General features: G+C 32.0%; 5 protein-coding genes across 10 annotated transcripts; 2 read left to right on the top strand and 3 right to left on the bottom strand.

Moving 5' to 3' along the window:
- Positions 1 to 5,997: 5,997 nt before the first annotated feature.
- LOC125871817 (potassium transporter 5-like) lies at positions 5,998 to 10,391 on the bottom strand. The gene is made up of 8 exons (XM_049552496.1): positions 10,246 to 10,391; positions 9,363 to 9,588; positions 9,017 to 9,265; positions 8,641 to 8,694; positions 8,115 to 8,375; positions 7,608 to 7,775; positions 7,129 to 7,383; positions 5,998 to 7,036 (listed from the first exon to the last, which is right to left on the bottom strand). Exons 1-8 carry the CDS (start codon positions 10,372 to 10,374, stop codon positions 6,099 to 6,101), a joined length of 2,280 nt encoding a protein of 759 aa, XP_049408453.1. The 5' UTR covers positions 10,375 to 10,391; the 3' UTR covers positions 5,998 to 6,098.
- A 9,170-nt stretch (positions 10,392 to 19,561) lies between these two features.
- On the top strand, positions 19,562 to 24,579 carry LOC125871158 (transcription factor bHLH55-like). Of its 2 annotated transcripts, XM_049551753.1 has the most exons (4): positions 19,562 to 20,262; positions 20,998 to 21,342; positions 22,566 to 22,672; positions 23,968 to 24,579. In XM_049551753.1, the coding sequence occupies exons 1-3, from the start codon at positions 19,660 to 19,662 to the stop codon at positions 22,632 to 22,634; spliced, it is 1,017 nt and encodes a 338-aa protein (XP_049407710.1). In that variant the 5' UTR covers positions 19,562 to 19,659; the 3' UTR covers positions 22,635 to 22,672; positions 23,968 to 24,579. The 2 variants fall into 2 exon arrangements, with proteins under 2 accessions (XP_049407710.1, XP_049407709.1); XM_049551752.1 differs by lacking the exon at positions 23,968 to 24,579 and having other exon boundaries at positions 22,566 to 23,034.
- Positions 24,580 to 25,233: 654 nt separating this feature from the next.
- Positions 25,234 to 28,855, bottom strand: LOC125871392 (potassium transporter 5-like). The gene is made up of 8 exons (XM_049551973.1): positions 28,488 to 28,855; positions 28,134 to 28,359; positions 27,809 to 28,057; positions 27,652 to 27,705; positions 27,298 to 27,558; positions 27,042 to 27,209; positions 26,674 to 26,928; positions 25,234 to 26,532 (listed from the first exon to the last, which is right to left on the bottom strand). The coding sequence occupies exons 1-8, from the start codon at positions 28,623 to 28,625 to the stop codon at positions 25,646 to 25,648; spliced, it is 2,238 nt and encodes a 745-aa protein (XP_049407930.1). The 5' UTR covers positions 28,626 to 28,855; the 3' UTR covers positions 25,234 to 25,645.
- Positions 28,856 to 33,891: 5,036 nt separating this feature from the next.
- On the bottom strand, positions 33,892 to 38,638 carry LOC125870806 (wee1-like protein kinase). Its single transcript, XM_049551329.1, has 10 exons — positions 38,236 to 38,638; positions 37,762 to 37,822; positions 37,594 to 37,660; positions 36,890 to 37,144; positions 36,663 to 36,730; positions 36,466 to 36,575; positions 35,999 to 36,039; positions 35,760 to 35,908; positions 34,508 to 34,861; positions 33,892 to 34,273 (listed from the first exon to the last, which is right to left on the bottom strand). Exons 1-10 carry the CDS (start codon positions 38,556 to 38,558, stop codon positions 34,178 to 34,180), a joined length of 1,524 nt encoding a protein of 507 aa, XP_049407286.1. The 5' UTR covers positions 38,559 to 38,638; the 3' UTR covers positions 33,892 to 34,177.
- Positions 38,639 to 40,124: 1,486 nt separating this feature from the next.
- LOC125871483 (glutathione S-transferase APIC-like) lies at positions 40,125 to 51,297 on the top strand. 5 transcript variants are annotated; one of them, XM_049552078.1, is made up of 16 exons: positions 40,125 to 40,244; positions 40,418 to 40,448; positions 40,550 to 40,620; positions 41,102 to 41,141; positions 41,252 to 41,301; positions 41,947 to 42,132; positions 42,237 to 42,390; positions 42,781 to 43,103; positions 43,220 to 43,345; positions 43,431 to 43,552; positions 43,673 to 43,764; positions 43,834 to 43,925; positions 46,274 to 46,407; positions 46,803 to 46,894; positions 49,649 to 49,697; positions 50,644 to 50,804. In XM_049552078.1, the coding sequence occupies exons 1-14, from the start codon at positions 40,203 to 40,205 to the stop codon at positions 46,867 to 46,869; spliced, it is 1,530 nt and encodes a 509-aa protein (XP_049408035.1). In that variant the 5' UTR covers positions 40,125 to 40,202; the 3' UTR covers positions 46,870 to 46,894; positions 49,649 to 49,697; positions 50,644 to 50,804. The 5 variants fall into 5 exon arrangements, with proteins under 5 accessions (XP_049408035.1, XP_049408034.1, XP_049408033.1 ...); XM_049552077.1 differs by having other exon boundaries at positions 41,944 to 42,132; XM_049552076.1 differs by lacking the exon at positions 50,644 to 50,804 and adding an exon at positions 47,155 to 47,348 and having other exon boundaries at positions 41,252 to 41,307; positions 41,944 to 42,132; positions 49,649 to 49,703.
- Positions 51,298 to 53,049: the final 1,752 nt, after the last annotated feature.

The following is a 53,049-nucleotide window of genomic DNA, read 5'->3' as shown; positions in this document are numbered from 1 at the left end:
ACTACCCTTCAAACCCACTAATCAAACCAAACAAATTGAAATGGAGGAATACAAAACAAAATGCTATACTAATTCTTTCTCTACATTGTCACATTCTCTCAAATAATACTGAATTCAAACGTACAAAAAATGATTCAAAAAACCAAAAATCAAGAAATTTTCGAGTCCAAGATCTTTGGAGGGATGGAGATTAAGGGATAACATTAGATGCTTCACCATTATCTCCTTAATTCAACTAAAAATTTGAACTAAATCCTACTACTAGCATGCTAAATCTCATTTATCATTCCTACTTTCAACATACGCTTATGAGGTATGTCGAAAACTTTGCTACTTTGCCTCAAATTTCTCTTCAAGAAATTAAAAGCATAATCGACACCACTCTCTTCACAATATTTTGCTAAACTGATAGTTTTATACAGGCAACAACATTTTGCAGTTGTTATCATGCTTTGGTGATGGTGCGAGACAACGTAATAAAGTTATGTTTTTTACATTTTATTATTCGGATGTACAGAACTGTCCCTGATAGTGTGGTAACAACAGAACCATCACTAGCATCAACACAAAGTCTGACTCAGAACTGTCACTAGCAGCAACACAACTTATATGGCCCTTCAATTACCAAACAAACTCGATACAGCCATATTGGACCTGTGCTAGCACGGGCCATGCTCATCTAGTCATTTCTACAAGCATTTGTGTTTAAAGTGTGCAGCCTACACATATAAGTTCACATGAATGATAATTCATGAGCTCCTTCTCTTCACCTATTTGTCGACTTAAATCTCTGACTTTCCATCAATGTAAAGTAATGTGGAAAAATGGAGACAAGGAAAATGGAGAGCTAGGGAGCCGGATCCATGTGTGTTGGTATATAGTAGTAGAGGTTTTGACTCCATTAAGATTTATAGGGTCAGGTCTAATCTCCCTTATATATATACACACACCTATGCAATCTTCTGTATTGCGGTTCTGATGGAAGTTTGTTTGAGATTAATCCTGATACCTGTATGTTATCAGTTATTTATATATATATATACTAGTTTCTGGACACGTGTGTCTCATACAATATGTTATAAATTCGTTAGGACGATTAAAATTCAATAAAAACATGTGTGTAGTGAGTACTTAAATGCAACAATCTCAAATAAATGTTATGATAATAATTTATAGAAAATTAAATTAAAGAAGACTAATAGGGAAATATAAAAAAAATAAACATAGAAGAAAAAAATAACATACGCATCATTATTAAGACTTTAATCATAACATCATATAAAGGAAAAAAGAAATACAAAATCGGTACATAATTTTCCAAGTTTTTATCGACACCTTCTCTCATATCCAATCAAAATTCAAAAGTCTTCTCCATCTAGTCAAACTAAAGCATGAATCAAATAGAAAAATCACTTTATTTTCGTAAAGTGATATATAATCAGACTAGGGTAGATATATCATATATTTAAATGTTGATGGCTTCACTACTTTAACTATAAAATGAAAGGATAATTTTGGATGTGAGTCTCATGAAACAAAAAAGATGAATCTATATTAGATAAAAATAGAGGAATACCAAAAGACATCTTAAAGTTTTAAATTAAATAATACTATTCAAAGGTTTCAAAGGGCCAAAATATATAAAAGAGAACAACTTTAAGAATATTAAATATATGCAATAAACCTCCATTAAAATCTGGAAGAGTAAACAATCCTCCTTTGAACACATGAACTCTCCATTTACTCAATGTAATAATTGATTATCACTAATATTTAAACATGTAATTAACTAAATATTTATGATATTTTAATCTAGTGTAGGGGCAAAATGGTATTTCAACTTTCAACTTTTTTTTGTTCCACTTTGAGTAATATCTGATGATATGATATACCTCAATATAGTTATGTATATATGGAATTAACTCACACTTATGTTTGTGTATAATTAATAACTAATAAATATATAAGTTGTTATATATATTTAGGGTTTATACGAATACCTTGACTCTTCAGATTTGTCCAGACCTAATGAACCACCTCTTGTTTCCTCCTTCAACTATTTTGATGTCGCGTGCCTTAGCATTATTCATAACTTGTTACAATGTCACTGGGTCATTCTTTTTCTTGTATTTCAACTCTTGAATATATTTTTCCTCTTCAATTTCTCTAGGTTTTGCAATAGAGCCTTTATTGACTCCAAATCTTGTATTAAACCCAGCGAAAATTTGGACGGCTACCTGCAAAATCTTGAGTTAAACCCGATGAAAATTTGGATGGCTACCTGCAATAGTAAAATGACTATTAGGAAGGAGAGAGTAAATTTTGAAATTCAAGTAGGATGTGTATGAGTGATTTTAGGAGAGAATTAGGGAATGGAGAGAGGAGAGATAAAATTGCGTTTGTATAAATGAGTATACAAAAGCAGGAAGGCTATTTTTGTTTCGGTATACAAAGTAGGCATGGGTCCCATATTAAATAGCAAATATATTAAATTGCAGTAATTAAGAAATAAGTCATTCTCGTCTAGATACTAATTTGGGCTTTAGAAAATATTGGATATCAATTTACTATGTCTATGAGGATTTTTCAAAATGTTATACTATCTCTATAAAACTCATCTCTATTATAAAAAAGTTTACATGATATGCAATAACTTTTAAAAAAAGTAATCTCTTAACTACAACTAACGAAATCCAAATGATAACTATCTTGTTATTTCATGAGACATTAATATTGAAATTGTTGTCACAATGAGCAAAGATAAACACGAGTAACACTTTTCAATATGGAGAAGTCAGAAATAAGAATTGAAAGATTGCTTTGGGGTCCTCCTCAAGGACCCCTTTGGTTGGTCCTTGGGGGATCGTACCTCGACGTTTAGCCCCTAAAACCTCCATTCTAAGTACGGGAGTCATTTTATGATTTTTAATCCTCATACCACACTCCAAAACTCTTACAAAAAGCTTTAGAACTCTCTAGTTCAGCTTACTATTTTTCGAGGCGTTACAATTTCTCCCCTTTGGGATGTTTCGTCCTCGAATGACGATTCTAAACACTTCTTAAAGTCACAACGCTAAGCTAACAGCCCATCACGCATGCACTACATCTAAATGCACAAAACCAAGGAAGAAAACTTCAATTCCAAACTAATCATATTCAATGCAACACAAGGGAGTAGGAACTACATCTACCAACCTAAAATGGATGAAATTCTATATTTTACTCATTTCAAGGAGGAACTAACATCTCCTAACTAGAACATGCTTAATACTCCCTCATGGAGCCTAAATACATTTATTAAAGGAGGAATCTTTCAACTCCAAAACTAAGGCATGCTCATATAATCATCTCATGAAGTCTATATGCAAATTTACTCAAATGCACTACAACATGAGGAATACAATGCATATAAGTCATTTCTAACAAGAATATTATCTTGGTTCAGTACTTGTATACATATATGCCTAATATTAATTTTTGTGCTATTTGTAGAATTATGTGATAATCTTTGCATGATTATAATTATCACTTAATGTGTCTAATCCTCCATATTCGGACAATTCCAACTCACCCCAACTCTCCTCCACCTTCACCGTATCGCTTCACCTTCATCACCTCCACTCACACTTCCACCCCCTTCACCACCTCCTTACCTCCCTGCACACACCTCCTTAATTGTTTATCTCGCTTTTCATAAATATTGTATATACTTAATTATTCATCTTGCTTTTCATAAATATTGTGGTTTGTGTACGACAATAATATTGTGATTTGTGTAAGAGCAACAATAATAGCAAAAAGTAAATAAGATTCAATTACATTGAAACAACCTTACATTGCAAAATAATAAAATTAATAGGGATGAGAATAAAAAATATAAAAGAACAAAAAGGGTTATGATGAGCTTGAGTCGAGTCACAAAAAAGGGTATGATGAGCTTGAGTCGATTATTTCCAAGATCGAATTCCAGCTTTTTCTTATGTAGTGTATTATTATTTTTCCTTTTTTCTACCCTTTCTATTCGAGGAGTCAAAACAAAGAGTATAAAATATCTTTTGGTATTCGTTCTTCTCCCTCTCCTATTTCTGAATTATTATTCGGGCGGGGCTCTTGAAGGCTTCCTTGCCGCGTGCGATGCGGGAAGGGGTTCCCCGTATATATATATATATATATATATATTGCACAGGGCCGGCTCTATGCTTTGGGAAACAAGGCTTAAAAGCCTTAGGCCCCCAAATTTTTATCAAGAATAAATTATGTGTTAAAAATTCTATAGAAAATATTGATTATTTATGATAAAAGTATAATTTTTTAAAAATGTATTATTTTACCCACTTTAACATCTTTTATACTTTGTTAAAAATAAGAATTAATAGTGAAAAGTGTTGAACAAAGTGAATTAAAAAATTTTTTTATTTTTTTTTAAATTTTAGTTTCAAGCATTACTACAAGCATACTAAAATGGGGTATACCAAGTCATCAACTTGTTGCGCCAAATTTTATGGTTCTAACTCTTACCTTTAATTAATATTTGTCAACAATTCTTATCTTTAATTAATATTACTTATATAATTAGGGAAAATGCATAAGTACCCCCTCAGCCTATGTCCGAAATCCCAGAGACACACCTAACCTTTACTAAGGTCCTATTACCCCCCCGAACTTAATTTATCTATAATATTCTACCCCTTTTCGGCCTACGTGGCACTATCCTTGAAAAAAATGTCAACATGCGATGGGCCCACCTGATAGTGCCACGTAGGTCAAAAAGGGGTAGAATATTACATATAAAATAAGTTCGGGGGGTAATAGGACCTTAATAAAGGTTAGGTGTGTCTTTGGGATTTCAGGTATAGGCTGGAGGGGTACTTATGCATTTTCCCTATATAATTATGTTAACAATTCATATAATAATTGTCGAAAGGATATTTTTCAATGTTGAGTTGATAAAATCTTACCTAAAACTAATAACTGAAAAAACAATATTAAAATACTAATAATTTTCATCTAAATAGTGTAAGCAAAAGAAATTTTGAATTAAATATGTATATGGAGTTGGTTTATATTTTAGGCCCTGAAATGAAATTTCGCTTTAGGCCCCCAATCACGTTAAGCCGCCCCTGATATTGCATGTATGAGGATTATTACAAACCTTTGACAAAGCAACACCATATGAAACAAATTAACCTAAATATAGATTGCTTTCATTCTGTTCTGTATGTCAAGTTTAAGGTCTAGTTCCCCTGTTATTATGCTTTCATAATGATATGGGACACTCCAAAATCTACCCCTGTAACTTTTAAATAATAAATAAATCCTTGTATGCAGTCCCAGGTTTGTGGAGTGAACAATTTTGCACTTCATATTAACCGATTTATGGATGAGTGCTTTTGGAGTAGTCGGTTTAGCTCTGAATCTACGTGTCTATGACTTTGTTTCTAAGGAAATTTGTGCAGCGGAAGATCTTGAATTTGAGACTTTCTATCTCAAAAGTATTCTCCTAAATAAAGATATTCGCGCTTGAATGACGGTTCAAGATCAGCCTCATGAAAATCTTATATTCCTTGAGGAGGTTTTACCACATGGAAAGACTCTTTAATGGAGCTTTAGCCTTAATTCATACATAGACAATGTTGCATTTTTAATAATGTTTGCAAAAGACAATTTTGCCCTTTATACTCTAACAGGAGTCATATTCTGGTAATAAGCAAGTTTTATGAAGCATATTCTTCCTCAAAACACCAAGATTTCAAAAGAGGGGAAAGAAACAATACTAATCAAAATAAGGTTGTTACTAGAAACAATACTGAAAAGAAAATCCGCAGCAACTACCCTTCAGGTGCACATTGACAAACCCTCTAATCAAGTCAAACAAATCGAAACAGAGAAGTACAAAGCAAAATGCTATACAAATTCATTCTCACATTCTCTCAAATTATACTAAATTCAAACATAAAAAAAATATTTTTGAAAACACGAAATTTTCGAGTCCAAGATCTTTGGAGGGATGGAGATTAAGGGAGGCACATATATTAGATGCTTCGCCATTATCTCCTTAATTCAACTAAAATTTTGAACTAAACACTACTACTAACCTGCTAAATCTCATATATCATTCCTACTTTCAACATACGTTTATGAGGTATGTCGAAAACTTTGCTACTTTGCCTCAAATTTCTCTTCAAGAAATTAAAAGCATAATCGATCACAACTCTCTTCACAACATTTGATCCTTTGCTTGCAATCACATCTTGTTCTCCAACTAAATGAACAACCCCAACACTATAAGCTCTCTCCACCACTTGTATATCTCTCTCCATTGAAGACGTCGCGACCTCTTGTATTTCACAATCACTCTCCAATTCCACATTGATACTCTGTTCTGTTGATACTCTGTTACTCTTTGCTGCATTCATCGAAAGAATGGAATCGTCTCGTATAAATTCCTTCAGCCTCTCCACTAATAATCTCTCGAAAGGCTCTTCCTCATTGCGCACATCATTATATCCGTATCTCACTGCACATCGAAACACATAGAGATCACTAGGCTTCACCCTCCGGAAGAGGAATCTTTCTTCTACGGGTACTTTGCTTATAGGAAGTGATTTAACTGAAACAAACACGAGAACAGAGTGTAACGCGGGCACATTCTCCACGTAATGTTTGAAGATTGGTGGAATTCCATGGACAAGTTCAGAATAGAAAATTGCAAGTCCGGGTAGACGATGGGAATTTGTTTCATCCACTGTTTCTTTAACTTTTAAGGGAGAGATCTTGTGTTCTAGCTCGAAATGATACTTCTTTCGATACACATAGTTCCATACGTACATGATGAACATTAGGAACATAGCGAAAGCTAGTGGAAGGTAACCGCCTTGAGTGAACTTGTAAAGAACCGAGCTTAGGTAGATGAGTTCAATCGAGCCAATGATTAGAACATACATGATTACGAAAAGAATGTGAGTTTTCCAAATCATGATCATAACTAGCACGAGGAAGCCTGATGTTAGTGTCATCACAAACACCACCGCTATTCCTGTGATCAAATAGTTTTGTGTCACGTGTTAGACACCATCGATAAGAAGGAAGGATTTAAGTCGTATACACTGACATGTAAGAAATGCTTACCATATGCATTGCTTAGCTTTTCAGTAGTCCTGAATGCAAGCGTGACAATGACACAAGCTAACATGAGAAGGTTATTAACTTCAGGAATGTAGATTTGTCCATGATACTTGGTAGACGTGTGCACGATTTTAACATGAGGAAAGCATCCTAACGCCAGGGATTGCTGGATTATAGCGAAAGTTCCAGAAATCAAGGCTTGACTTGCAATGATGGCTGCTAACACTGCCACTGCAAATACTGGCCAATATAAACCATCTGCACATGTAAAACAGAAAATGCAGCATCAGATGTTCATTTTCCCCCTCATGAGGCATAAAAGATTTAAGTTATATGAATCGACAATGTAAAGAACTTTCATCGTAGTTTCCCCCCTTAATGCTGATTATAGAGATGTGATACTTCTTCGTGATCTGATTTGGACATTAGTTTTTAAAGCGTCATTGCATAGAACTTGAACTCCGGAACAATGTTATACTTACTAGGTATGGACTTGTAGAAAGTATCAGAAACATCATCAATGTTCTTTCTTAAAAAGGCGGCCTGACCAAGATATGCCAATATGAGCGCGGGGTATGTCACACAACACATACTTATCTGTATAGATCGAACACTAAAATGACCAACATCTGCAAATAGTGCTTCTCCTCCTGCAATTAATTATTCAATTATTTTACTTCGAGTAAATCAGAAGTTTCTCAGTACGTTTAAGAGTGTAGGATCAAAAAACACATCTAAAGTATCCCATTTTTCGAGTTCATACCTGAACTATCAGATGTACGAGTTTTCTACCTGAATGATGGTGATAGTTCAGGTAGAAAAAGGGGATAATTGATAGTTGAGTTGTGTTTTGATAAATAGTTGGTGATAGTTCCGGTAGCAAACTTGCACAACTGATAGTTCAGGTATGAAATTGAAACAATCGGACTACTTTAGGTGTGTTTTGACCATTAACTCTACATTAAACGCTATTGGAAGGAAATGAATACCTGTTATGCACATAACAACCCCGCCAAGTGAAATCCAAGCATTCTTTTTGTTTCTCTTGAAGTAATCTATAATGTATTTAGGATTAAGAGCTCTGATTACAGTTGGATCGTATTTGGCAAAGTTGTAAAGGCCAATACCAGCAATGAAAATGAACCACAAACAAAGTATAGGCGCAAAAGTGTTGCCCACTTTTTCAGTTCCAAATCTTTGAAACATAAACAACAATAATAATATGGCTACTGCAATCCAAACAAGTCTTCCTGCAAAACACAATATAAGCTAGTGTTAGTCGAGGTGTGTTTTGCTAACTATTGGATGATAGTTCAGGTAGGAAACTCCGACCCTAGAGTCATAAGTAGCCCCCTAAATTTATATGCATCTTTTACTTTGACGCTTATGTAAGACGTTCTTTCTATTGAACATTTATACTAAAAAAATATGTTTTTTGCTGACATGACGTTTGTAATACACCAAAATTCAGCGCGTGAAGGGGATTTATTTAGCCAAATAATATGCAATAGATACCTTCAGTCAGCTGCGATGGAGCTGCTTCTTTGAGTCCTCCAACAGCAGACAACACTGACCAAATTAAATGGAAAATTCAAATTAGTATCAAAAACTCATTTATAATTATAGAAAAAAAAATAAAAAAGAGAAATATTATTATTTTACTAAAATCTTCATTTTTTACATAAGAGATGTAAAAGATCATTTTCTTCAGTTCATTTTGTAAGTGGTCAGGAGATCTTAATTTTGCTTGTGTTGAAACATATTCCATGTATTAAGGCAATTTTGACATATTCATAAAGACTAAAGAGATCTTTTAAGAATACGCGAAAACATGTATCATGTATTTTATTAGATTAGTATAAACATCAAATACGAATAAATTTTTACGTGCCTGAAATGCAGGGAGTGAGGATACCATCCCCAATAACCATGGAAGTACCAAGCATTGTAGCAATTAGCAGAACAAACTTGGCAAAATTGCTGCTTTCTAGATTTGACTTAAGCTTTGAAGCTCGACGAGTACGTCTATCTGGTAAATCAAGTTTAAAAGTCGACACATCTTTGTCTTCTGGTTGTTGACTCGGAATTAATCCCACTTTTGAATATCTACATATCAATGAATATAAAGCAAATGTACCTCCTGCAATAAAAAGCAGAGTACTCTGTTTTAAAGTACTACTGTAAATATACTATCAAAGATCAAAGATATTTTTATCATTTTTCCTAAATAAAGTTACCATCTCCGTTGTCATTAGCTCGAAGAACAATGAAGACGTATTTGATGAGAGGAATCAAGGTGATAGTGTAAAATATAAGAGACAATGCACCAAGTATATCTTCGTCGTATGTTACACCATTTGGAAAAATAGATGAAAACACATACAATGGTGACGTTCCAATATCTCCATACACCACTCCTATGCTTTGAAACGCCAATTTCAATATCACTGTCCATTCTAATGCCTGGTCAATATTTAAAAAAAAAAAAAAACCATAAAATCATCAATCACAAATTCACAATCCAAGGTTACGTTGTTGTTGTTAGGACCAAAATAATTAGATGTCATGTGGAAGCTAGTAAAGCAAATTTCGAAAGACCATGAGTAAGAAGACAAACGAGAAATATACCAAAAGACAGATATTTAACATGGTTCGGTTAATCGACCTACATCCACAAAAGAGATGAGAGTACGAAATATAGAGAGAAATAACCTCAACTGATTCATTCGGAATACAAGGAGGTTCACAAATTCTCCGCCATAACCAAAACTCTCAAAATCCTAGGACTACATTGTGAATGTTGATTAAGTTAGAATGAACAAACATTTTTTATAGAGTCCTAAACCTTTTTACTACAAGAAAAAGACTAGTCAAATCTTAAATATTTTCTTAAAAGGAAAACTTATTTATCGTAAGAAACTCAGGGCAATTAATACCCAACAGTTGTGAGGTGTCAGGTTCAAACCCTGAGAAAGGAAGACACATATTTGATAGCTAGGGAGCATTTAATCTTTAAATGTGATACTTCTAGGCGCGAATACTCATAGAGGATACCAGACATCTAACGCGGAACAAAAATAAAATCGTAAAAAGATTCAAATAATTTGGGTAAGTTAGGACCTTTTTGGCTCCGGGGACCTTGCTAGATTCCAAGTCTAAGGAGTCATATCGTTTCAACGAGTTGCCAGAAAGTTTCTTTCCATTGAGTTGATGTTGTGGAACTTCTTGGTTTTGTTCATTGCTGGACATATCTTTAATTTATAAAAGATTTATTTAGGAGAAAAAAAAAAGATCAAAAAGTGTAATAAAAAATGGGGAAATTCCCCAACATTTTGTTGGAACAGATTAATTAACTAAGAAGAAGAAAAGTATTTTGAATAATAGAAGAACAGGTAGAGATTAACTCAATTTGTTTTAAAAAATTTAGAAGAAAATTTCAGAGTTAGATAGAAATGAGGTTTTTATTTGTATGGAAGAAAAACATGTTAATTCCTTCATCTCACACGTAAATGGTATAATTAGCAACTTGCCGCATCTCACGCTTTTATAAATAGAATTTATAATTTTATTTATTTATGATGTGGACAATTACATGACATAAAAAAAATGTATTTATTGTGTTAAATTTATTTTAATAATAAATATAATTAAGAAGTTGAGTGACTTTTTAAGATAGATCAACGGATAAAGGATTGTCTAGATATATTAGCAACAACATGCCAATAAAGTATATATGTTGACTTTGATCCATTCGTTTATTTATATAACATAGAAAAAACAATTTACTATTTCTGTTAATGGAATAAAATTGAATTCTTTTTGGCATTTAATAAACAAACAATTACATTACAAATAAGCCAATTTAGTCCGGACTTGGTAAAGTAAATAGAATAAGTTCAAAAATACTTCTGAATTATGGCAAAAGGTCTAATATACTATTTATCTACCTATTTTTCTAGAAATATTTTGCTCATTTTTTGTCCCACTTATGTCATTTGACTAATGATAATAAAAAATATATATTTAAATTTTACGTCATTTTATGATTGGTGTGATTTTAAAATCAGGCCCCAATTAAATAAATTTAGTACCCACCCAATTTTCTTACTTACTCGATCCGAGATCTAACTAAACATTTTTTTAATTTGTACTCTTCAAAATTTTATTTTTCACAAAAGAAACAACCTTCGAATATTTTTATTTTTCGTTAAAAAAAAACAATTAGTATCAATGGCATTTTTCACCTTCATAAAATACTTCGTAAAAATAAAAGTTCAAATGAAGCTTATGAGTCATTCATAAAACCATAGAAGTGACCATTATCTCCAAAAGCGAGTTAGGGTCTTGCTTTATCCATAAATAATAAATAAGAACTACAAGCTTAAATATGGGTAAAGCAGGACCCTAATTAACTTGCTTACATACTGTCTTGCGTCTTCACCTATTTATCAATTGTAATCTTTAATTTTTCATCAATTTAAAATTACTACAAAATGAAATTTAGCCAATAAATAATGTTTGTCAGTAGTAGTAAAGGTCTCGACTCCATTATGATTTATAAGGTCAGGCCTAATGTTTTTTACTTGTACTCATTTTTTTTAAATTCTTTTATTATTAATAATAATTAAAAAAAAGTCATTCATGATAAAATTTGATGGTTCAACATTCACTTAAAAAAACAATCGTCAGAAAAATAATAGAGAGAATGTGGAATTAAATCTCACGTGGTCGCTCAACTATGCATTTTTCTCTCAGAAAGTCACTCAACTTTGAATATTAACTCAAAAGTCATTCAACTATGCTTTTTTTTTCTCAGAAAGTCACTCAACTTTGAATTTTAATTCAAAAGTCACTCAACTATCCATTCTTTTCTCAGAAAGTCACTCAACCTATTTAATTGATATTTTAATTAAAATTTACTGATATAAATTTTTTATTTAAAAACAAAAACTCTAAAAAATAAGAAAATACCATTTAAATCATTTAGTGACCCATTTAATCAAAATTTGCTGCTTAGTTGTAGGACATGAAAGCTAACAAGCTAATTGAATTTGCCTTTCAAGTTAAGAAGAGAAGTGTGATTACATCGTAGAACATTGTTTTTCATCATCTCTTATTTTGCTGTGTTTCTGGCAATTCTGCTTTGATTGTGAAGAAGACTGATCAAAGTATCATCTAGTAGCAGCTAATTTTGCATCTTATTGATTTGATGGGTAAAATAAAATTAAATGGGTCACTAAATGATTTAAATGGTATTCTTTTTATTTTTTAGAATTTTGGTCTTTAAATAAAAAATTTATATCAGTAAATTTTAATTAAAATATCAATTAAATAGGTTGAGTGACTTTCTGGGAAAAGAATAAATAGTTGAGTGACTTTTGAGTTAAAATTCAAAGTTGAGTGACTTTCTGAGAAAAGAGAGCATAATTGAGTGGCTTTTGAGTTAATATTCAAAGTTGAGTGACTTTCTGAGAGAAGAGTGCATAATTGAGTGAACATCTGAGATATTAACTCAGAGAATGTGTTAAGAAATAGGTCACTCTTTTGTAAATGCTAATTTGGGCGTCAGAAAAATATTGAATATCAATGTACTATTTGTATCAGAATTATTCTAAATGTTATACTATCTCTATAAAAGTTATCTCTATTATAAAAAGTTTATATGATATAATTATAACTTTAGAAGAAAGTAATCTCGTAACAACAACTGAACAAAATCCGAACGGTTAATTTATTCTTATTCATGAGACATTAATATCGAAATTGTTGTCACAACACTTTTTAGTTGGGAGAAATCAAAGATGAGATAAGTGCAAAAATTGAAAGACTGTGACAAAAACATTATATTAGTTCAGCCATTTGTATAACGGTAACGGTATATATGAGTCACTTTCTTCACGAGAGACATATCAGCTCCAAACAACAAAATGGAGGGGTATATCAGACTTTTTTCCCAAAAATAATAATTAAAATAAAACATACTAGAAACTATGACGCAACTATCACACAAATACAAAAGAAGTTGCAAGGCAGAATAGAACGAGTACAGGGGTCTAGAAAGGCAAAAAATTGTCGAGGGTTGATACATAGGGTATGTCCAAAAAACTATGGGTATGTCCATGAGCTAGATTGTAAGTATCTAGTTGTAGTTTCCGAGGTAGATTATAAGTAGCTAGTTGATGTAGTTTATTCTTAACACTCTTCTGCAAAACACTGCTCTGTGAAGGTGATTAAGAGTGTAGATGCTCCCTAATTTGTATTATTTTGACTTGACATGGTAATATTCACAGTTTATTGCCAAAAAAAAATATAACGCATCTCACACTTACATACTAGAGTTTTAGTTTTAAGATAAATACATATGACGCTTCTATAATAGTGTTTTAGTTTTTGAAGACTAACTCAATTTGTAAGTCGTTATTTGTAGTATCTATGATTACCTGACATAAAAATATAGATAAATACTTTAAATTGAACGATTTTATTAATATAAAATAAAATTTAATAACTTTACTAGATAATTTCTCATCATAATTTAGTGATCTTTCAAGATATTAACTATGCTCCTTTTATATAGACGATCCATTTGGTAGTATATAGAAATAACTATGAGAAGAGCATTTTCAGTATCGGTTAAATTGAACGATTTTATTAATATAAAATAAAATTTATTAACTTTACTAGATAATTTCTCATCATAATTTAGTGATCTTTCAAGATATTAACTCTGCTCCTTTATATATATATATATATATTGATGATCCATTTGGTAGTAGTATATAGAAATAACTATGAGGAGGGCATTTTCAATATTGGTTAAATTGAACGATTTTATTAATATAAAATAAAATTTAATAACTTTACTAGATAATTTCTCATCATAATTTAGTGATCTTTCAAGATATTAACTTTGTTCCTCTATATATATCGATGATCCATTTGGTTGTATATAGAAATAACTATGAAGAGAGCATTTTCAATATTGGTGGACTCAAGTATAGTACACACCGTTTTATGATGACCGAACTTGATCCACGAGACTATTTACTACTATGGTAAAGTATTAAGAAGGGAGTGACGATCTATGGGACTATGGTAAACTACTGAGAAGGGGTCAACTTATCATAATACATTTACTTAGGGGTGTACATAGTCGGGTTGGTTTCGGTTTTTCAAATATCAAATCAAATCATTTGTGTCGGATTTTTAAATTTATAAACCAAACCAAACCAAACCAATAAAAGTCAGGTTTTTCAAAAAAAATTGGGTTTTTTGGATTTTTGGGTTTTTTCGGTAAAGTATTCATACAAATATATAATTTACTTGTACTTCAAATATTTCTTTAGTCCTACCAAAATACAACTATCTAAGGTGTTTCTTAAAAAAATAACACAAAATATGATATGATTAATGACACTAAAATATCCAACAAAAATAATAATAATGAAATCGCATAAAACAAATCTTGCAAATTAACAAGTCATAATGAAAATGATCATAATTTAAAAGTACTAAATCATGCTAAAATAAGTTTAATAAGTATTAGTTACATAACTAAATATTAAAGGAAATTAAAATTAGATTGTGTATTTTAATTGTCTAAACCAATGTAAAACTAAAGAACAAATATTCAATAATATTGTCATTCTTAGTGTTTAATTGATTTTCTTTTTGCATTAGTATTAATTTGATATTGATTATACATTATTATAATTACCAACATCTGTGGACTGTAATCTTTATTGGACCATTCAAAATTCTAAGTTTCAAACTTGAAATAATATATTAAAAGATAAAAACTAAAAAAAAAAAGTATAAGAAATATTTAAAAATTAGATCAAAGTAAATATTTTTATGTATAAAATAAAATTTTAAAATTATATATATAATGTCAGGTTGATTTGTTTTTTTTAGTTAAAACCAAACCAACCCAAATATAGTTGGATTTTTTTTTTCAATACCAAAACCACTGGTCGTGTTTTTTTTTCAATTTGACTCGATTTTCGGTTCGATTTTGTACACCCCTACATTTACTTATGGTGGAAGTTGGAATGTCAGTTGACAATTTTATTCGATGATCAGTTTATTCATATGTGTTTTTTAGATCGAGATCAAAGGACTATGAGTTTAGTTTCCAACTCACTAAACTGTTTGTCTATATGACTTCTCCGCTTCTCTCGCGCTTGCTTGCGTGAAGGCTTAGAGCCCTTTTCGCTAGGTCCAAAAGCTTCCCAAAAGATTTTATTCAACAGAAATTCCGCATTGAGCGTAGCTGATATGCGGTTACGGCAAACCGATCATATCATTCCATAAAAAAAATCTATATGTATAGAGAGATCAGGATATTCACGTTTTCCTCCCTACTTCTTCCAGAGCTTTGGACATAACATTCGAAATTGGAGAATCAAATTAAAAAGACTCTTATTTTATCAGTAGGATAATACTTATTTTTAGCCACATTTTTTCATCAATCTTCTGCACTACTAATGAAGAAAAAGGAATACATTTTGTGTGAATTATAGGAAGTTGAATGAATTTACCATCAAAAACAAATATCCAATTCCCATTATTTACTTGTTAAATTACGAATGAACAATGAACGCAATTAAATAATTTAATAAATAAATTTTAAAAGCTCGATCAACATGTCAATTATTGCCCTAAAAAAATGGGGAAAAATATTGCAATGCATTATATTAAATATTAGATAATGTAGACCCATCATTATATAAATTGACTGTAAATTGGAACAAAATGTATGAAAAGGTTATCAAATTCCAGGTATTTGATCTCATCCTATTATAAATTAATATTTGTCCCAGATATTCGTGGCATAACAAAATAATTAATACACATGCAATGTATCTTCTAGAAAACACTTGAAATTATTTAATAAATTTCCTTAACTTCTTGAATTGTATTGATTATGAAAAAGAAAAAAAACACATATAATAACACTCAACTCTTTTGCACCTCACCCAGCTATATTATTATATTTTACTTATTTCACAATTTTATTCTTTTAGTGTTTTCTATTTCTACTTTCTGAAAGGAAAAAAAGAAACTTATTAAAGAGGTATTTTTTATAATCTTGTTGACAAAAAAACTAGGCACGAAAATCATCTTTTATTATCTATATATATATATATATATATATATATATATATATATTACTATATATAATAAGTGGGAATATCTACTACTAAGCACATGACAAGTGTTGAATGATATGTGCTTAGATAGTGTTGTACATTTTTCTTTTATGGTTGTACCTTTAAAATTTATATTATTGGACAATTTAACACCATTTATTACCTACTACTTTATTAGCCGAAAAGTTTGACCTCATTTGGGCCCATTTATTATTTATATGTTTTCAATTTTCAATATATGTTGTCTATCTTATTCTTTTTTTCAACCTTTTATTTTAAACTTCTTGAAATTTAATTGCATATTTATTGATCTCTCTATACACTTTTAATTGTTATGATTTCCTTTTTAGAGTCAAACTATAAGAATTTTAACTAATATTTTACAATGTGTTTTTTCATCATATTCATATGCAAAAAATTACAATTTATAGTACTTTTTGTATAGATTTTGCATATTTAAATTTTTTGTTTAAAATATCAAATTAATACAATCTAATTTAACTTTGAAAATTATTATATTACTACTATTAATAAGAGTGAATGTGAGGAGCTTCCCGTTTATGGGAATTGACAAAAGAATCCTCAAATGTTACTTTTGTAATTTCACATGAAAAATGTAATTCAATTGGTTAGTTAAAAGAGTAGTGCCTGCATTTCATTTTTTATATCTATTGGACTAATTTGTCCCCTTAAAACTACAAATAATTCGCACAACTTTCTGAAAACATGGGCCCTACTTATTACTACTTAGTTGTATTGCTTTGGTGACTAATATCAACTATTCTCTCTCCAATAATATTTCTCCAGTATTGACTTTATACATTTTTTAAGAAATTATAAATAAAAGAGTAATATTACTATATCATTCTTTAAATATAATAAATATAATGTATTAAAAAATATAATTGAAAAATGACTATAATTAATGATAAGGGGTAAACTATCCATTGATTTCATAAAGTAGACAAGTATTATAGGACATTCCAAAATAGTATAATAGACAATAATTATTAGACGGATGGAGTAGGATTAAGTCTTTCTTTCAGTACTTTTCTCACATTAATTAATTTCTCTCAGCATTCAATTAGTGAATCTTTAGTAGAATTAATTAGAATACTTTTTACTTAATAATACGCATAATAAGGAATAAGAGGAAGCTTTCGTTGGTCTGTTCTTTTAAGGGTATGTTGCTAAACCATCAACACTGAAAGGTAGCTTTACTAATAATTGTGAAGAAAGCATATTAATGGATTAAAAATAAAAAAGAGGTAATTAAACCCTAAAATATTATAAAGATATCTATAAAATTTGGTTGAAGCTCAAAATCTATTAGTGCCATATAAATTAGGATAGAGGAAATAACATATATTATTTGAAATAACATGAAACGTACTACAAATCACACAATAATTAGCAACTTCAAAATTTAAAGGACATACAAAAAATTTGAACTCTCAAAATTCTACTATGTCACATAGTTTGGGATAGAAAAAGTAACATATACGTAAAATGTACTATAACTCATAATAATTAAATAACTTCAAAATCTAAAAGACATATACAAAATTTGCTTGACTTTCGAAATTCTATCAATGACACATAAATTGGGACAAAGAGAATATTGAAAATTACATATAAAGTATTATTAACCACAATAATCAACAACTTAAAATTTAAAGAACATACAAAAAAATTGTTTGACCGTTAAAATTTTATTAATGTCACATAAATTAAAATAAAAAATAAAAATATATGTTGTGCCCGTGCTAGCACGGGTTACTGTAACTAGTATATATATATATATATATATATATATATAAAGCGTAATACAACTTTGTCCATTGCATTCAAGGGCATTGCTTAGTGAATAATGAAGCGAAAAGAAAATTACTATATCTCGATTAAAATTTTAATAGGGGAAAAAGTATATATAAGTGCTTTTTTTTTCATTTTTAAAGTTTTAATAGGTAAAATTACTTGATATATATTAATAAAAAATATAAAATAGCGGTTGAAATATCTAACTTGCTTACTTAAGCATCATAGTCATAAAATAAATTAAGAATCTTTGGCAGCTAGGAAGTTTAATTTATTCCAATTTAGATGCAAATGACTAACCAAAATACAAGACCAAATAAAATAAAGAGACAACCTCACAACTAAGCTTGTCAAATGTCAACTGACCCGGATCAGCCCAGACTTAGATCATTAAACTCGATAAAGCCCGTTTCAGCCCGACCCAATTGGGGGTGTTTGGCGGGAGGGAGTACAGACAAGGGTCTGGGCCGGTCAGGCCAGCTTGGAGTTCGATCAATTTGAGGTCTTATCTAATTCTTACGTTGTCAATACATTTTAGGAAAAATTAGAGAAATCTCATATTTTAGTTTACTTATTACCATTATCTCCTATAAGTTTTATAAATCTCCAAAATCTCTCATTTTTGTGCATCAGATTAATGTATCACGCTTATATTATTGTATCTTCCACATCAGATTAGTGTATCATGTATAAAATATAATGTATCTTACTTAACGATTAATGTATCTCGCGCATCAGATTAAATGTATCAGCGCTTATATTATTGTATCCGTTTGAAGGATTTCTATAATTATAAACTTTTAAGGGATAAACTGTAATTTTGCCTTAAAAATATGTTATTTCTGTAATTTGCCCTACATTTTAATCCGTTGATCATAACTTACTTTTTAGATAATCTAATGATATAAATACTATTCTATGCTCTGTCAACATCTATAAAGTATTAAAAGAGTGAAGCTAAATAAATTAAAAGGCAAGTGTGAAAGCAAATGGTGGGACCAGAAGCGTAGATATTTTTTTTATATTTTTTTTTTTTTACCCTCCAGGAGCTCCCACCCTTTTGCTCCCTTGGTGACTTGAACTCACAACCTTCGAGTTGGAAGTGAGGGGTTGGTGACTTGAACTCACAACCTTCGAGTTGGAAGTGAGGGGTGCAACTGTGAATTATATAAAGTATCTTTAGAAGAATATACAGGAGTTGGATAATACAAGAAAAAATATTATTTCATTGGATGATCAAAACAAAAGTTCAACAATTATTCATACTTTTCAGCAAAATAATAATTGTGTCACAGTGAATAAATGTGAAGATGGTATGGAGATTTTGACTAATGTCAATAATAGCCATAAAGAGGAAATATTTTCTTTGTCCAGAAGCGTAGATATGAATAGGTACCATTAATTAAAAAATCAAATAAACAATTAGTGTATTATATATCTTCTTGTTTATGAAGATATTAGGGAGATCTCAAAACCCTAACTAACGTATCTTCTTCTTTATCATCTTTCAATTAAAATACCAAAAAGAAGATCAAAATATATCCATTAGAGCATAATTAGTTCAATGGACAATAATTATCTTTGGGAGATCTTCACTAATAACAAACAAAATATTAGTGAAGATCATGTAGATCATCACCACCACCTACTTCAGATTCAGATTCCTAATTTCCAACTAAATGGATTTTCCCAACAAGATAATCAAGATCTCATAAAGGATCATGTTGGTTCGTCAGTTATTATGTCTCAATTCCAAACAAGTTATGATCAGCTATATAAATCTTCAACCGTCAACACAAATACTTCAACTATTACGCCTCAACTCCAAACAAGTAGTGATTGTTTATGTAAATCTTCATTCAGTACGAAAAGTACAATTACGCCTCAGTTCCAGACAAGTTGTGATCGGCTGTATAAATCTGTCAACATAAGTAGTACATCAATTATTACGCCTGCTCAACTCCGGACAAGTTGTGATCGACTATATAAATCTTCAGTTGATACTGAAAGTACTAATCTTGATAGGACTAAGGAGGGGTTAAGAAGTCATGATGAATCAAATGAGCTCAAGAAAGCTGTGCATAGAAATATTGAAAGGCATAGAAGACAAGAAATGGCAAATCGTGTTACTTCTCTAAGATCTCTAATTCCCATTGAGTTCATCAAGGTGAGATAACTACTCCTTCCCTATTCACTTTTACTTATCCACTTTAGACTTTGTATATATGTTACGATTTCTTAAAAAACAATGATTAATATAGGTATTTTATGATAAAATCCATATTAATTGATGTATACTCTTTGGTCTCGAGAAATGATTTGGGAATAAGTAATTAATGTTAAGGTAAAAAAATTATTTTTTCTTGATATGTTATCAAAGTGACAAGTAAAGTTAAAAGCTATTTTGAAATACTGGGCATACTTTCATTTTCCTCTCCTCTTTTCCTTATAATATTTATTTTTTTGAAAAAAAATGTTGAATATATACGATCATTGAGAAAAGAAAAAAAAAAGGTTTCCAAGATTAAGTATATATATCAGCTTGTGTTATATATTAATACTAGTTTCTCTATATGTCGTTCTTTCTATGTTTTGGAAGGGTTTTATTGAATAGAAAAAATAGAAGAACTTTTGCACCAATAATATAAATTTTTACATTCAGTATAATTTAACATGTTATCTATCATTTTTTATCAACGCTTACTACTAAAATTATTTGCAATTACCTTCTAATTATACTATGTTATTTATCATTTTCTATCAATGCTTAGTGCAAAAATTATTTGCAATTATCTTTTAAATGACTTGATTGTATGAATATCTTTTACCTAGTCTGTGCACAGACCATGAACATTTTTATTTTTAAATCATAATATGATGTGAATTTTTGTTATAAATATAGGGTAAACGTTCAGCATCAGATCATATGCATGCAGCTGTGAATTATATAAAGTATCTTCAGAAGAATATACAAGAGTTGGATAATACAAGAAAAAATATTATTTCATTGGATGATCAAAACAAAAGTTCAACAATTATTAATACTTTTCAGCAAAATAATAATTGTATCACAGTGAATAAATGTGAAGATGGCATGGAGATTTTGATTAATGTCAATAATAGCCATAAAGATGAAATATTTTCTTTGTCCAAAGTGCTGAGATGGCTACTTGAACAAGGGCTAAATGTGGTTAGTTGTGATAATTCCAAACAAGATGAAAGGACTTTAATCAGGATCCAATGTCAGGTAAGAAATATTTAAGACATAAATTATATATTTCAATATTGCAAATAATAGCTTGGTTATTAGTATTTGATATACTGGTAAAATATACTCTTTTTGTTTCAATTTATACTACTAAAAAAACACTGGAATTAACTACGAACTTCGCCACTGATTCATCGTTATTTTACTTATAGCTAATGAAAATATACCGTTAATTTGTCGCTAAGTAAGATTAGCAACAAATTTTTCTTGTTTAGCTAAAAAAAATTGTATGTCGCTAAATCCTGTTTTTAGTTGTTATGTGTTTTATTTATTTTTCTTTTTTGTCTATTGAAAAAATATCACATTTTTAACTCAAGGCTTTCATTCTACCTTAAATGGCTTTAGATATAGAAATTGCATGACAATTGAGATGTTTCATACAACAAGATTCAAAAGATAGTTATGATATGTTATAGCATAAATGATTATAGTTTAACATTACAAGATAACAATCCCAATACAAGAATTCTAGACTTAGCTTGAAGACTGTAATCTTCCAAATATTCTTTTTAATTTCAAATATTTTATTTTATTTTTTCACTTTAACCAAAAATTTATCCAAATCTATAGTAAATGCACAGAATGAATACCCCATGAGTAACTTGGTTTAGGGTTCTTATCCGAAGTTTTCTCATTTACCGTCAAATCTCTATAACAATCATTCTTTATAGTAATAATATTTCAGTATAACAACAAAAAAATTGAAAACAATATTTTATTTTATACTCCCTCCGTCCCTATTTAGTTGTCCATATTTCCTTTTTTAGTTGTCCCTATTTAGTTGTCCATTTTGACAAATCAAGAAAGGACAACAAATTTTTTCTTATTATACCCTTATTTACACTTCTTGAAAATTGTAAAAGTGTATGTTGTTTCCCTCCAATTTATTTCACTTGAATTCAAAGAAGTGGTTGTAATTTTGAAGTGAAAAGTTGTCATAAGGGTAAAATTGTAACTTCACTGTGCTAATCATTGTCGCCTTAATCTGTGTGTCATTTCTAAAGTGGACAACTAAAAAGGGACGGATGGAGTATTATATATTCTCTAAAATAATCAAAAAAATATTTGAATCAACGAGGCCATTATAATTTATAAAGAATTTTTGTGTTATATACCTTTAGAATTAAGGAGACAACATGTTGTGCTCATTTATAAGGAATATATTTACTCTTCAAATAAATTAATTAATCATTTTCTTGCAGGTGAGTGATATATCATCAGGTCTCACTGTAGTTGGGCTGCAAAAGAAACTGACTGATGTGATTAATTAACGCAGAAAAAAAAGGGCGGATTCAGAATTTTAAATTTGGTGCGTTCAATTTTCAAAATTCTTAGCACTGATTTAGCTATATTTTTGAAGTCATGAGTTCCATATCTATATTCCTTATCATTTGCTAAATTTTCATAGTTTTCACGTATGTATATAACTATGTATCTACGTTTCGTGTTAAAAATATTGGATTCGATTCATAATCTACGTGTGTACATTTAGTCAGTGGCGTATCCAAATTCAGGTTTGCGGGTTCAACAAAGAATCAGATCGAGATTCTAAATTAGTTTTGTATATATGTGTGCGAAAATTATAAGTATGTGATCGTTAATTAGATATGTCGCTTTTTAAACTTATAAATCAATAGCTAGCATCTAAATTCTGAATTCGTCACTATTGTATTTAGTTTGTCAGGGTGAGGACTCTGCACTCAAAAAGTATTCAATTGAACACCCTTTGTCAAAAAAATATAATGTACATTTAGAAAGTTTATAATGTGTATATATAGAGAGAGAGATCAAAAATCTTGAAAACTCTTGACAATATTCTTGATTTTTCCACTCTTGCACCCTTAGGGCTCCTTTGGTATATGGGATAAGTAATTTCTGTATTAATTTTAGGATGAATTTATTTCATGTTTGGTTGGGGATAGAATTACGGGATAACTTTTTCGGAACTGTTATGTTATTTTTATCTCACATTGAAAGTATTGGAACTAATATCAAGACAACTTGTTCGTCAACCAAACGTTCCCTTAGTGTTATGTGTGTTAGTATTTGGACCTATTGTCGCATGCAGTTTTTTTTTTAATTATAAGGACTTGATTTTAGTGCTAAAAATTATTGAGAGCATCTTGCTAAAAGTAAGACACCTCCTAGCTGGCTAACGTCTTTGCTTGCTTGTAAAGTTATATGATACCAACTTTGTCTCTTAGAATTATTTGATTGCATAAGATATGGGCATATGAATAATTAGTGGTGTACGCAAAAATTTTTACAAGCAGTGTCGATATTTGAAGAAGTGAACAACTCAATAAATTAAATCACTACAATGATAAGCGGTGTCATTTGCTATATTATTTGTATTCCAATAATTTCATTTGGTACCAGCTATTGCGACCTGTTTGCACGTAACATAAGCTTATCTTGTTTGGATTCTTGAACTTTTTCGCCTTCTGTATGTGTATGGTCTGCTATTGTCATCGTCTACAAAATCTTCTACCCCGAAAAAGCTTCTAGTTGCATAACAAACATGTGAAATGACACAAAATACATGTCTTGGATAATTTTTCTGAACTCTATATGTTGCTCAGACTCTCCCCAAAATTGTTGCAGCGCCCTTGTCCGGTCCTCCAAAAATGTACTACTTTTGGAGGACCCGATTTTGAAGAGTCCGAGCAATATAAGATATGATATCTCAATTCAGATTAAGATTGGTTCTGAACCAGCAATTGCAGACATCTTTCAATTCACACAGAGACACTTAAAAAAAAACTAAACTATCAGGTGGTCGTTACAATACAGAGGAAAGAAGACTAGGCCCCTGGAGGACTTTCAGGGACTAGGGAAGACAGGTGGATTATAGAGCTATGGTAAATAAAAGGCCCATTGGGAATGCATGTACGACCCTCGACTGTACCAACATTGATGAAAAAAGAAAAAACTTTCCCAATTGCATCATTAACCGATGTAGGATTCAAGATCAAGTTCAGGATTCGAGTCAAATCAACCTTTCTACTCATCTTAGGGTGAGGCAAGGAATTGTTTCAAATGTTTGTTGTTCAATATCTCGGTTGTTCAACAGAGAAAAGAAACCATTTGCACAACACAAAACAAGTCAGAAGCCAACAATTGTTCTAGCACATATTCATCAAAGGGGCCATAGTTCTATCTGAAAAAACAACCATGCAAGGACATACATAGAGCAAAACAGAGAAACAATTTTTTCTTTAAGATCTATCAAGAGAGGGATATTAGGTCAATGCGCACGAAATTAAAACCTATCCCATCCGCGAAATTGAATTGTACTACTACTAAGATTAAGAGTCTGACGCTATACAGGAACCAACTAATAGGACCAGGTTCTTTACCTTGCAACAACTACCTATCACAATTTCATGTTTGTTAATCATCAAAACTCATTTTTTAACGTAAACTTGAGTAGTAACTACTTGATCAAAAGTTACATGAATCAACAGTACTTATTTAACCTTAGTATTAGAGACAACTCTGTAGTTTAAACCTAAATTCAACAATGATTACATTATAATAGAATCAAGTTTTTTTCAATGTTTGAGTACTACAATTAATAAATTTCAAATTACTTGCAACAAAGTGAAATTTTTTGGAGGATTATTAAGTTTCTTCTTCATAACTTTAGCAATTACATTAAATGAAGTTGAACTATCATCATATAAATAAAACAATACATGTTCTTCAACAGAAATAGAAAGTACACAATATAATTTTCCGGTAAATGATGTTTGTCTGACCACCCTTGTCACACTGTAGCTCCTCCCCTGTGCATTGGGGGCCAAATTAGTAAGGAAAAATTAGAACATACACATTGCACACTAAGAGAAAAACACAAAGAAGATAGTATTTCTATAAACGATTTATTCTTAGATTAATTATCATATATAAACGGACAAACGTTTACAAGATAGTACAAGATAATAACAAAAATGTTTTGCTAGCCAAAAACAACTACACCTATGTTGTTTTCTTATCTAGACATATCTTGATCTTCTCTTTTCTTTGAAACAAGAAAAAACAAAATACAAATACTTAGCTTATTCTCTTACAAAATCTCATAAGTACTTAGCTTATCCCATACAAAATCCAAACAAACAAACATATTAAAAACTAAGAAATTAACAAAAACATTATTTTTTCTTGTGCAAGCACCTTTTGATGATGGAAGTTGAAACATGTATGGTGCCATTCCTTGTTCTCCTTCAACTGAATGCACATTTATTTCAAACCTTTAACTTTTTTTTAGAAAAAAATCATCCTAAAGCTCACATGTCATTCCAACTTTCAGCATGCGTTTCGTTGGGATATCGAATACTTTGTTACTACTCTCTCTTAAGTTCCTCTTGAGGAAATTGTATGCGTAATTGATCACCATTCTTTTGGCTACACCAGACCCCTTGCACGCGACAACGTCTTGTTCTCCAACCAAATGAACCACTCCCATGTTAGAAGCTCTCTCAAGTACTTCGATGTCTTTCTCAATTAAGGAAGCAGTCTCTCCTTGATTGCCTCCATTTGCTGCAATTGAGAACATGTAATCTTCCTTGATGAAGTTCTTTAGCCTTTCTACCAATAACTTCTCAATTGGCTCTTCCTCATTGCGCATATCATTGTATCCATAACGTACCACACAACGGAACACGTAGAGATCATATGGTTTCACCCTTCTGAAGAGGAACCTTTCTTCTAGTGGCACTTTGCTTATGGGAAGTGATTTGACAGAAGCGAACACGAGGACAGAGTGTAAAGCAGGTACATTCTCAACATAATGCTTGAAGATTGGTGGGATTCCGTGTACTAGTTCAGAGTAGAAAATGGCAAGACCTGGAAGGCGATGTGAACTAGTTGCATCCATTGTTTCTTTAACTTTTTCGGGAGAGATCTTGTGTTCTAGCTCGTAGTGATACTTCTTACGGTACACATAGTTCCATACGTACATGACAAACATTAGGAACATAGCGAGAGCCAGAGGAAGGTAACCACCTTGTTCGAACTTGTAAAGGACTGAGCTTAGGTATACAAGCTCAACCGAACCAATGATTAGAACATAGGCGATAATAAGAAGAATGTTAGTTTTCCATATCAAGATCATGACTAGTACGAGGAAGCACGATGTTAGGAACATCACAAACACCACTGCTATTCCTGTAATAGAACAATAGAGAGATCGAGTTAATAATTAATATGGAAAATAAGGCAAGTCCCTTGCATTTACATGTTTAGTTTACACTGTCAGTGTATATAAGTTAAATCCGTAGAAGAAATAGAGTTAATTAGTTGCCTTACCATAAGCATTGCCAAGCTTTTCAGTAGTCTTGAATCCAATAGTGGTAAGAACACAAGCGATCATGAGAAGGTTATTGATTTCAGGAATATAGATTTGTCCATGATGCTTCTTTGATGTATGCACGATTTTAACACGAGGAAAGCATCCTAACGCCAGAGATTGCTGGATTATAGCGAATGTCCCAGAAATCAAAGCTTGACTTGCAATGATGGCTGCTAATACAGCTATGACAAACATTGGCCAATATATAGTCTCTGCATTTATAAAGCAGAAAAACAAAGGAGCACGAGATGTTAATTCAACATAACTACACACAAGTAACTAAAAATATAAAGAACTTTTACACTATCAATGCAATTTTACTTACTTGGTATGGACGCGTAGAAAGTATTAGCAACATCATCAGCATTTTTCATTAAATAGGCACCTTGACCGAGATATGCTAATATGAGAGCCGGGTATGTGACAAAGCACATACTTATCTGAATAGATCGAACACTAAAATGACCAACATCAGCAAATAGTGCCTCAGCACCTGCAATTTTTTTTGTTCAAATGTCATTTATTTCTCTTCTCAATTGATACTCGTAAAAATTTCAAGGTTGTTGGAAGCAAATTGTTACCTGTTATGCACATAACAACTCCGCCAAGGGAAATCCAAGCGTCTTTTCCATTTCTTTGGAAATAGGATACGATGTACATAGGATTAAGAGCTCGGAAAATAGCTATATCATAGATCACGAAGTTGTAAACTCCAATACCAGCAATCAATACAAACCATAAACAAAGTATAGGTGCAAATGTGTAACCAACTTTTTCAGTTCCAAATCTTTGAAACATGAACAGAAATATCAAGATGGCTACTGCAAGCCAAACAATCCTGCCTGCATCCCACGAAAACAAAACAAACGATTAGTAAATCGAGAATAAAAACAGATAAAGAAGTTGCAATTTTCATTAACAGATGCAAAATTTACCTTCAGTCATGGCTTCTGGAGCAGCTGCTTTAACTCCTCCAATTGCAGACAAAACTGATCACATCAATTGGAAAAATGAAAAAAAAAAATAGCTTATTAGTATCATAAACTCTGTAACGTTCTGTTAGAATAAAAGAGAGGGAAATCAACGACGTGCCTGAAATACAGGGCGTTAGGACACCATCACCAATAACCATTGAAGTACCAAGCATTGTTGCAATTAGCAGAAAGAACTTCGCAAATTGGCTGTTTTCTAGCATCGACTTAAGGTGTGATGCCCGACGTGTACGTGTATCAGGCATATCAAGTTTAAAAGTCGACACATCGCTGTCTTCTGCCATTGTACTCGGAATTAATCCCACCTTGGAATATCGGCATATCAATGAATATAAGGCGAACGTACCACCTGAAATTAAAAACAAAATCATGAGTTAAAAAGGAAATTAAAGCATTGTAAAAATGTATAGGTGAAAAGCACTTACCATCTCCATTGTCATTAGCTTGGAGAACGATGAATACGTACTTGATGACAGGGATCAAGGTGATCGTATACAAGATGAGAGATAGAGCACCAAGTATATCATCTTCGTGTTTTACTCCTTCAAGAAAGATGGATGAAAACACGTACAATGGTGATGTTCCAATATCTCCATACACCACTCCTATGCTCTGGAATGCAAGTTTTAGTAGCACGGACAATCCCACTACCTGCTCAACCACAAAAACATAAAGGGCTAAATCTCAGTGGATCGTAACAGCAAGGCCACTCTGCTACTTACAATACCATTTCACGTCTTTCATTTCATAATGGATTAGAAAGGAGGTAGCTAGCACACCTGTTTGGCATTGGGCATCTTGCTAGCTTCGACATCCAAGGAGTCATGTCGTTTCAACTTCTGGCTCGAAGCCTTCTTTCCCTTGAGTTGTAGCTCCATAGGAACATCATCTTGGTTATCCTCAATGTTGCTCCCCATTTTATTTTTTTTAATTTATGAAAAAAAATATTATTTTTTTTCCTTTGTTTTGAAAACTGATCAAATCATGCAAAGTTAAAATTGGTTGAGTTCAAATCAACATGTAAACTTAATCACCAACGAATTGGTTGCTTAAAAAAAGAGAAGAGAAAGAAAAAAACGAAGAGAAACGTAGGTGGGAGACACCAACGAATTTTTTATGAATGATTGATTGAGTTTGAGATCAAACACCTCGGAACTCAATCAATTACAAAATTTTCGCACAAGCGTTTCCCAACACTACAATTCTCTTATTACACCGATCTAGGAAGTTGATACCAAAATCGACTTATTTAAAATGTGTGAAAAATGTATCTTATTTATAAGAGAAGAAAATGGCCTAAGAATCCATATTGACCAATAAACATATCAATGGACAACCGCGTCTAACGCATCCTCTAATTTCTCAAACCCACATATGTCCTGTTTTTTCGAATCTCATCATATGTATTGTTTGTTAACTAATGGTCAATATACGTAACTAAACTTTGAAAAATAACTAACTTATTTCTGTAAGGACGTGGTTGGGTCGATAAAAGGAGATAATTTCGGGATAAATTTTTAGTACCATTTAATATATTGTTTGATTATAAAGTTTTGGATAACTTATTCCATGATTAATAATTAGTAGAGTCTTTGGGTAATAATATGGGATACTATCTGGCAAAAATACCCCTTTAATTCTTTTTATACATCACTTTTCACACTTATGGTTATGGAGGGTATTTTTGTAAACAAACAACTTACTCTTAGAAATTATGCAAGTTATATTATTTTTCATACAACAACCAAACATTCACTAAAAAATAATACCCGGATACCTAATCTCATCATAACTAAGTGTTGCATAATTAATTTCATCGTAACTTGCATTCAAACCAAACAACCCCTTAGTGGTATATATTCTAGGTGGAGAATGGGCGCGTTTGACTGAATTTGGGCAGATGGGATTGAGTTTATAGATGGACGGGTTATCGACCAACCCAAAAGTTACTTGAATCGAAATGGGTTAAAATGTGAGTCAAAACTCAATCATGTCAATTCTTATTAAGTTTTGATTTATTTATTTGTGCTTAATTGTTATATATATGATTTTTAGTACCTAACATATAATTTTTTTTCTTTATAATGACTTTTTATATAACATGTCAAATATAAAAGACCTACTCTAGGGGTGGACGTTTGATTCTTCGGTTCGATTTTATTAAAGTTCAAATCGGTTCTTCGATTTTGAAAAAGCGTGCACCAAACCCCAAACAAAACTAATTCGATTTGATTCAGTGCCCTTATGAAAGTAATATGTTTCAAATAATGAAAATATTAAACTTTCAAATATTTCTTCTTTAAAGTAGTTGAATTACAAATTCTTCACGTATATTGTGCATTATTTGCGAAATCTTTAATTGTCCAATTAGATCCATTTATTTTAGCTAGCACTTTTTCATGTTCTTCTTCTTTCTCATCAAAATAATAATTGAGGTAATTAATTGTATTGATTAAACAAGTCATCAAGTTCGTGGTAATTATCTAGATGCCTTATAACCTCCCCATAACTAAATAAACACAACAACAAACATCTCACATGCATTAAGGTTTGTAAAAATTAAATTGAAAAGGTATCTTTAATCAAATCAAATTTCACACATAACTAATATTAAAAGTGTCACAGCCAAACTAGAACCCTCATCTAATTACATTTTTTTTTCTTTCTTTTTTTCACTTTGCGATTAACACATTACAACTAATTAAGCAGTTCAAGCACTAGAACATTACAAGATTGAAAACTAAAAAGATCACCTATTTAACATAATTTAGAAAGAAAAATAATGAATACTCATATAATTAAGAACACTAATATCCTCAAAAATCAACACTAAAGAAGTTCATTTTAAAGTCCCTTTTAAAAATAGTACAAAACAATAGAATCAACTTTACTAGTTATAAGCAAATAAGCACAAGTAAACAAAAAATGGGAGGCCAAAAAATAGAAAACAGAAAGAAAACAAATCACAAAATATTTGAGATAAAAATAGAAAAGAGAAAAAACACTGACCTATTATGCCTATATATGCTATGGTTGGAATTTTTTTTTTACCCTTTTTTATACCAAGGTAGAGGGATCAATTTATATATATTTGTTTCCTCCTTCTCCTTCTTTTTTCCCTTTTTTCCACTCTAGGAATTTTGAGATATTTTTGTTGAAATATTAAAAAAGTGATCAATTTATAGAATTTTGTGGGAAGTGAAATAATGCGTATTGTTTTAAACAAGTTTGAATGGTGTTAAGACTGTGTTACATATAAGGAAATAAAACAAATGCATGGTTGAACCTTAATGATTAAGATTCAGATCATATTAAGTTGAATCTTAATAATTAAGATTAAAACCTCTATTAAATACAAACAAACGAGGCCTAAGCTCGAGACTATGTTCAATTCATGTGTGACAATTTTGTTTTGTTTTATTTCCTTGAGCTAAAAATATTCCCTTGATAAATGAAATCTTTTACTTATAAAAAAAAGGACCATGTAGACAAAAAATGTCCTTGCAACAACGAGTGCATATCATACATCCTTGGGTTGAGATCGTTAAAAGGAGGTAAAAGCTATCATATAGTCAAATATATGGTATAATTAGGATAAAATTTAATTTAGGTGTATATATATCGAAATAAAAGGTGTAAAGTTCATGAGAGTCGAGAAATATTATGTTTTTTCATAAATATAAAAAATTCATAAGTGGTAATTAAACTATTAAAATTGTCCTAATTCTTTATACAATCTTATCAAAATAATCAAAAGTTTATAAAATTGCATAATACACTATCACAATGTTATGCTAAAAATATAAAACATTTATTAATCAAACTTTAATTCAATAAAAAATAAAATTGAACATAAATTGTAGTGTACTAGTCTTTAATATAATCCTCCCACATAGTATAAATTATCTTCTCACGTTGAACTTGCATTTCTCAATTATATGACTGAGAATATACAAACCAATGTTGTTACTTTGAGTCATTTGTTGATCAATATGGTTGGTAAATAAATTTGACAAAAAATAATGAAATTAGTGAATATAAATGGTAAAGTAGAAATTGATTTGAAGTAATAATAAATTCTTTGTTAATCGTTATATGAGATATAAATGGTTTAAAAAATAATGATATGAATTATAAATTTTATTTATATATGAAAAAAATGGTTAGTAGATATATGAGTCTGTTTGGCGTTGTTGTTGGGACGCCATAAACACTTATTTTGAGAGAAAAAAACACTTTTGTTGAAAAATTAAGTGTTTGGCCAGGAGCGGCTCAAAGTAATTAGAGGTCTAAAGCGAAATTTCAATTAGAGGCCTAAAATCTAAAACTTCATATATATTTATTTAAAAATTATTTTTCTAACTTTTAGATTTCAATTAGAAGCCTAAAATCTAAATAAACTTCATATGTATTTATTTAAAAAATATTTTTCTAACTTTTTAGATGTAAATTTCTGCTTAAAATTTCTTTATAGATAATTTCTTCAAATATTTTTTTTATTATTATTAGTTTTAGGTAAGATTTTATCAATGCAACATTAGAAACACTCTTTTACTGGGGCCATTACTATATGAATTGTTAACATAATTCTTAGTAATAAGTTGACAAACTTTAAATAAAAATAAGAATTAAAATCATAAAATTTGATTCAAGAAGTTGATAACTTGGTATATTCTACTTACTATGTTTGTTGTATTGCTTGAAAATTTAAGAAGAAATAAAAAAAGAATTTGTAATTTACTTTGTTCAACATTTTTTGACTATTGATTCATATTTTTGACAAACTATTACTCTACCTTATCAAAGATTTGAAAAAAAAAAAAAGAGTTCAAACAGATAAATAATATGAGTGTTAGCAAAAAATAATTGATTTTTTCTATTTGAATGGGGTTAAGGAGAACAAAATAATATAATTTTATGTAAAAAAAAATTAACAAAAAATTTATTCTTGGTAAGAATTTGAAGCCCCCCAAAATTGGGGGCCTAAGGCATATGCCTCAAATTTTGTATGCAAGAGCTGCCCCTCTGTTTGGGCAAATCAATAAAAGTGTTTTTTAAATGGAAGCGGAAGCAATTTTTCTGTTGTCGGAAAGAAGCTAAAAATTTTTGCTTTTTAAAAAAAGCAGAAGCAGAAAAAAATAATTGTTTTTATCAAGATCATTTTCATATATACATATTTACAATATATTTCTTGTAAATTAAGTAGCATATTTCATAAATTTGGTCAAATTTTATTTAAGAATTTTATTTTTATCTTTATATCATAAATCTTATAATTTATTTTACGTTTACATATTATTATTTAATATATTATATAGTATTTTGCATATTATTTGTAGAATTAGAAAAAAGGTAACAACAATATTTTTTCAAGATTAGAAAAAAGAAAAAAATAACAATTAAAGATTTCAGCCTCCCAAAAAGGTATAATATTGATTGAAAATTTAAACATGTAAATTTTAATTTAAAAAAATAAAAAATTAATTGTATTTTTATAATAGATATTTAAAATAATTTCTCTCTATAAAATAATTTTAATATTAGGAAGTACATTAATAGTTGTCTTTTTGGTAATTTGACTCTTAAAAGCATTTTTTAAAAAAGATTAGTCAAACGAAATTTGCTTATGAAAAGCATTTTTTAAATGAATTAGCCAAACACAAATTAATTTTTTTTAAAGCACTTTTCTAAAAGACATTTTAAAAGAGTGCTTCTAAAATCAAGTTGTTTTTTAGTAGCAATGTCAAACAGGCTCTAAATGTAGGGTTGTTTTACAAAATATAAATTTGTGGGTCAATTTTTGTATTTAAAAATTTCCAAAATCATGATTTGAAATTCTCAAATCATGGTTTTCAGAAAATTCATTTGGTATGAAATCATGAGATGAAATCAATGTGAAATTGCATATCCAAACGCTGATTTCATTTCATGATTTCATATCGATTATACATCGCGATATGAAACCACATCTCTAAAAATAAATAATATGATTATATAAACAAATATATTAGTTAATTTTTAGAATAACATATGATAAAATTAATGAGTTTCACAGCGATTTTAAATGTGAAACTGTAATTTCCTGTTGAGTTTTGTAGTATTTTCCATCTTGAGAAATAGCAAGTGAGTCTAAACTTGCCATGGTTATGTAATTATTTTACTGGTGATTAATACAAATGTGAGTTACCAAAACCAAAAACCAATACTGAATTAATCAGCTTAAAAGCCACCAAATACCATATTTTGACATGCAAACCACAGTTTGCAGGTCAATTAGGATACAACATTTCCTCTTGATACAATATTTGGCAATAGTAGCACCATCAAAATGGGAAAATTTGGTGCATGAGGCTTTATCTCTATTAACAGATATGGCTATAGGTCAACACCAGAATGCTGCATGAGAAACTGCAGCTTTGGCAAAAGTAGTTCTCGACAAATCCGAGAAAACAGTGATTTACATGGATATCTACTTGCTAGCATTTCTTTGCCATCTTTCAAAGATTGGATTATCCACAAGGCTTTTTGCAGAAGGACGGCGTGTTGGATCTGGGTCCATCATTGCCTGAGAACATTTACAATTTTTTTTTTTTTTTTGATAAAGGAGAACATTTACAATTTGAACATACAGAATCAGCAATTGCTTCTACATTTACAATTTGTGCAGATTACAGTTGATACCTTCAGGTACCATGCTGGTTGTACAATATGAAAGATGATCAAGTCATATGAATACGAAGCATATAGGAAAATACCATCTACGGACTTTTTAACATAGTAAAAGGGAAGAAGTTAGTACCTTGAGTAGATTCTGAAATTGCAAGGAGTGACCCGGAAGAAGAGGCAATTTCCCCTCCCTAAGGTTTAGAAAATGAGGGCCTGATTCTGGCAGTGAAGACCCTCTAATAAGTTCATATATTGCAGCGCCCAAGGAGAATATGTCAACTTTGTCAAGATGATCATAGTTCTCATTAAGTATTTCTTGGGGCATATAACGTGCATCGCCCTCTTCAATAGGCTGGCTCTTATCAAGAAGAGTTGCACATCCAAAATCACCAAGCTTATATACACCATTTTTAACATAAATATTATCTGGCTTTACATCTAAATGAGCTACCCCTTTCTGATGTATAAACTGCAATGCCTTGGCTACCTGCATATCAGAAAGCATCTCAAGTATCAATATTTTGACCTCAATTTGAAAAACCATTTTTCCTCGGCCTTCCCACCCCACAAATAAAATACCCAGATACACAAACAAAAACAAGCAAAGGGAAGTCAAAAGCAAAATGTGGTTAGTAGACAAAGAGTGAACTCTAAGCATTTCGAAGAAGATCAGGACTAAAAGCTCAAAATATTTTACTATACAGGTCTTCGGCCTCTCAAAATTGAAATCCAGTTCCAGTCATATCTCAGGCTAGAGGATAGTAATAAATCCCAGGATACATGATATAAAACAGCTTCCCTACCACCTAAAAGGGGGTTATTTGGATCACATATACAGTCAATGGTATCAGCTTCTATAACAGATATAAGGCTGATCCTCTCTTCTTTTTTAACAGCCTATAGTCTGATCCTCTTTTCTCATGTGAAATCAACAAGCACTAACTCAATGCAGGATATTTGGGGAACATTATGCATTTGAATGAGAATCAAGTTACAAAAGTAACACCCTTCCAGTGTAAATAACAAAATGGAACTAGCTTTGAATATCGTATTTCCATGAAACACCTTAAAGCATTATGAAATGTTGCTTGTTGTATGCTGCATGTTGCAAGTATTAGGAGGGTGGATTAGGTACTGACTTTGCTACAGTTGCTTCCCCTAAATAACAGATGGAAACCACAGTTATTTTAGCAGTTGAAGTTTCATAATTGATGATATGATCATTGTTTATGTATATAGTCAAAAATTATCTCTTTGGTCAATGAAGTATAATTGGTTTGCAAGATATATATCTTCCTTCTAACTTTTTTTCACAGACTTATAAGACGGTCATACTCAGTACATGACACAAAAGTAGCTCTTAAAGATTCCAACAAGAGCCGCACCTGATACATTGCTTCCAAAACTTCTACCTCCGAAAATAGTTCAGAATATTTTTTGTTGGATAAGCTGTGGTCACAGAGCTCCATTTGGATGTAAACGTGTTCATTTTCAAACCAAGATGAATAATAGCCAACTACGTTCTCATGAGGTCCTGTAATATAAAAGCAAAACATGTTGAAACAATAATCTCTGGGGTAGTTCAAATGATAATATCAGCAACAAAAGTAGATCAGCATGCTACCTAAAGCAGCCAATGCTTGCACTTCCATCAAAGCCTTTCTCCTGGAAGAACACAATTTAGATGCATAAATATGACTGAACTATATTGAATATAAACAGCATATTTGGCATCACATAAGATTCACCTTGTGAAGACATTTTCCAAAAATCTGTGCTCAAATCTATTGAAAATGTTATCTTGGAGAAAATACGGTATGACAAATGTAAGAAACAGTACACATACATTATGGACGTAGGATATTTTCTATTGCATTCTTAATTCGTATATCATGAAAAGCCCATAGCAATACCACTCTAGCCTCACCCCAAACTTCCACCGCTATTAGATGCTACCAATTATATGGCCAACAGGATATCAGAAAATAACTAAGGAAATGTTTCTTTTAGTTATATGATATGTCAAGAAAAATACACACACTCTGATTTCATATCATAAAGGCCAGAGTGTTGAAAGAAAGGAAATATCACCTATCTGTGTCTTGATGTAACTGTTTAGTGCTATGTTTCACTGCATACATACATCCATCGATTCTCTTAAAGACTTTGAAAACACAGCTGAAGTTCCCACTACCAATTTGCTGAAAGAATAAAAGGGTCTTAGATAGGTCCAGAAATTTTTTTAAGCAAGTATTAGTAGGAGTCAAGAATACAGGCATCAAACATACCTCAATCTCATGGAAATCAGTCCAATACCGTGACAGACCATCATTACCAGAAATTGCAGGGTTAAAACCTACAGATCAAAGAAAGAGTACCATTAGGAATTTAACAGAAAACAGCACAATGATTCTGCCACGAAGAACAAGAGATCACACTCTAATTTTCTTTTGAAGTACTAAATTGTTCCAAAGAAAATAGAATCCATCAATTATTAAAACTCACTGACCAGTACCTGGGTACTTGGATCTCCTGTTCCCAAAAGGATCAGCATCTATCTCGGAAGCATCCCCGAGATACGGGTTTCTAATGCATGGAGGAGGCATGACTCGATATCTTAAAGCAATAGCAGATTGTGACACATAACTGGGACCCTTTTCTGACTCACTTATCTTTTCTGATTTCGTTTCGTCTGTCCCAAAAGTATCTGTAGGAATATCTACTGGCTGCTGCTGTCCAGATAAATCGGAACTAAAAGGCCTTACCGACGCTGTAAAGATGGGCATCATGAAAGGAGACCATAAGAAAGTTAATTTACAATTTTACGATTAATTATGGAAGATAATTGTGCAAACAAACTTCAAAACATGCTAAAGTGAAAAGAGAGAGAGAGAAAGAGATCTCCAGATTCAAAGGTGTCTGACACTAACAAAAAGAACGGCTAAAAATAGAAGCTTGATAATACAAGGGATATTCATACACATTATAGTGTCTTAAACCTTCAAAGATTATTCTGTTCTAATTTTCTTCAATATCCGAATGTGCTATTAGTTTGTCACCTCACCTTACTCAATGCCTTTGTCATGCCTCAATGGTAGAACAAAAATAAGAAAAGAAAGAAGAGATTTTGCATGATAAAAGTTAAAAACTTGACAGAGTCAGTAACAATTCCACAAATGAAAATTGAAGTGAAATGGACACCAAAGAACGAATTCATACCTAGTCGCGGCCTCTTTCTTGATACACTTTGAAGCTTCTCGGGTGATTTGGGACAAGGATAATCTTCCTAAAAAAATAGAGGGAAGCACACAGTATGACATACTGAAACAACAGCCTGTCATAGAGAAAAAAAAGTCACAATTTTTAACACTCTGGTAAAGAAATTACCTTATCACCATCAAGCCCATTACAAATTGCAGGTGCATCTGGCGTTAGGTAATCCGGAGTACTGCATTCCAAAAAATTAATTATCAGTAGAAAACAAAACTAGAGGATACAATGTGAAGATATGATCTTTTATATTTAAAAAATCAGGGGAGGAGATTACAAGTTGGGGAATCAAACCCTTACCAACAAGGTGCGAGTTAAGTTAGCCAACCAACTAAGCTACTAAGATCCCCAATAGGAAGATATGATAAAGAATTGGATGTAAGAGTTAAAAAATCAAAACCTAACCAATGTAAAATTAGGCAGTAAGCAATCAATAAATTATACCTTAATCAGTTCCCCGTCCCAAAGGGAACATCAAGGGACCAAAAAGGGCACAATCGGAACCAGTTCAAATCTCAGTGGCTAATATACATCTTATTCCATTCAAACCCATATATTTCTAATCGAAAAAAAAAAGGAAAAAAAATTTACCAGAAGAAATCTTGACTGAGAATGAAATCCTTTTCAGCAACATCGGCAACATCAGCATCAGCATCGAGATTCAACGACAAAACTGAAGAGAACTGAGATTGAGCTGGCGGAAGGTCATCAGAATCCAGAAGTTTCTGGAATCGAGAAGGATTCGGTAAAGTAACATTAGAAAATGAGGAATGAAGCTGTTGTTGATTAGGAAGCGGAGGTTTGGCAATCCCAACAGTGAAATGCCTAGAAAGTGAACCCTTGTTCATCCTCTTCTTGCTTTTTTGGTTGCTTCTCTGCTTCCTCCTTGTTCTATTTGGAGCTTTCCTCTCCATCAGCTGGAAATGGAGCTTCTTGTAGAGAGAATCTGAAGAGAGTTCGTGCTCGGTGCTTCACCTCTGTAATGGTGTCAGTGTTTTGCTGAAAATGGGGATTTAGCAGATTTGGGGAGATTTCAAATTTGAGCGGGTTTATATATTTGGGCTATTATAGTATCTATGGGAACCAGGCGTGCTGTGTAAGCTTTTTTCATGGGCCAGTAAAGCAACTTTTAGGCCCAAGACCCAGTACCCACTACACCTTGTCTTGATTTCAAGTTTGTCCTTATTTCGGGGTGATCTTTAATTTTAATCTCTGTTCATTTGGTTGATGTGTTGTTGAATTACCAAGAAGTTTTACCGAATTGACGAGATTTTCTTGAGTGATTTTTTTTTGTCTTTGTTGCTCATTTGGTCGATTTATTGTTGTATTACCTTGAAGTTCTATCGAATTGACAAGATTATTGTTCAGTTGTTCACAAGATATGTCAAATTTTCAAGTCTTGTAAATGTTTATAACATATGTTTCTAAAGTGCCTAGCTTGAAGTCATGCTAGATTATCAAAAAATACTTGCAATGCTTTACAATGCATATTATTGAGTTAACTTTAAATTCAACCACACTATCAAGACTTGTAATCATTTACCTTATATGTTGTGATTAACTTGAAATCTATCATATTGGTAAGACTTGGTGCTTGTTCATTTTGTTCACAAAATTTGAATTGGTACAATTTGTGTTATCTATATATTATTTATATTAGGAGTGTCAAATGGGCGGGTTAGATTGAAATTTGAGATATTAAAATGGGTTGATAGAAATCGGGTTGGGTCTTGATTCGCTCAAGTTTACTTTGGGCTCAAATGGGCTAAAAAACGGGTTGGGTTACCTATGTTTGGGTTCATTTTTGACACCCCTAATTTATCTTCTTAACTATTCACAAATTCTCTAGAATAAGTATAATTTGTAATGTGTTATTCAATAAGACATTACTTGAATGTTTGATTTCAATGTTAATAAAAAATATTTCAAATCTACTTCAAGTAAGCTCACATTTAAAACAAAACCTTTGCACACCACCATTAGAATGCAAAAGCAATTTCTACATATATGTAACACAAAGCGAGGGAGGAGTAGGTTTTAGAAAATTTTGAATATCAGCATTTTATGTAAAAAATTTGGATGCTTTATTGTGTTCAGAAATTAATTTTTTGTGTAATCATCTAATTCTAACCTCAGTTGATATATAAATCAAAATTATAGCATTGTTACATACTTGAAAAGTTTAGTTCTCAACTCTCATATTTAAATGCTCGAAAATTGGAAGGTTTAAATATGTTCATATTTGAATTTTTTTTTACTTAAGTTGACTCTAACTATCATTTGCTGGTGCTGTTTGAAAAACTAATTTAAGAAGAAAATATTATATTTTTCATAGGAAGTGTTTATGTTATATTGGATAATTAAAGTGTCCAATTTGATTATATTATATTCAACAAAATCTCTTCACTACTTGGCTTTATTTAACAAAAAAAAAAAAAAAGTAAATTACAGTAGTAGTATCAGTATATATACAGTTCAACTCCACTCCTCACTCTTAACTTCCCGCCACTCTTGCCCCAATTAGCTCCGCAAAATTGCTTCTCTGCCTGTTACCAGCTATGGAAGAGAAAGGCTCAGCTGCCACTAGAGTTTATCTTCAGGTATTCCAGATTTTCCGAACAATTTTCATCATTTAGCTCAAAGATCGGAGATTATCTCATCAGTATTGTAGTTTTAGGTTACCTGCAATTGTTCAGACGATTTTTGTGTTAATTTTGGATGAATTTCGATGTTTTCCGTAGAATTGAACTTGATTTCCTCAATTATAATGTAGGAAAAGCAAGATTCGGACCAGAGTTTTTCCGGTACCTTTCTTCTCCTTGAAAGAAAGCTTCCCAGTAATAACCTAGATTTGTTTGTTTGTTTGTTTTAATTGAATCTGCTTTGCCTTGTTTGAAATTGTTAGAAGAGGAAGATATGGACGATGACAAATGGATGACAAATGACAATTGTCTTAGTGGGTCCTTAGAAAACAAGGTAATGCCTAGTTAATTTTCTTGCTTACATTTTCAAATTCCTCGAGTTAAAACTCCAGCTGCCTTATATAATGTTCTTGGTAACCCGTACTATATCTTTAATCTAAGACAAAATTTGTTTACTGTTATAGTGAAAATGAGCCTGAAGAAACCAGAATGGATATAGAGGAGTCGTATAGCCAAATCCCAATTAATCTTATTGGCTGATTGATTGTTAAAATGTTATGACATAATTGTCTTGCTTACTATTCGTAGAAAAACAAATTTCAAAATGCTTTGGAGGGTTAAGGTTTATGTTTTGGCTTTGATTGTTAGCAATTAAATTATAGTTGTGAGATAAAGTGTTTAGTGTTTATTCACAATGCAGGCATGTTCACTGCACAGATTTTCTAGTTATCAGTGAACTCCCCCCTTATTTTGTATATGAATTTGCTGATGAATACTTTATAATGCCCAAGAGTTTGATGTTGCTTGTTTGTCAGGGAGGTTTAGGAGTCCTTTCCCAGCTTGAACTGCTCACAGGTATTCCCAATGAAACTTCTCTACTTGAATTTTCATTCATCAACACCCCCCTGCAAAATATTCAAAAAGATAAGGACATTTGGGAAGTTATCCATGTTAATCTTCTGCAGATGTCAAAAGACTTCATCATTCAACCGATACAGTGAACTCTGATCAGCTGGTACTGGTTTGAATTTACCTCCTTTTTTTTTGTCATACGACCTACCTTCATTTCTTCTTTCTATTGTTCCTTTGGTCCTCGTCTTTTCCTCTTCTTCTTTTTTTCTTGGGTTAAATATGTCTCAAATAGTTCCTAGTTGACTTTAATGGGTCATGGTGGTTAAGAATTCAACATGGAAATTGACTTTTTGATGGGGAGTTCAACAAAAAGTTGCTCTCCACTTTTCCCGTTTCTCTGGAATCGTTCAGTTTTTAGGAACAAAGTGTTGGGCTAAAATAACCTAAAGATACTCTTAGCATGGTGTGATAGTGTCCGCTTTGGGCCAAAGTCGCACGGTTTTCCCAAAAAGGGCTCAAACAATAAGAGTATCCATCCCTATACCTTTTATATAGCTTCTTTTTCCTTTCAGCTACCTATGTGCAACTACCTTATCAGAAAAAAGAAAAAAAGAGCTACCAACGTGGAACTTTGTTCTCATATGCCACACATAGCTTATTAATTGATGGGGGAGGCCTGTATTATCATTATGTGTATCCCATCTACAAAAGGGATCTATTACTAAGTGGAGATAGACAAAAGTGATAAGCAGTAAAAGGTTCAGATGACGACTTCCTCTTACAGTTGCGGTTGCATTCTTGTCAGCAGAGGCGGACAGGTTTATGCGAAGAAGATGACGTTGAAGTTCCTTTGTTTAAGAGTCAGGATGGTAGCTTCATCAACAAAAATGATCATTGGATGGCGTTGTCCTGCTCCTTAGATGACGAATTTTGTCACGTCACTAGAATGGTATCCACTTGTAATTCAGAAGAGGAAATTTTGTCTGATGATGAGGTATGACTGCTGATCTCTCTGTCTGCAAAATCGATGTCACTAGAATACTTAATATTTTGTCCAACCAATACTAAGTGGATCTTTGGAGGTTAAAAATCTGGCAGATGAGGCCTTCTACTGATGGAAATTTTAAAAGAGATGGTAAAAGTACAATGCCTAAAGTAAGTGCAGATTGCAAATCAGGAGCTTTCTTCAATAAAGATGCTGGGTGTTTATCGCTATATGGGGCCTCATCAAAATTGAACAGATCATCTAAAGGTATTAGTATTTCTGTTGACTTCATTTCCATATTTTGCATTCTTTGTCTTGATGCTAAAGATGTCGTCAACTCCACCAATGAGAAGAATGATCTTAATCAAGCATTGTTCATCATAGTTGGTTAAATTGTCTTGGACTAAGCTGTTACTGACTAGCATAACAATGTAATCCACCCCCCCTCCCCCCCCCCCNAAAACTAATCAGCATAACATGTGTAATAGTAGTGTTTCTCAGGAACAAGTGGACTCCAAGTAAAATAGAAAAGAAATGGATGCATCTCAATATTGAATCCTCAAGTCTGACATCTCTGATGGCTCTTTTTCTTTACTTGAGATCTGTGATTGAGTTTTCAAGCTGTAAATTTGAAATGACTTTTGATATCAACTGCAGGAAGCTCGGGCAAATCTAAGCCCAAATTTTTGTTCCAATCCCGGCCACAGAAGAAAGATTATGCTTTGGTTGTCCATGATAATTGTGAAACTTGCACGCCCTTATCTGTGCTTCCCCTAAATGCAGAATTAGACATGCAAAGAAAAAATATAGAGTCACTGGATGACTTATTGGAGAGTTATGGTGGAAATGAAGTACAACAGTTCGAGGAGAATTTGGTCTCATCTGAAGTAGCAGTTGTACATGATCCAAATGAGCATTCCATGGCTGAGGTTCTGGATCACTTTCAGCATACAAGTTCCTCACGAGGCAATCCTAAAACGGTTTGCTTTCTTCTTCTCCAGATCTCTTTTCTTAAAGATCTCAGTAGCGCTTCCGTATTACCATTTTTACTATTTCAATTATGTTTTTGTATGTAAGAATCATGCTTATCCAGCAGCTGCAAACAAAAAGACAAGGATCACGGTTCTTACGGAAGAGAAACTTATTGCTGCTTGGTGACAGAAACATGAGCAATGGCGACCAACCTGAGGAACTAGATAGTGATCCATCTAGTGATGAGGATGTAATATGTAGTTAATCTTTTATTGCGTAATCATCACGATCAATTGCCATATGTAGTTCTCTGAATTCCTTTCTTTTTGTTTCAGGAAGTTCCCCAGATTCTGAAGTCTGCTATACCTCAGAGGACCATGGCTGACCAATTTCATCTAGCGTTAGGAGCTGTATCCACAAATGAGAGGCTATCTATTGCAAGGCCTAAGCAATTCGGGTGAGTTATGGAACTAGACCGTATCAGTTATGAGCATATTCTGCATGTTTTCTAGGAACAGAAACAGAAAAATATTCTTCAAAGTTTATCTTTTCTTACTTGTATTGATAAGTCATGCAGGTTATCTGGAAGGTTGCAGCACGTGATGCAATGTGAAAAGGACAGAGATACATATTTCTTGGAGAAGTCACAAACACATGCTGCTTCAAGTGGTAAAAGGCCAAACTGTGTATCTCCTGTCTCTTGCTTGTTTCTGACCTTCTCCTCTGCTGTTAATTCAGGTGAAGAAAGCTTCATTGATGTGAGAATTTTGTCAAGTTCTTTGGAGGCCAAGCTGACTGTTTGTTTTTGTGCTTTACATGGAGATGAAGAGGTACTTGAACTAACTATTGTACATTTGCTAAACAGAAGGTTAAAAGTATGAGTATGTCTACGTTATTGAGGATACAATGTTGCTTTCAACTTTTTGAAGGTCATGAGCGTGCTTTTCTTGCTCTCACTAGTTTCTGAAGTAGAAATTCCCAGTACTTGTTTTGATGATAGTCCAATTTTTACGTGGTGCCTGGGACATTTACCATTCTCATATAAATGGGCAACTTTTAGAAATTCAGCATGTTGCATGGCACAGAAAGTCGGGTAGGGTGGCCTAGGACCGTGGATACTGCAGGTGGAGAACTTTTACTTTCCATTATAGGTGGTAGCTTTTGGGTGAAGTGTCATAGTTTCTCAACTTTCTATACACCATTTCCCTCTGAAGCAACAAGCCCTGCAGATTAAACAAACAATGTGGTAGTTGGTTTTTTTGAAGTGTGTAATCAGTAAGAAACTCCCGAAATTATATTCATCACAGTGTTCAATAATTGCATATTTCATTTTTTCCCGATAATTGCAGTCGTTTAATAATATGGTGTTTACTATGATCTGTGTAAACTTTTTCAGAAATGTATTCCTTGTAGTATCTACGACTTGACCCTTAGGAGATTCAGATAACTGAGGGACCATGGAGACATTTATTTGTTCTATGATTTCTTTCTTCTTTTGTTCTTTATCAATATTTTTCATCCTTTGTGCTTAAACCACTTCTTCGTTTCTTCTTTACTGCTGCTGGAATCAAAATGTTCATCCCTGGGCAGTTGATTTGGGTGTTAGACCCTCTGGCTGTATCTATCAGTCATCCTGGCTGCAGAATCAGCAGAATCTTAATTGGGAAGTGAATTTGGGTTTTCTGATACTGAAATGTGTACAATATAGTCTTATCAGTCTTAGTTTGGCAGATGGAATGAGGATCATAAATTCAGTATGAATGGCTATATGGGTTTGGTTATGCAATCATTAGGGTTGACACATGATGGTAAGTTTACACAGAGACTTAAAATGAACTGTGTAATGTTTTTTTTCCTGGTGTAAAGAGAACCTTGTAGAGGATGCTGAATGTCTGTTAGATTTTTTGGAATCAGTGTAAATAGTTTTGTATCATTGTTGTTACTGCTCTCATTTCTGTATTCCCTTTTTTCAAGAAGCTTGGAAATGCTTTATTTTAAGCCGAGGGTCTATCTAAAACAACCTCTCTATCTATACGTAAGTAGAGTCAAGGTCTACGTATACTACCTTCCGTGTGCTCTACTTGTGGAATTACACTGGGTATGTTGTTGTTGTTGTAGTGTAAGTAGTTTTGTGTGTATCGGAAACAACCTCTCTACCCCACAAAGGTAGGGGTACGTTTTGCTTGCCCTCCCTCAATCCCACTTGTGGGATTACACTGGGTATGTTGTTGTTGAGTATAAGTAGTTTTCGACTTTGGTAATCTAGTAAGAAGAGCAAGTTTTTGTGTATGGAAACTGTAAATTTGCTTTCCAGCATTTTCTTAGTGCTCTAGCTGGATATTTTCACTTTGGTCTTGACGCCAGCCTTAATCACTTCAGCATGTAAACCAGTAATTTTTAAAGATCATAACTCTCTTGGTCCAAATATTCATATTTATACTTGGCATTATCAATATGGTGACGCATGGAAAAAATTGTATTGTTTTGCAGGTTGAATGTTCTAAGACGTTAACCTAATTTTCTTTTGAACACTGACAGGAAAGTAGGTCTAAAAATTTCACAATCATATGGACATATTATAAAATATCATTCTCAGTAAAAGAAGGAAAAAAAAAGAGATACATCTTTTCTTCCAAGGAAAGTGATTAATTTATAAAGTCCAATAGGAAGAGGTGAAAATCCTTTTGGGACGAGGGAGTACATATTTAGATCATTGATATTTTGACACTTAATTATTATTTTTTTAATTCACAAAGAAGCTTGCAAATTTAGGGTCAGAAATTGCCCATGATCCAAATGTCTAACCAAGGACATTCACTGTCACTTATGATCCATGTACGTTGTTTGTACTGGAGGATTATCTAATGCAGATTGAATAAATTGATATATATTTATGTTTTACCTGCGTTGTTTATATACAGGAGGGAAAAAAGTGATCTCGAAAAACACTAATCAGTACTCATTCCCCAAGCACATAGGTCTAGAAGGGGAAAAAAGAAGTTCCATACCATCTAGCTAGTCATTTCGTCGTATGGGAATTTTTAAGAATGAAAGTTGGGGTCTAACATTTATTAACTGTTTATTCCTACTCTTGCTGGTGTTGATGGTTTCATTTATCAAACAGAATAGATCTGTGGTGTTGGGTGAATGCGATTGTCAATTTTATTTTTCTTTGCAGGGTTCTGAGTGCCTGAGCAATCCTCGAGAAAGGAAGGGTACTGGTAGAAGGAAGTTTACTATCATTTTTAGCTCGAGAATTTGTAAAGACGTCGAACTTGAAATAGGGAATGTTATCCGCATACATCAACCTTGGTAGGAGCAGCTCAAATATTTTCTTTTTTCAATATTTGTTGTTTTTGTTTGTTTGGAATAATACTCTTTTCTCGGTACCCGTTTGAGTAAGATGGCTCTTGGCACCCAACCTAAACTTTTGTGATTGAAATGCCTAGAACACCTTTTTGGTAGAAGTGGAGTAACTCTATACTTAATTTATAAAAAAAAAAGAAGCAGACAAAGCTAGATTGATTTTATCCCCTCATAGCCCGGAGGAAAGTTCTGATTCTGTCCTTGTAAATTATTCTTTATACCATTGTTGTGCATATGCCAGTGTCTTCAAGTTGGTAAAAGCTGTACCTTTTACTAAACTTTCTTGTATTGCTTAACAAATACTAAGTGATTCTTTCCCAGACTGACTTTTTCTGGTGCAGGAAGGAGGTACATGTGAACGCGAAAGACGAGGCCATCATTTTGTGTGCATATTTCTCTCAGATTTAGTCTTTGGATCACATTTTATACCAAGGCAATAGCAAGGTTTCTAGAGAATTCTTTATTGTTGTACTTTGCACTTGCCCTATATTTTCCAAATAGAGTATAATAGAAGTCTAATTTATCCCTTTTCGCTACAAATTTCACTCAAAACTACTGCAAAATATATGAATGCAATCAGGTCACTTTATTTGTTCTGGAGCCTCATTGGATTGGTGGATTTTTAGTTGACTTCCTATGCTCTTTAAGTAGTCTCATGATGGATCTTACTCGGTACATTGCCTACATACACAGAAAGGTCAATAAAATGGCCATCATGCCTGTGGATGGAGTTTGAAAAAACAAAATTTGATCCTGTTGCTTCCAAATGGTGACGGACAATGCAGCTCTAGTAGAGAATGAAGACAAACTTGGAACTATTTTTGATGTATACTAGGTGACACTGAGGGAATGAAAATACTTGGGAGGAGACAGTTTCACCCGGGCAGGTTTGCACCATATTCCAATTATGCACTACTGATGGGAATTATATATATGTTTTTCCAGAAGCATTTGTGTCTTAATATGTAGTGTTTTCTGTCTGAAGTTGTTGTCTTAATATGTTGTGTTTTCTATCTGAAGTTGTTGTCTTACTATGTTGTGTTTCCTGTATGAAGTTGTTGTCTTGCATTACAATAAACAGTGATCAATATCTATGTGATTTACTAGTTGTACTGATATATATTTATATATATATATATATGGTGCATTCAAGTCATTTATAAAATGATTATATGCTAAATCTCTTTGATAACATTTTTTATATTTTCAGTAGATATAACTTAATTCTTATAATCATTGGTGTTTCTAGACTCAACCTCATATCCTTCCCCTTTCCGGTAAACAGACCAATTGTTAGAGTTGGTTATAGTCCCACATTGGTTGAGGAATGGATGGGTACTTTGTTTATATGTACTTGGGCAATTCCCTCCACCCCCCTCTCATGTCCCTCACACACAACCCAATGAGCTAGCTTTTCAGGTTGAGTTAGACCAAACTACCATATCTTGTTACCAAGTCAGGTCCTTCCCCATTTGGACTTCTGGTGTCTAGACGTAAAGAGGGTGTTACACTTGGTTACAGTCTTACATTGATTGGAAACTGGTGGTTTTGCTTATATGGACCTGGACAGTCCTCCCCTCATGAGCCAACTTTTGAGATTTCTACCTCTATCCACTTTTAATTGTCATAATTTTCTTTTTTAGAGTCAAACGATAATAACTTTGACTAACATTTTACGGTGTATTTTTTTGTCATATTGATATGCAAAAAATTGGAATATATAGTACTTTTCGTATAGTTTTTGAATATCTAATTTTTTTGTTTAACTTTGAAAATTAGTCAAATTGACTTCGAAAAGCGCAACGTGACAAATAAAAGTGGACAAAGGGAGTAGTTATCTAGTGGTAAAACTGACTTTGTAACCCCTGCTCGAAGTGTTTTTGGTTTTGAACAATACTAAGGGTTCGTTTGGTTGGGAACAAGTTATTCTGGGATTAATTATCTTGGGATAAGATATCATGTGATAAGTTATTCCACCATGTATATGAGAAAACTTATCACATCACTAAGATATAAATAGTAGGATAAATTATTCCAGAAGTGCCTAATAACTCCAATCAAACACAAAATTTTATCTTAGTATTATAATATCTTACACCGAACGACTCTTAATCAGTTAGTTTACTCAACATAGAATTGACAACTGTACTTTTTTATTAGAAAAAAATAATGTAAGTGTTGAAGTTTACACACCTCCCATAGTTTGAAGTAGTCAGTCTGTACTATCCAACCTGTTTGTTCAACTTCAAAATACACTTAACAAATAGGTTTAGTCAACATATAAGGATAGTTGTGAGGTCATTAATTACCTAATTAGATTATTAAATTGTTCTTTCTCCATCTTAAAATCATGGTATTACTTAGCCTCTAATCTTAAAGCATTAAAGGGTTTGCTTCGGAGCCAAGACTTTTTGGATAAATTGATTTTTTTAAGAAAGAAATCAAAGAAAATTTTACCCTATATATACCCCTCCATATTTCTTCATTTCATCAACTTGAAGCAATCCACAATAATCCTAATTTATTAGTATTCTTGGAACAATGGCAATCAAAGTCCATGGTATCCCCTTGTCAACTGCAACCATGAGAGTTGTTTCTTGCCTTATTGAGAAGGATTTGGATTTTGAGTTTGTCTTTGTTGATATGGCCAATGAAGAACACAAGAAGCACCCTTTCCTTTCACTCAATGTAAGCATAATTAATTAATTATTAGTCTATTTGATCAAGTTTTTGAGAAGCTAGAAGTATTTTTTTAAAAAATGTTTATTTAGAAATTTGAGTTGTTTTAGTGTTTCAGTAGTAGCTGGATCTGAAAAAAATACTTTTTTCCTTTCAAAAACCACTTTTTAGACTTTGGTCAAACACAAATTGTTGCTCTAACACTGACAAAAATATTTGTCAAATTAATGGCAAAGTCAAATTGTCATTGTCCAAAATACTTTTTCGACAAGCACTTTTAACAAATACAATACTTTTTAAAATTAATGATTTATAAAAGTTTGGCTAAACAGACTATAAATCTATTTGATAGTGATTTTTACACATAAATAAATTTATATTTCGTGTGAAAAATACTCAGATCGGTTGACTTATGCTTATTATCAGTCCAGTTTTTTTTTTCATATTGCAATTTGAAATCATGGATTCATATGGGATATTAAAATGACATTTTCAACAATTGGTGCAGCCTTTTGCTCAAGTACCAGCATTTGAAGATGGGGACTTAAAGCTCTTTGGTAAAGTGTTTTAGCTATTCTTATAATTTGTAGTATATGTCAGCACCAAGGTGGTAAATTTGAAAAGATTTGAGTCATACATACACGGATATTGTAAATAATTTTTATATTATCAGTGTAATTTATCATGTTATAGTAACTCATTATACTTACTAGTTTACTAATTATTAATGCTTATAATCGAATTTTTTAGTATAATACATAGAAATGTCCTTTAACTTGTCCTCATCTGACATATATGCTCTCAAATTTGGGATGTTCACAAGTAGACACTTAAACTTGTATATAATTGAATATGTAGACACACACTACCTACATGACAATTTGCAGTCTTACATGGTGTCCTACGTGTATTATGTCACGTAGGACATGTATGTCTACTTGTTCAACATTATACAAGTTTAATTGTCTATTTGTGTACATCCAAAATTGGAGGGTATAAATATCGGTTGAGTCCAAATTAAAGAACACTTTTATGTATTGTGCCATTTTTTTTACATTATAATACAAGTTGGGCCAGAACTAGTAGTACAGAAGGGGTTCAACTAAATCCTCTAGTCGAATAGTTATATTATGCAAATAGGGTAAAAACAATTGTTATATCCAACCTTAATCCCCTTGACATAAAGGGAGATTTTACTAGTGGTAAAGGGGTTCATAAGTTCAATCTAAACTTTGACATCCTAATATTATATTTTTGAGTCCTCTTTGTATATATAGAGAAGAATTAACTTAAATAGTCGCCATCCAATTGTTTAAACTAATAGCCAGTAGATGTATAATTTATGTATAATATGCTAATAATCTATGTATATCAGCTGGGAAAAGTAAACAAGTGAATCCATCCAGTTATTTATGTAAGGGTTCCTTGCACACACTGCTGATAAGTGACCTATTTTTTTGAAACTATCAATTTGATATGATAAATTGTGCACTTGTAATGCAGAATCAAGGGCAATCACTCAATACATTGCTCATACTTATGCTAGCAATGGCATTCAACTAATACTCCAAGATCCAAAGAAAATGGCCATTATGTCAATATGGATGGAAGTAGAAGGCCAAAAATTTGAACCACTTGCTTCAAAACTAACATGGGAGCTAGTCATAAAACCAATGATTGGCATGGGCAGTACAAATGATGCTATTGTGAAGGAAAGTGAAGAGCAATTGTCTAAGGTTCTTGACATCTACGAAACTCGATTGACAGATTCAAAATACTTAGGTGGCGACTCCTTTACACTTGTTGATTTGCACCATATACCAAATATATACCATTTGATGAATACAAAAGCTAAGGCACTGTTTGATTCGCGCCCTCGTGTGAGTGCATGGTGTGCTGATATATTGGCTAGACCAGCTTGGGTGAAGGGCTTGGAGAAGCTGCAAAAATGAAAAAAAAATGAAAATAATGACCACATATATCCATGTTTTTTTCAGAAGCATTTCTGTATTAGTATGTTGTGTTTCCTGTCTGAAGTTGTTGTCTTGCAATACAATAAACAGTGATCTATATCTATGTGATTTTACTAGTTGTACTGATGTATATATGGGACATTCAAGTCATTTATAAAATGATTGTGCGCTATATTTCTGTGATTACATTTTTTACACTGTCAGTGTATATAACTTAAATCTTATAATTATTTGGTGTTTTTAGACTCAACCTCATCTCTTTCCCTTTTTCTGAGATAAATAGGCAAACTGTTAGAGTGGGTTACAGTCCCACATTGGTTGAGAAATGGACTGGTAGTTTGTTTATATGGATTTGAACAATCTTTCTACATAAGTTAGTTTTTAGAGTTGAATTAGCTCAAAGTAGCATATTTTTACATGATATTAGAGCCATATACTTCACCGTTTGGACTTCCGATCCACATTCCAATCAAGCCCGAAGCCCGAACCCGAAGCCCGAATATGAAGGGGATGTTAGAGTGGATTACAGTCTTTTGAGATTATGCTCTTATCTGGTAGTCAGATCTGGTGGAATCTAATCCACAACAACATCAATTGGAAATAATATTCTTGTTCCACTAAAAGTACTTTTCCTCCAACTTTGTTATCTGGAATCCAATATGTTAAAGCAACTAGACAAATAAATCATCTAAATTTATTGCTTCGAACTTATATTATTTTTGCTCAAACACTCATCTGAGGAGATGGGATTTTTCCTATCGTAAATCAATAAGAAATTTATGCTATAAGACATAATTTTTTCACCGTACTTACTCATTAGGAAAAATGCATGGTGGAATATTGAAAAACTTTCTCTTTTTTCTGTGGAAATACTACTATTTTTTTTCTCACTGAGCTCAATCCATGGGAATGCCCCTTAAAAAAAAATTCAATGGGAAATTATAATCCCAATGATAAAATAGTGATTTTTTAGTATCAATAAAACAAAAATTTTTCGACGAAAGAGGTTCGAAGACTAGTGATACGAGCAAAAGCTGATATATACACCATCCACATCAACAGACAAAAGGAATATATGCTTAATAAGTGGACATATCTATCATATATGCCATCTCTAATGCTATTCTCATTTCATGAAGTTTTTTTTCTATAAATTTGCTTGTATTTTGTCCTCAATTTATAAGAAGCTTCAATATCTTGAGTAAATATTTCAACATACCAAGATATAGAATGAAGCCTCACCATTTCTCTGAAGATAATAAATCTTTGATTCACAAATCAAAGAGAACAACCATAGAAAAGCTCTCAAAATCAAAGCAAACTTCCAAAGAAAATCAAAATCAAAGAAGAAAGAGTTCAAACATGGAAGATCCCATTAGAACTATCATGTTCTTGGGGTCTTGGACCCATTCTTAAACATTAAAAGGGGATTTTCACACTGTATAGCCGCCGTCCAAAATTATAATCTGCAAATGTATAATATGCGCTAAATTATACATTATTAGCGTATAATTTATGTATATTTATAAGTTGTAATTATTTTCGGCGGACGGTAAAAACCAAAAAGAATCTTATTCCCTGTATTCAATATCTGTACTTCACTTCTATTTTGTACAGTAAAACTATGTTCATTTCTTAAAAACACTTTTTCTCTGTAATTTTCAATAAAAATTCATTATACAGTGAACATATATACTTCCCATCCTGCTATGACAAACAAGTGAATAAAGCATACAAAATCAGGAAGCTCTAAAAAATCAATAAGATATCAACAGATTAAAAATAAAGCACCTAAAAGAGGGTAAGAAACCTTTGATTTGTTATCACAAGTCAACAACTAATACAAAAACCTAATTATTCCATAAAAATTACTCCATCCGTTTCAATTTACTTGTCTTGTTTGACAAAAAGGGAATATAGTTTCTATTTGAAATTG

This window comes from Solanum stenotomum, chromosome 7, assembly GCF_019186545.1.
Source record: "Solanum stenotomum isolate F172 chromosome 7, ASM1918654v1, whole genome shotgun sequence".
NCBI lineage: Eukaryota > Viridiplantae > Streptophyta > Magnoliopsida > Solanales > Solanaceae > Solanum > Solanum stenotomum.
This window is presented reverse-complemented; position numbering and strand designations above follow the sequence as displayed.

Excerpts from the sequence above, each read along its gene's own strand:
- LOC125871392 (XM_049551973.1), bottom strand. The coding sequence starts at position 28,625 with ATGGGGAGCAACATTGAGGATAACCAAGATGATGTTCCTATGGAGCTA. Across the intron at positions 28,360-28,487 it reads AGATGCCCAATGCCAAACAG|GTAGTGGGATTGTCCGTGCT; the intron begins GTGTGCTAGCTA and ends GTGGTTGAGCAG. Across the intron at positions 27,559-27,651 it reads TCCAGAAGCCATGACTGAAG|GCAGGATTGTTTGGCTTGCA; the intron begins GTAAATTTTGCA and ends CGTGGGATGCAG.
- LOC125871483 (XM_049552076.1), top strand. The coding sequence starts at position 40,203 with ATGGAAGAGAAAGGCTCAGCTGCCACTAGAGTTTATCTTCAG. Across the intron at positions 40,245-40,417 it reads CCACTAGAGTTTATCTTCAG|GAAAAGCAAGATTCGGACCA; the intron begins GTATTCCAGATT and ends ATTATAATGTAG. Across the intron at positions 40,621-41,101 it reads GTGGGTCCTTAGAAAACAAG|GGAGGTTTAGGAGTCCTTTC; the intron begins GTAATGCCTAGT and ends CTTGTTTGTCAG.
- LOC125871817 (XM_049552496.1), bottom strand. The coding sequence starts at position 10,374 with ATGTCCAGCAATGAACAAAACCAAGAAGTTCCACAACATCAACTCAAT. Across the intron at positions 8,376-8,640 it reads TCCATCGCAGCTGACTGAAG|GAAGACTTGTTTGGATTGCA; the intron begins GTATCTATTGCA and ends TGTGTTTTGCAG. Across the intron at positions 7,384-7,607 it reads TTTCTACAAGTCCATACCTA|ATGGTTTATATTGGCCAGTA; the intron begins GTAAGTATAACA and ends TTACATGTGCAG.
- LOC125870806 (XM_049551329.1), bottom strand. The coding sequence starts at position 38,558 with ATGGAGAGGAAAGCTCCAAATAGAACAAGGAGGAAGCAGAGAAGCAAC. Across the intron at positions 36,040-36,465 it reads TTACATCAAGACACAGATAG|GAGAAAGGCTTTGATGGAAG; the intron begins GTGATATTTCCT and ends GTGTTCTTCCAG. Across the intron at positions 34,274-34,507 it reads AATTTCAGAATCTACTCAAG|GCAATGATGGACCCAGATCC; the intron begins GTACTAACTTCT and ends AAATGTTCTCAG.
- LOC125871158 (XM_049551753.1), top strand. The coding sequence starts at position 19,660 with ATGGACAATAATTATCTTTGGGAGATCTTCACTAATAACAAACAAAAT. Across the intron at positions 20,263-20,997 it reads TTCCCATTGAGTTCATCAAG|GGTAAACGTTCAGCATCAGA; the intron begins GTGAGATAACTA and ends TTATAAATATAG. Across the intron at positions 21,343-22,565 it reads TAATCAGGATCCAATGTCAG|GTGAGTGATATATCATCAGG; the intron begins GTAAGAAATATT and ends ATTTTCTTGCAG.